The sequence below is a fragment of the Piliocolobus tephrosceles genome, chromosome 1 (assembly GCF_002776525.5).
Source record: "Piliocolobus tephrosceles isolate RC106 chromosome 1, ASM277652v3, whole genome shotgun sequence".
NCBI lineage: Eukaryota > Metazoa > Chordata > Mammalia > Primates > Cercopithecidae > Piliocolobus > Piliocolobus tephrosceles.
The window spans coordinates 179,905,400-179,976,263 of record NC_045434.1 but is presented as its reverse complement, the minus strand read 5'-3'; the positions used below and the strand labels follow the sequence as shown (position 1 = coordinate 179,976,263).

The window sequence follows — 70,864 nt, the reverse complement described above, 5'->3', positions numbered from 1 at the left end:
AAGTCTTGTCATAGCATAGCTGGGTTCTCTGCTTAGGTCTCCTTAGGCTGAAATCATGGTGTCAGCTGGGGCTGTGGTCTCACCTGAAGTTTGGGGTCTTCTTCCAAGCTGCCTGATTGTTGACATCCAGTTTCTTGTAGTTGTGGGACTGAGTCCCCCACTTCCTTGCTAGCCATCAACTGGGGACATTCTCCGCTAGAGGCTGTCCTCAGCTCCCTGCCGCATGGCCTTCTCCACAACATGGCAGTTTGCTCCTTCAAGGCCAGCAGAAGAGTCTCTCTGTTTCACCATTTTTTTTTAAATGGACTCATCTGATTAGGTCAGGCTCACCAAGGATCATCTCCCTTTCAGTTAACTAAGTCAAAATCACAGGAATGGTATCCCAACATATTCACTGGTCCCTTTCACACTTAGAAGAGGGGATTATACAAGGTGCGTACACCAGCGGGCAGATATCTTGGGGTTCCACCTACCATAGTCATTGTAAAGGGAAAGGTACCTACCTGTATGATTGTTATAAGGATTGTGAAGCGTTTACCACACAGAAGGTACCTGCTAAATGTTGGTTTCCTTACCTCTCTGCTCCCACCTTTTACCTTGCAGGTACGTAATGTGTGTCTGTTGAATCAAATGGGTTTGAATGGCCTTAATGAGAGAGATGAGGCCTCAAGAATTCCTACAGAGGGGCAGGGCTGGGGTGACCACTGCCTGACCATCAGCCTTACCTTCACTGACTTTCACCTTTTCTTGGCAGGTGGGCATGAAGACTTTTCAAAAATGATCGATGAAGCCGAGCCCCTGGGCTACCCAGTTGTGGTGAAGAGCACACGAGGCCACCGGGGTCAGTGCCACCTCTCCAGGGCTTCCTGGGTAATCAGCCCACTCGGGCTGCTGCTCTGCCTGGACAAGACATTCCTCAAGTGCTGCTTAGAAAAATGGAGCTCCCCTTTGAGGAGCTTGCAGTGTCTCTTCCTCTTTGTCCTTTGTTCTTGCTTTTGTCAGATCACGCTCACCTCTTCCTCGAACTATTGCAGTCAACTCCTGACTTACTGCTGATCAGTTCCCCTAACTCCGCTGCCAGTGCCTCTTCTGTTCTTTTTTTGAAGTAATTTCTCTGAAACATAGATCTATTCTTGACACACTCTTGCTGAAAAACCCTCCCAAGACCCTGTGCTGCCTATTAGACAGAGTCCATATTCCTCATCAGGAAACTGAAGGCCCTGCACGAACAGCCTCAGCCTTCCCTTGCAGCCTTCTGTGGCCACGTGAACCTTTCATAATCCATTCCAGACTGCTTCTCATTCACCACGTAGACCATGCATTTTCCCCTCTTTAAGCGACTGCTCTTTTCCCTTCACTGAGAATGCCGTCTTTCTCTGCTCACTTGGTCAACAACTTCTGCTCATCCTTTAAGGCCAGCTCCAGATGTCATTTCTTTTCCACACACATCCCTGGTCTCCCTCCCTGTCTTCCAGACAAAATTAATTGCTCTTCCTTTTTTGTTTCCATAGCATTTTGTATGTGCCTCTAGCAGAGTGCTATACTTTGTGACAGTTACAGGTTTATATGCCTGCTTCCTTTACTAGACTGCAAGCTGCTCAGTGGTGGGGACCAGATCCTGAGCGTCTGTCTCTGTAAGGCTTGCTGCAGTGTTCAGTGCGTCGTAGGGACTCGGTAGGGACATCAGCAACAGAAAGCAGTCCTCCTGCAGGACATGAGCAGGTGCCTCATTAGGATACCCAGGTGGCATGCTTAAACGCTCCGGGCATCTGGAGTGAGGGAAGGTCACCCTAGATAGTAGTGAGCAACGACTATGATATGGGGACTATGCAATAGAAATGAACTAGACAGCACTCCATCCTGGGTGACAGAGTGAGACCGTGTCCCCCCCCCCCAAAAAAAATAGAACTAGACCCAGTCAGTGATCTCAAGGAGCTCAAATGTGTAGACACAGTTGCATTGCAGGGTGATCACTGATATAGCAAGTATGCCCAGGGGTCTGTTTGAGCCTACAGGAGGGAGGGGACAGTTCTGCCGTGAAGTCTTCACTGGAAGAAAAGGAGACTTCAGTGGAAGTGTAGAATTTGAATTGGAGGAAGTGAGCGAGCAACACATGGAAGCAGGGGTAGGCAACGCAACCTGTAAGCATAGATGAGTCTTGTTGAGGAGCAGAGAAAGGAGCTTGAGTGGCAAAGCGGGGCTCTTAGTGCTATCCAGATATGCTACTGAGCTCAATTTCAACCAGCCTTTCAACTAGTCATTTTTATTGTGGTAAAATACACATAACATAAAATTCAAATATTTATTGAGTGCCTACAAAATGCCAGGCACTATTCCAGGGATACAGATAAGAACAAAAGTTCCTGCCCTCAAAGAGCTTCCATTGTAGAAAGGTAAGATAGCAAACAGAAATTAAATATAATACATAATGTTTTATAAATTTAAAAATGGAAATACAATTCACATAAAAAATTTACCAGTGCAAAGTGTAAAATTCATGGGATTTTAGTGAACTCACTGTGTTTTACAACTAACTACTTAATTTCAGAACGTTTCCATCACCCCTGAAAGAAGCCTCATATCTCGTAGGAGTTAGTCCTGATTGCCAGGTCCCTGGCAACCACTGACCTATTATTAATAGTACTTTCTGGGTGGCTCAAGCCTATAATCCCAGCACTTTGGGAGGCCGAGACGGGCGGATCACGAGGTCAGGAGATCGAGACCATCCTGGCTAACACGGTGAAACCCCGTCTCTACTGAAAAATACAAAAAACTAGCTGGGCGAGGTGGCGGGCGCCTGTAGTCCTAGCTACTCGGGAGGCTGAGTCAGGAGAATGGCGTAAACCCGGGAGACGGAGCTTGCAGTGAACTGAGATTTGGCCACTGCACCCCAGCCTGGGCGACAAAGCGAGACTGTGTCTCAAAAAACAAAAACAAAAACAAAAAAACAAAATAATAATAATAATACTTTCTGTTACTATAGATTTGCCTGTTTTGGCTATTTTATATGAATGGATTTATACAGTATGTGGACTTTGGGGTCTGGCTTCTTTCGCTTAGCATGATGTCTTTAAAGTTCATCCGTGTTGTCTCAAGTAACACTAGTTTATCTCTTTTTGTGACTTGATAATATGACCGTTGTATGGCTGTACCACATTTTACATTTCCACCAGCAGTGTTTGAGGGTTCCAGTTTCTCCATATCCCCACCATCACTTGTTATTTGTTATGTATCTATGTATGTTTATTATAGCTATCTAGTGAGTGTGAAATGGTATCTCATTGTGGTTTCAACTTGCATTTACCTAAAGACTAACGATGTTGAACACCTCTTCATGTGCTTGTTGGCCATTTGTGTATCTTCTTGGAAGGAATGTTTTTTCATATCCTTTGCCCACTTTTTAACTGGGTTTTTAATCTTTTTATTTTCAAGTTTAAAGGATTCTTATATAATGTAGATTCTTTTTTTCTTTTTTTTTTTTTTGAGATAGGCTCTCACTGGACTGCAGTGGTGTGATCTTGGCTCACTGTAGCCTCTACATCCTGGGCTCAAACAATCCTCCTGCCTCAGCCTCCCAGGTAGCTGAGACTATAGGCATGCACCACCATGCCTGGCTGATTTTTCATTTTTTATAGAAATGAGATTTTCTTATGTTGCCCAGGCTGGTCTCAAACTCCTGGACTGAAGCCATCCACCCACCTCGGCCTCCCAAAATGCTGGGATTACAGGCATGAGCCACTGTGCCCAGCCATATAATGTAGATTCTAAATCCTTATTAGATATATAATAACATGTTTGAACATGTTTTTCCCATTCCCATAGGTTGTCTTTTCATTTCTTGATATAGTATCTTTGATGTACAAAAGTTTTTTATTTTGGTAAAGTCTGACTTGTCTATTTTTGTTTGTTTGTTTCCATGTGCTTTTGATGTCATTTCGTGCTTGCCTAATCCAAAGCCACACAGATTTACATTTATGTAGCCTTCTAAAAGCTTCATAGTTTTAGCCCTTACCTTTGAGTCTTTGATCCATTTTGAGTTAATTTTTATGTTTGGTATGAAGTAGAGGTTCAACTTTATTCTTCTGAATGTGGATATCCAGTTTTTCCCAGTACCATTTGTTGAAGAGCCTGTTCATTCCCCCACTAAATGCTGTTGGAACCCTTGTCAAAAATCAGTTTGCCATGTGCGTGAAGGTTTATTTCTGGGCTCTCAATTTTATTCCGTTGACATAGTTCTATCTTTATGCCTGGCCACACTATCTTGATTACTGTAACTTTATAGTAAGTTTTGAGATTGGACCCGTTTTCCCTCAAGTGGGATTAACCATCCTTGTTATAATGGCTTCCTAGTGCTAGCATGAAGTATAAGTGAAATAATAAAAAATCAAAGTGCTTGGCACTTAGTACATGATTAACCAATCTTACTGCCTTTTTCTCCTTTTTTCCTTCTTGCCTTAAAACTGTAGCTCCTTTATTAACTGTAGACTGACCTCCATATTAGAACTTCTGTACCCAAAACCAAGAAACCCAGTTCCTATCTCTAGTCCCCATCTCCGCTGAAAATCCTACCTAATGTCCAGAGAACCCAGTGCATATACCTGAATCTCAGCCATCTGTTGCCAGAAGTCAGATCTCCAGATCTCCTGGCATCAGATGTGTATCTGCTTGCCCCACACTCATTGATTGAAGACAGGGAACACTGATGCTGCATCGTCCACACCTGCTGGAGCCTCTCCATTTTCCTCTTGTGACCCCTTGCTGGGTCCTATCCAACTTCCCTGACACTGACACCCACTTACCTGCACACTCTCCTGTCACCTGCCACGTGGCCATCTTCAGATCACGTGGCCATACTCCTTCAGCTCTGTCAGGTGTCTAGGGTCCAGTCATCCTGGGAATGATTGCATCCTGGTTATAACATGTTTTGGAATTTACTTTTCAGTTGTATGTACCACTAGGGACTGGTTTGTTTGTTTGTTTTTGAGATGAAGTTTCGCTCTTGTTGCCCAGTCTGGAGTTCAGTGGCACCATCTTGGCTCACCACAAACTCTCTGCCTCCTGGGTTCAAGCGATTCTCCTGCCTCAGCCTCCTCAGTAGCTGGGATTATAGGCATGCACCACTATGCCCAGCTAATTTTGTACTTTTAGTAGAGATGGGGTTTCTCCATGTTGGTCAGGCTGGTCTTAACCTCCTGACCTGAGGTGATCTGCCCATCTCAGCCTCCCAAAGTGCTGGGATGACGGGCATGAGCCACTGCACCTGGCCCGGGACTGGTCTTTTTATTAAGACTTCAGAAGAGTTCCATTCCTTGTAAGATGGTGACACAAAGCTTAGGAAAACCACCTCTTTGTTCCATATTTGCTGAAAAGAATGCTCAGACTGGGCATGCTCATGTCAGATTTGCAGAGCAAATTTATCAGAACCCCTGCTCAGGTCTGTTAACTAATATATCAATGGAAAAGCCAATGGTGGCCGGGCATGGTGATTCGCACCTGTAATTCCAGCACTTTGGGAGGCTGAGGCAGGCAGATTACTTGAGGCCAAGAGTTCGAGACCAGCCTGGCCAACATGGTGAAACCCCCGTCTCTACTAAAAATACAAAAATACCAGGCATGGTGGTGTGTGTCTATAATCCAGTCTACTCTAGAGGCTGAGGCAGGAGAATTAGTTGAGCCCGGGAGGCGGAGGTTGCAGCAACCCAAGATCGTGCCACTATACTACAGCCTGGGTGACAGAGCGAGACTCTGTCTCAAAAAAAAAAAAAAAAAAAAAAAAAAGCTGATGCTAAATTAGTACAAAAGTGTAGGCGATTTGAATAGAAAATAATTTAGAATCAAGAAGGAATGCTTTCTGCAGAGATCAGTAGAGGCATAGGCCATTTCTTTCAGAATTAAATGGGTATAGCCAAATAATAACTTTATGTCTACAAGGAAGGATGCCTGTCAGTGGTTCCCTCCTTTGAGCTCCCACAGAATTATGCATAGACCTCTCTTGATGTTATATCACTCTGTGCTACCTTTTTTTTGGGATCTCTCTCCATCCAGACTTGGAATTTCTCTAAAGTATGTTCAATAAATTATGTTCTACAGACATTAATTGACATCTGCCCTGTGTATCCAGCCCAGTGTTAGGTCTGAGGAGTTTTTTAAAAATGAGTTAGATGTGGATCCTGCCTAATCAGCATCCTGGGGGTGATGGCAGATGCTAATTAACTGTTTTGGGGACTGAATTGATTAGATCCTTGGGATTCTATTTTGACTCTCTGTGTTTCTAGAATAATCATTATATCATTTCAAAAAGAGTGATGGTGGAGGGAGAGGGTATTAGGACCCGAGGAAAGTTAAGGGAAAGTAAGGTTCCATGGTCATTTGATAAGAAGCAAAAGTCTAGCAGAGAAATAGAAGGGACCAAAGTGAGGCAAGTTCAGAGAGAACTGATGACTTGATGGACAAGGAGGCCAGATGGCAAGTACAGAGTCCAGAGCTTCTCTAAACCCTTTTCTTGCTCTTTCTCTTCTTAAAGGAAAAGCTGTTTTTCTGGCAAGAGATAAACATCACCTCTCTGACATCTGCCATCTGATCCGCCACGATGTGCCCTACCTGTTCCAGAAGTACGTGAAGGAGTCCCATGGAAAGGACATCCGGGTGGTGGTGGTAGGGGGCCAGGTCATAGGCTCTATGCTTCGCTGCTCCACTGATGGACGGATGCAGAGTAACTGCTCTCTCGGTAAGGTATAAAAGCACAGGGTTTCATTAGGGTGTTTGGACCCATTCACCAAATGTATATCGATCCCTACTGTCTTGTCAGACCCTCTGCTAGATGCCAGGATCTCACAGATGAGAATGAGGAACAACCCCTTTCCTATGGCAGCAAGCAATCCTGGAGGGGAGCATATGAGTATAAGCGCTGTGGCAGAGGTCAGACAAGGAGTGTCAGGACATGGAGGACTGAACCCTCTCCTCTAGGTGTTAAGACTTAAAAAGGGAGTGACATGAGGACCGACATTGGAGAAAAACTCCCATCTGGGTAAAGGATGAAATGAAGGCATAAGATGGGAGGCAGGGAGGTGAGGCTTGAAGCTGTTGCCACAGCTCAGGCAAAAAAAAAAATAATAATAATAAGAGTCTAAAGTGATGACAGGAGAAATACTATATTTTCCTTTTATATTTTAATGGAAGTGTTTTCCTTTTTTGTATGATGCTATTAGAAAACTACAGTTTATGCTTTGGTCGAATGCATAAACCCATCCCATTAACCCGTTAATAAAGTTTGTTTTCTGTTGTACTGAATGGCGATACTCCAAGAGGGATGTAAGTTCTTGTCCCCATCGCAGAAAGCTATTGTCAACTTCATTGAATGAGTTTATATGTTGGTAATAGGAAAAATATCACAATCACTAGTTATTATTTCCTAAATCACCATATGAGTATACCAAGTCCAGTGACTAATAAAGAGGCTTAGACACTGTCTGGCGCTTCTTTCATTGATAGTCATTGAGCATTTCCAGGAACAGACTCTGTGATGGATGCCAGGAGTGGAGAGATGATGAGAGAGCCCTTGCCCTCGGGTAGCATGTGGTCCCATAAAGAAGACATATGGGCCAGATGTGGTGGCTTATGCTTGTAATCCCAGCATTTTGGAAGGCCAAGGCAGGAGGATCACTGAAAGCCAGGAGTTTGAGACCAGCCTGGACAACAAAGTGAGACCCCATCTCTACAAATTTTTTTTTTTAAAGTTAGCCAAGTGCAGTAGCACATGCCTGTAGTCCCAGCTGAACTCACAAAGCTGAGGTGGGAGGATCCTTTGAGCCCAGGAGTTTGAGGCTGCAGTGAGCTATCATTGCGCCATAGCACGACAGTCTGGGCAACAGAGTGAGACCGTATCTCTTAAAAAGAAAAGAAGAAGGAGGAAGGAAGAGATAATTATAAGATAATTGTGATAAAGTGGTGTGTTGGAGTCAAATGCTAGATTTAGGTTGACATACTACTAAGTATCTTACATGTTATCTCCTTTTTTCTTTCTTTCTTTTTCTTTCTTTCTTCCTTTCTTTCTTCTCCTTCCTTCCTTCCTTTCTTTCTTTCTTTTTTTTTTTGACAGTCTTGTTCTATTGCCCAGGCCAGAATGCAGTGGCATGATCCCAGCTCACTGCAACCTCCGCCTCCCAGGTTCAAGCGATTCTCATGTCTGAGCCACCTGAGTAATTGGGATTATAGGTGTGTACCACCACACCTGGCTGATTTTTGTGTTTTTAGTAGAGACACAGTTTCATCATGTGGGCCAGGCTGGCCTCAAGAGATCTACCCGCCTTGGCCTCCCAGAGTGCTGGGATTACAGGCGTGAGCCACCATGCCCAGCCCATTTTCATGATCATCATGTTTAGTGCCAAAGTATTGAACCTTGTGTATTATCATTTTGACTTTTTTAGTTACCTTACAAAATCCATTCATCAGTAACCACGTGGCTTTATAATTTATCCATGTTGCTTTACTTGGTGAGCTGTTTTAAAACTGTTTTATAGCCTTTTTTAGATACAGTGTCATAGGTGGGAAGGGACATTGTTAAGGTAAAGACACTAGTTATTGGACCTGAGAATACAATTCTTAAATCTTTCCAAGGAGACTAACTGGAGACAAATCTGAAGTCCTAGCTTTTTAGCAAAGTAAGAGCAATCAGTCTCTCTATCCTTGGTTTAGGATTTTGTCTCAGTCCTTTCCATATCTCTGGGTTTTTTTTTTTTTTTTTTTTTTTTTGGTCCATTGAGGCATTTTATTTATAAATATTAATATGTATTACATCCCTAGAAAAATAATCCCAGGATTTTCCCATCTGTGTGTTTTCATCTTACTTTTTCACAGGCCATGATGGCCATGATGCTAGCTGAGGTTGTCAGTACAGTGAAACCAAACTGATGGAATGGGAGCAGATTATTCTGCCATTTTTCTGATCTTCAAGTTGCACATCAGACTGGGGCCGTTCACTCCCCACTTGTTTAACCTGCCTGTGAGGTTCACAGCAATTTTCCCAGCTCTGTGATCATCAGTGATTTCAGATTTGCGAACGTAACTATGCTTTGTCATCACAGTTAGAAACCAGATGATGACTTTGGAGCATGGCCTAATAAGAACCTGGCGTTTGCCTCTTTTCGGCATTGGTGATGCTCTTGAGAGCATCAGCCAGGACATTGACGTGCACCATTATGGCAGCACAGAAAGACGGCAGAAGGTGCCATCTCTCTTCTTAAAAATCAGTAAGTTGTGGCCGGGCATGGTGGCTCACACCTGTAATCCCAGCACTTTGGAAGGCTGAGGCGGGCGGATCACGAGGTCAGGAGATCGAGACCATCCTGGCTAACACGATGAAACCCTGTGTCTACTAAAAATACAAAAAAAATTAGCCGGGCGTGGTGGCAGATGCCTGTAGTCCCAGCTACTCAGGAGGCTGAGGCAGGAGAATGGTGTGAACCCGGGAGGCGGAACTTGCAGTGAGCCAAAATCACGCCACTGTAGCTGGGACTGCAGCACTTGGGAGGCTGGGGGAGGAGGAACCCTACAGCAAGCCACCATACCCACCTAGTTTTATTTTTGTTTTTTGTAGAGATGGGGTCTCGCTATGATGGACAGGCTGGTCCAAACTCTTGGCCTCAAGCAGCCCTCTCACCTCAGCCTCCCAAAGTGCTGGGATTATAGGCGTGAGTCACTGTACCCAGCTGGCATTATTATTAATGGCTTTAAAATACACTGTTTTTCCCTACTGTGAGAGATTTAGATTATAATTTTTCATTTCATCATTCAATATGTACTGAATATTTATTAAGTGCCCATCATTTACCTGGCTCTACGATTTGTATTTTAAATAATACTGCCATCAACATCTTTGTGCATAAAGCTTTTTTTCCTCCCATACCATAAGATTATTTCCTTGGTAGTGGGATGGCTGGGTCAGAGGAAATCAGCATTTTTAAGATTAGCTAAAAATTGGCTGTATTGTTTTCCCGAAGGGTGTAGTGATTTCCATCCAGACCTTTTGTGATTAATGATCGAGCCTGTCTTTCTTTCCGTCCTGGGCAGACCCCTGTCTCTTCTTTGAAGAGTCATCTGACTTCTCAATTGTCACCTTTACATCACTGTGCTTTCCCCACAGGTGGCGTGGGTGTCATGTGCCCGCTGACAGAACAAGGCAAGCAGTTGGCTATTCAGGTGTCCAACATCCTAGGCATGGACTTCTGTGGCATTGATCTCCTTATCATGGACGATGGCTCCTTTGTGGTGTGTGAGGCAAACGCTAATGTTGGCTTCCTAGCCTTCGACCAGGCATGCAACTTAGATGTGGGTGGGATCATTGCAGACTATACCATGTCCTTGCTGCCGAACAGGCAGACTGGAAAGATGGCTGTCCTCCCAGGACTGTCGAGTCCGAGGGAGAAGAACGAGCCGGATGGCTGTGCTTCAGCTCAGGGAGTTGCAGAGAGCGTCTATACCATCAACGGTGGGTCTACCTCTAGTGAAAGTGAGCCTGAACTGGGAGAGATCCGGGATTCCTCAGCAAGCACAATGGGGGCCCCACCCTCCATGCTGTCCGAACCTGGCTACAACATTAACAACAGGATTGCTTCTGAATTAAAACTTAAGTGAATTCTTGCTCTTTGGCAGCATTTAAACCAAATCCTACTGCTTCCCTAGTAGTTTTGAGTGAATAAAATCTGGACTAATGTGATTTCATTTGCACAGAAACTAGAAATCCCATCTGGGCACTCAGCATTTTTTCTAACGATGATTTAAGCAAATGGCCTAGCTTTGTGGTTTTTACAAAGACAAATATAAAAACACTCACCAAGAACAACGTCCTGACTGATCAATATGAGACTGACGTCTGCTGTGAGCACGTGGATATTACAGCCGACTCTAAGGCACTGACCCTGCTGCTGCTTCTGACTTTTAGCAGTAGAACCCATTAACTCGAAATGGCTTATGGAAATATGTACTCAAAAGCAAGCACGGGATGGAAGCATGTGCAGGCGAGCTGGAATGTGACTGCAGTAATAGGTTCTTCACTAAGTGTGTGTGTGATGCTTGGAAAATACACAGTTCAAACACTATTAGAGGATCAATCTCTGCTCCCCATCAATCACCATCTTGACCATATTTCTCCGACACTCAGGATATGGTGTTTTAGGGAGCTTCCTCATTAGCATTTTCAATGAAGCACTTTGTAGAAAGTGAGATTGAATGTTCTTTGACTTCACAGGTTGGCAAATGTCCTGCTTTGTAACTGGGCCTTTCTACAAATTGCTTTGCCACTCTGAATTTACAGACCCTGCTTCAACTAATGTCAGCTCTAGCAGCTTCTTGCACCTTTGCTGCCTTTGGCCTCAGCTGGAAATGCACTTCAGTGAGCTAGTGGCCACACACTTTATTTCTTAAGCGTGCACTAGAATCTAACACCATGGACTTTCTTTTTCAATGGACTCTGTTCACTTGTCATCCAGAAGCCAGTGGGTTTTTACCATAGAAAACTACTTGGAGATCATCATTCTTCCCCTCCTCTACTGAAACTTTGTGTACTGCTTAGCTGTAGGAGGTTTCCTTGTATGAGTGGGTGTTGTAAGTCTATTGAGTAGATGGGAGCCACTGGAAACACTCCAATCCCCTTGAAATTCTACTTTTACCTAGGATCCAGACACCTGTCCTTACCCACTTTTCCAAACGGGGAAGACTCAGGTATCAGGAATTACTCATTGCACATTTTGGCGGGGCTAATGTAAACATGACACCAAGTGCTTTTTATTTTAATTCTCTAAGCAGTAGATGAGATCTTTCCCTTGGGAGAAATCACAGAGATGGAGCTTTCCATTTCTGCTTATATGAAATATGACTGAAAATAAGCAAAGAATACACTAGAACATATGCACTCAAGAGTTAGCATAATTGGAGTTATTTTCTTAGGGTTCCCTTTGGGGTTCCCTTTGAAGCCATGCAAGGCAAAAGGCCTCGCAACTTTATAGTCAGACCTTGTGTTTTATCCAACCCCTCCTCCTGCCCACCAAGGTAATCCTGAGCTTCATCACCCATTTTATTTAGCAGACTTATTTTCTAATGCTCTTTAGCTGTTAAAAAAAAAATCATTCCTCAAAAAATAGATCTACCCTTAATGGAAAAAGATTTACCAACACTGAAGACCCTTACATGTTGACAGTTTCTAAAGAGGGTTCTAGAAATGTTCTGTGTAAGGTCAGCTTCACTGGAATAAACATACGTCTTCCCAAGGTGACTATTTTGAAGGCAACACTACCCATTCGGGTGCAGAAATTACTGTACTTATTCTGCCATAAATGTAAAATGTGTATAAAGTTAAGCTATTGCATTTTTTCGTAACACATTTAAATAGAAATTGGCTTTTAAAGTATTGTAGTTAAAACCAGATCTCACCAAGTAATAGTTGTACAGTTGACAAATGTTTGGTGCCATGTAATGGAGATGTCACACTACGCAGCTGTAGTTTAAATGCAGTCCAACATGAGGTGCATGCCACTGAACTGTAGCCCTAGTAATGTGTCTTGTACAGTTGAGAAATAATACTTCACCTTTATATAGGTTAAGACATGTACCTTATCTTTACCACTCAGGGTGGCTTTAAAAGACGGACAGCTTTAGGTTTGTTCTCACTGGAACTGGTTACACTTTCTGTGCAAACTTAACCAAGTGATGATCGTCTGGAAGCTGCATTCCCTCATTTCCACTGTTTGGTGTGAATCTAGTCTCCCCACTTTATCTAAAAGGAGGCTAGCAGGGCCCCAGCCTGAGCAGAGCAGCTAGAGAGTGCTTCCAGATTCCTTTGCCAAAGGAGGCCCATTTCCAGCTGTGAGTGACATCTGTAGTCATTGGCTTCATTGCCTGGCACTAGCCCTGTCTAGAAGCGGAGAAAGCTGGATCACAGCTGGACCACAACCAGCCCCAAACCAGGATTTCCCATACCATGCTGGCTGTGGGCTCTGTGAGCCTCAGGCTATACTTGTCACAGCTGGCCACAGGCCTGCTAAAGGAACATGGGGTGCAGAGCCAGAGCCTAGTTCTGGCTCTCTGCTTGAACAGCTGACCTAGTGCAATGACAGGAACTCTTATGTCTCCACGTTTCATTCAGATAGAGAAAATGCCTTATTTGTTTACCTCTTTGAGGCTGAAGTAACTGAGACTGGTGCATGTAAGTTAATGGTAGTAGAACACCTCTCACATCTGATTTTGTAACAGTTTCACATCACTCCTTAACAAAGAAAAAGGCCAGGCCAGGCGTGGTGGCTCACACCTGTAATCCCAGCACTTACGAAGGCCGAGGCAGGTGGATCACAAGGTCAGGAGATCGAGACCATCCTGGCTAACACAGTGAAGCCCCGTCTCTACTAAAAATACAAAAAATTAGCCGGGCGTGGTGGCGGGCGCCTGTAGTCCCAGCTACTCGGGAGGCTGAGGCAGGAGAATGGTGTGAACCCGAGAGGCAGAGCTTGCAGTGAGCTGAGATTGGGCCACTGCACTCCAGCCTGGGCAACAGAGTGAAACTCCATCTCAAAAAAAAAAAAAAAAAAGCCATACGTTCTTGGCATTAGCACACTAAACAGTGGTAAGGACCCTGAGAAAGGAATGCAGCTTCTCAGAGGCCTCACTTCCAGCCAGGGAAACTTAAGACCTGAAAGGAATATGGCTCTTTGTGTATTCAAACAGCCTTCTGGATGTATCGTATATAACCTGAAACTCTCCGCTCTTGTATACCAACTAACAAAGTCTTCCTTATGTAACATAGATTGCAGTGTCTGTATATGGTCTTTCCATTATCTGGTAGTAGCATCTTGAAACTGGTCAAAACTTGAATGCCAATAGCTCAGTCACTCAGAATATACGATTCTGCACTTGGGAAAAATGTCTTCATGCTGTCTTTCTGATCAGATATGGGGTTGCCAGAATGAGGATTTGGGGCTTTAGGTCTTTAGGATCTCAGAAACAATATAAGTGGATCATAAGCCACTAGTGTCACAATTGCAGGCTCACTGGTTCCAGCTAAAAGGAGATTCCATGACCGTGGGGACCAGGAGAGGAGGAAAGGAAAAGGAGAAAGGTCTGGAATAGTTTTGTGAAAGAAATAAAAAATTGGGATCATTTGGAATTCTAGTAGGAAGGAGGGAAAAAATGGCTCTTCTGTGGGCTGTTTTAATGAAAGAATCATGAATATGTATTGATTAGAGGTAGATGTCTTTGAAGCTATTTTGCATAAAGATAATGAGATGCATGGATTTCCATCCACCCTGGAGAAGTGGGGGAGATGTGCTTCCTCCCTTCTTTAAATCCTGAGGAATGCTGGTCTTGAGAACACTGAATGCAAATCTGGGGAAGATGTAAGCAGCTGGCTGGGGAGTTTTAGGACCGCCCAAATAAAAGCTGACTCTCCCAGAGGCTAATGAACCGGCATACTATGTGCAGGCATAGCCTTAGCAGGTCAGTTTAAGAAGTCAGGTCAGAGAATAAATCCAACCTTAGTCAAGTCACTACAGTTTAATATTTTCCTTTACAACTGGAGGTAAGCCTGTTTGCCATTAGTCTGAGTGGATGTCTTGGGAAGGCCCCTGAAAATAGCCATATTTATCACTGTCCCTAAAGTGAATGTTCTTAGATCTGGGACTATTTTTGACTCTACCTCTGAGACTCAAGATCCGTACAGATTGTTACTTTAAAATGTTACCTGGAAATTCTAAGGGATATAGTGTTTTAATCTTTTCCTAAAACGAAATCATGCCTCCATTCCAGGTCTATGGCTAGACTCTGCAGCCCTCCCTCCTAAAACCACAGGGCTGAATGTGAAAACTTTCTTTTAAGCCTTTCCATTTCCTTGTCTGGGTACAGTTCCTGTGCCAACATGCACTGTCCCAAGCCCCGTGCTGGCATTCCAACCTGGTTTGGTAATTTTGCTGTGTGATGTTCTCTGGGGTTTCAGGGCTACACTAAGAAAGTCGCTTATGAGCCCCATTTGAGATCATGGAAATAGCATTTTGGAGACCAGTCTAGTCCCCCATTTTATAAATAGGGAATCTTAGTTCCAGAGGCCGTGGTCACTTGCCAGTCAATAGCAAGGCTGGACTCAGGCAATCTGATTCCTCATCCACTTCGGCATGCTGCCGGGAGTAGCTCCATCCCTCCCTGGAATCTAGCACATGCTGCCATCCTGGGCCTGCCCTCCGCCTCTTCCCCTTCTGATGAGCCTCTGTTCTGGATCAATATGGTGTTGACGTGCCAGCCGTCAAGGGTTCAGCACTTGGATGGCTTCTAGGTGAGAGCCCCAAAGGCATGTATATTTCCATGATGCAAGCTGGCTCATGGCCCGCATCGTCTTTAGAGCAGCCAAGACCATTTAACTCTACCCCACACTTTCAGTGGTGGGATGTGAGGGAGAAAGCGCACGCCAAGCTAACTGAAAGCTTATTTGGCTCCAATTCAGCTGATGTTCCCTCACTGCTGAATGTCCTGGAACCCAAGGGTTTGCAGCTCCTAAACCTACTGCATTAGGCACACCCAAAAAGAAATCCTGTTTGAGTCACATGCTCTGGTTTCAATCAGCAACAAGGTCAAAAGTTTCCCCCTACTTTCTCTTGCACAGTGCGTCCCCCTTGCAGCCAGACATTAGGCACAGATTCATCCCTGTTGTAACCCAAATGTCAGCTGAGGACTCCCTGCCTCTTGAAATCCAGATAGGTCTGATAACTGGGTTCTGGTTCTGAACCTCTACATTTCTGTGATTTCTCAGAGACTTATATTTTTGCAGCCACTGCTGACTCCACACTTCTGCTACCTCATTTTAAACAGCGTCTTATCCCTGCAATGCATCAGCTGAGACATGAAGCTCAGTTCCCTCGCCCATTTCCACATAGCAAAATTCAAGTGAGTGAGTATGTGTGCCTGTGTGTGTCTCAGTGACGTGGGAAGGAATGGCAGATGCTACAACAGTGCAGACTCGGCATCCCATTTATAGAATATTCTTTTTATATACTATGGAGGAATCTCCACTCACCTTCCACTCCACGTGGTCCCTGTCTCCTGTCCTTGGGACAAAGCAGATCCATTTATATTCTCACATAGAGCTAGATGGATAGCCATTCCTTTTCTTAATTTGATTCCTGCCAACACCCTTACCGTCACTACTTCACTTTTTACCATGGGTGGCTTATTGAAAGCATTTTCCTGGACAAAGACAGTTCCCTCTCAAGGGGAATTCCAGTGCCATCTCTTAAGGTGATGCATTTTTTATTCTCACGGTACAACCCAGGCATCACAATGACCATATTCACCACTTGTTGCCAGGGGCACGCCTTTTGGAAGGCAGCATGGACTAATGTGAATGGTACTAGTTTGAGTCAGATCCAGTTCAAATCCAGGTAACTTAAAGCTTGTGTGACCCAGGGACACTTTACTTCAACTTGCTAAACTTTAATTTTGTCACCTATAAATATGATAAACTTGAATGTGTCGCCCTTAACCACATGCCTGGCTTTCCATAGGTTCCTTTCCTCTTGCTCCCCGCTCCGTGAGGAATACAAGCATCGCCTTCTTGAGATCAGGGCTCAGTGCCAAGGGATAAAAGCTGGCAGACAGCAGCTTTATAGCTGGGAAAAAGAGCTGCTGGGGGCAGGGCTGGCGGCAGCTCAAGCATGCTGTGGTTCAGGCCTAATGACTGGAAGGTCCCATCCATCCTTGAGGTTTTATGATGCTGTGTGCAAGATATAGCGAACGTATTTGGCTAAGAAAAATCCTGGAGGAAAGACTGCCTCAGACAACTGGGAGACTGGAAAGCCGACCTGGAAAGCAGCCTGACCTTGGATGATTTAGCACCTGGGTTTTTTGGCTCTTCCTGTATTAGGTTTGCTGGCTTCGCATCAAATGGAAGGAGGTGGTGCCAGGGACGTGAATTAAACCTGTCAAACAGAGGGTGAGGGGAGTGCAGAAGGCTGGGGGGAGGGGGCTGTGTGGGGAACTCTGATAGTCCGACAGCACCATCTGGACTTGGCAGGGATGACGGCCCTGAAATCAGATGCAACTAACCAATAAAGCAGCTAAAATTCTGCTGTCCTGGGCCTATCCGGAGTGGGACTCCCATAATCTCCTATGTAGAAGGAACACGGATCTCCTGTAAGGGGAGAGCTGGGGCCCTTAATCATTCTGCAGAGTTAATAAAGGTCACTGTAGAGGCAGGACTAGGCAGGTGCCTAGGTTTGCTTAGTCCCACCTTGAGAGCTCGAGTTCCAGTGGTGTGTTGAACTGGTCTGCACTGGCCCATGAGAGTGGATTGTTCAATTTTCAGGAATTTTGTAAGCTGGTTGGTAAACACAGCCACAGTGACCATTAGAGATTATATTAACTTACAATTAAAGTATATTAAAAACAGTAATAAATACTCAAAACTCATCACTTCCTAATTATTTTACTATTATCTATGTTCTTGAGGATACTGACATCTATTGTATTCGTATGGTGTGCTACAATATAATGGCGTGCTATTGCACATCTCTTCCCAACCTGACCATTCAGTGACATCCCATCGGTAGCTGGAGAATCGGCCCTATTGAGAGTATTTACACCACAGAGATTGGCAAACACTCTATATCAAGACTCCCCTCCCCCAGAGCTGGTTGTTAAACATTTACCAGCACACCACTGCCACTGGGCGACAGAGAGAAGAAATTGATACACATAAGCACTGAAACGTCTTAGTTCCAGGGAGGTAGCATTTGTGTTGTATTTCTCAGAAGCAAGTGTCCTAGTGTAATGTGCACAAGTGGCATGAAGTTTAACACCTAAAAGACTGCTTCTCTGCTTGTTCTAACTTCTGTGGTTTTAGCCCTTGAGAAAGATGTTTACTTTGCTACTAAACTTATTGGAGTGATTTGTAAAGTTCACTGTTACCTGTGGGCAGTAGTTCAGTTAAATTCCCTCCAGGAAAGTGGACTGTAGTTTTTCCTGCCCAACTGGCAAAATGAAAATGTGCTGGAAAGAATACATCTTAACTAGGCACTGAAATAGCTCATTTCCAAGTGGTTTATACAGCAATAACAGTGTTAACTTCTCCAACAGAGAAGAAATCATTTATAAATGATTGTTTTGCTGTTTTTGCCTTTTATTAAAATTATTACTATGGAACAGAATGCTTTGTTTGCTTTTGTCCCCAAAATTCTGTGCCTTTTGATGGTTCTTGTAAAGTAAGAATCACATGCTGAATCTACATTTTATTATTTTCATATCATAAAATGAGGAAAAGGCTTCACAGAAGAAACTTCGCCCTATTCACTTGCACACCAGCTGCATTCTGAAAAACTATAATTTTCCTTTCAAACGCAGAGTGCCGTCTGAATTGTAATACTGCCAACTTTCAACTGTCAAGATGATGGAGGAAAATACTAATGCAGATGGCGTGAGCTTGTCACGGGCCTGCTCAGCGTGCTCTCCTGGGCTGACATAAATTTGAATTAAGATTCAAATAGCAAGTGAGAGCTGAAAGCTGTTTGAAATGGCTGTGTGGTGCAGTGAGGGGTCTCAGGGGATTGAAAGAATCTGTGTACTCACCAGAAGAACTCTGACAGGTCAGCAGGGCCCTCAGGACTTGTGTTTGCCTGACATTTCAAGAGGCTTCCCGGGAGAAGCAGTGATAAGACCCTGGGGGACTAACTTACGGTCAAAACAAGGCCCAAGACCCTTGAACTAAGGCTGTTCCCCAGCTTCTGAGGGTCAGGAGGTCCAAACTGAGGTCAGAACATCAAAGGGATAGTGCCTGACTGCTGCAGCAAAGGATGATTTGGGGTATGACATTATGTACCATTCATATTGTCCTTGAACCAAAACTGGGGAATGTGGCCCATGTTTCTTTCTTCTCTTACATGAAAATCGTCAAACTACACAAAAGTGGAGAGAATAGTAAACTCCCCAGAAAAGGACATTTCCATTTGCCTTTACCACATACAATAAGATTAGCAATAATCCCTTGACACCATCTAATTCCCAGTCCATATTCAAATTCCCCCATTGTCTCACAGAGAACTGCATTTAGCTCCATGGTAGACCAGCAATATTTGGTGGGAAAGCAAGTACTCTGGAAAGGTTGCTGATGGCTTCCCTACCCTCTTGACGGTGGCCTTGGCAGAAACCATGCTGCAGGGGCACAGGTGGAGCGATATTCAGGCTGGCTGCGGACGCCTTCCCAAGTTGTGGGATCTTGGGATTTCCTCTCCTCAAAGAATAAGCCTGTGACACTTCCCCTTCTACTTCCCAGAGTCACATGGTCTCCCTCTGGGACTCTCCCAGCGTCATGCTGCTGACACCCACCTGTCTATCACGCTGGTACCCGCTGCTTTTCCTGCAGCTGTTGCTTTCACTAATAGCACTTCTTAAATCTGGGGAGAGGCTTCTCTCAAAAATGATCACTCTTCCACCAGCCTTACGCCTACTGTACTCTCGGTGAATCACAGCTCTTTAGAGCTCCCCAAGGGCCTAAGCATCTTCTTTTGTTAGAAATTTCTGGCTGAAATGCTCACGAGATGGGTCAGGGAACCTTGGAGTGGCAGCACTTGTGCCACAGCGAAAGGCAGTCCTCTGACTAAAGAGAGGTGGCAGCTGAGCACACTGCCTGTCCAGGGATTTTCTTCTGCTCTAAAGGACATGATTAAGACAATTGGTCTGTACTGTATTGCCTGATAGTACCATATCAATGTCAATTTCCTCATTTTGGTGATTGTTCCAATAAGAATATGTAAGAATGTGCCCTTGTTTTTAGAAAATACACATTAAATATCAAGGGATAGAGGGACATCATGTCTGCAATTTGCTTTCAAATGGCTCAGAAAATAATGGGTTTCAGAGATAGAAAATAAAGCAAATGTGGTAAGACGTTAACATTTGGGAGATCTGGGTGAAAGGTATTATAGGAAATCTTTGAATGAGTAGTCTGAATAAGTCTGAAATTACATAAGCCTCCTGTGCTGGGTTCACCTCTTCTCCATTAAACGTTGTTTCCTCCAGTGTTTCCTTAGGCTTTCTTCTATTCCTTAGCTGCGGGTTTCATCCCTACATGATCTCCATTTCCTTGGTATTAATTACCATGCACATGATACTTTCAAATTTATCTCTGAACCCAGGCTTCTTTTGTTTGTTTGTTTGTTTTGTTTCTTTGAGACAGAGTCTCACTCTGTTGCCCAGGCTGGAGTGCAGTGGCATAATCTCGGCTCACTGCAGCCTCTACCTCTAAGGTTCAAGCAATGCTCCTGCCTCAGCCTCCTGAGTAGTTGGGACTACAGGCACATACCACCAAGCCCAGCTCATTTTTTTGTATTTATAGTAGAGTCGGGGTTTCACCATGTTGGCCATGGTGGTCTCGAACTCCTGACCTCAGGTGATCCACCCGCCTCGGACTACCATAGTGTGGAATCACAGGTGTGAGCCACCGTGCTCGGCCCAGGCTTCTTTTCTTAATATCAGATGGCATATCCAGTTGCCCACCCTTCATCTCTCTTCGAATGTCTGATAAGCGTCTCAAATTCACCATGTTTAAAGCTGAATTCATGTTTTTATCTTTCCCCAACAAACCTGCCCCTTTCAGGGCCTCCTCAGTTGAGTGCACAATGCCAACCACTTGCTCAAACCACACACACACAAAATAAAACAAAACTACAGTGGTCATTTTTGGCTGCTACCTTCCTCAACCCTTACCTTCAACTTGGTTTCTTGTGGTAAAACTTGACTTTTAAACCATGAACCACCTTTTTTCACTGAAAACTTTTCTTTTTCTTTTTTGCCATGTTCATTAAGATGTTCTGGGAGATACACAATCCTGAAAAAGGTGTGCATGGGAAAACGCTTATAATACACAATCCTGGTTTTACATCCTGCTCCCAATAGTAACCTTGTTCATGTGCTTTTAAAAAGTGCTTACTTAAATATTAGCTATTAAAAGTGTGTTTGTGTATGTATGTACATAATATAAAATATTTATCTCTCTCACATTGCACTGATACTGATGAATATTAGCAAAGACATATGTTTTCTGTTTGGCAAAATGATTGCATGGTTCTGTCATCCAAATAATGCTTCACCATCTTTTCTGAAGCATTTTCTTTGCCAATTGTTTGTTTTGTGTGACCTATTGTGTTCGAGAAATGTCGTACTTCACAGAGTCATCGTGAGAACAGGGACACCTCATTTGTACAATGTGTATCTGTAATGGGACATGGCAAGTCCTCTGGTGGTAGAGCAGTTTGGTTCCAATCTTGGTCATCTGAGGCCCTGTGGCACAGCAGAAAGCCATGGAGTGCAATGATAAAATGCTATATAGTGAGAGCATAGAGCAGCAACTCAGTGAATTTTTGTTAAATAAAGATTCATAGACGATATGATATATTTGTAACAGTGCATATGTGCTTGCTAGTGGAAAATTTTAATCAGGCCTTTCAGAGATGATCCTTCAGCTCCACCCTTGTGAATTCTGCTGAGGACGCTTAGGAAATATGTGATCACCAGGTGGGAAGATAAGAGACACTCTATAGGGAACCCACAGCATCACCAGAAATCCTGGCTCGTTTCAACCTACTTATACTCTTTGGGGTCAAGTAAACCACTTTTTTTTTTTTTTTTTTTTTTTTTGAGACGGGAGTCTCACTTTGTTGCCCAGGCTGGAGTGCAGTGGTGCAATCTTGGCTCACTGCAAGCTCCATCTCCCGGGTTCACACCATTCTCCTGCCTCAGCCTCCCGAGTAGCTGGGACTACAGGCGCCCACCATCATGCCTGGCTAATTTTTTTGTATTTTTAGTAGAGATGGGGTTTCGCCATGTTAGCCAGCATGGCTTGATCTCCTGACCTCATGATCGACCCGCCTTGGCCTCCCAAAGTGCTGGGATTACAGGCGTGAGCCACTGCGTCCGGCCAAGTAAACCACATTTTGTAGAGCTGTTCAGAACTGAGATTATTTCCTGCATCAACAAATCATATAGAAAAATGAAATACATTTTCATTGAAGAGTAAAAAAAAAATTAGGGCAAAATAAGAACACTTTCAAATTAATAAAAGAAAGGAAATCTGAGAATTTGCCATCTTTAGGCCCTCACTATAGGAAATACTAAAATATTTATCAGTAATGTGAGCCAGGACGGAAGATGTGAAAAGAAGGAATATGAGGACTTTACAAAATAATTATGACATGAGTTTAAGATATATTTGAAATAAATAATAAGAAGGTATAAGTTGGGGGGAGGTAATGTACTTAAAAGATTCTAAAGACCTTCTATTGTCAGGGATGAGGGTTTCCCAAATAACTTTAAATTTCGATAAGTAAGAAACAAATGCTTTGATTTCTGGGGCAATCACTAAAAGAACAGAAACACGGAATATAAACTACAAACTTGCAGAGTGGAAGAAATGGAAAGAGAAAAAATATGTAATCAATCCAAAAGAAAGAAAAGGAAAAAATAGAACATGCAGAACAAATAGAAGGCATCAAATAAGATCACAGATTTAAACTCCAATAACTTTTAAAAAACTCACATCATTTAGTGTGTAAACAAAATGTAAATGGACTAAATGATTCTTTAAGAATGACAGATATAAAAACATCTTAATCATATTATTTTTACAAGAGATGCATCACAAACATTAAGAGCTGGGCACAGTGGTGCCTGCTCCAATTCCACTACCCAGGGGGCTGGGGCAGAAGGATCTCTTGACCCCAGGAGTTCAAATCCAGCCTGCATAATATAGTGAGAACATCTCTAAGGATAGAGATTGTTTGGAAGTAAAAGGTTGTGTGAAGAAATATCAAGAGTTTCAGTCAAGGTGTAGTCAGGAAAACAGAAACTTCTCTAGGCATTTTGAATAAAGAAATTTATTTAATACAGAGAATAAGAGGCATACACAATCTTTGAAGTAGCTGGGTGATCAAGATCACTCAGTAAAGGACACAAGCTGCTTTCACAGGAAATCTGCATCCAGGAAAACAACAGTGGATGATTCTCAGGAAGGTAAATGGTTGCTCCTTATGCAGCTTCCAAATTTTGAGCAGTTGGTCCTCATTGACAGAATTTTATCCAGAATCATAAAAGGAGAGGGATACTGAGAACTATAGCTCTAAGCTTCCCCTTAGAAGCAGAGGTAAATGATGAAGGGAATGGTAATGATGCCTAGCTGATAACAAGCAATCCAGCCCCGTGAATGCAGCTATATTAATAAGAGATCAAAATTAAGGCCCAAACATTACTAAAGAGACTCACACTTCATAATACAAAAAATTCCACTCACTAGGAAAATATAATATTTAAATGTGTACACGCCTAATAACAAAGCCTCAAAAAATATAAAGCAAAAACAGGCCAGGGGCGGTGGCTCACGCTGTAATCCCAACCCTTTGGGAGGCCGAGGCAGGTGGATCATGAGGTCAGGAGTTTCAGACCAGCCTGGCCAAGATGGTCTCTGCTAAAAATACAAAAATTACCAGGCATGGTGGCACATGCCTGTAATCCCAGCTACTTGGGAGGCTGAGGCAGGAGAATAGCTTGAATCCAGGTGGCAGAGGTTGCAGTGAGCCAAGATGGCGCCACTCCACTCCAGCCTGGGCGATAGAGTGAGCCTCCGTCTCAAAACAATATATATATATAATTATATCTAATATATGTATAATAGAATATATGTATATAATATATGCATATATACGTATATACATAAAATATATATACACACATATATATAAAGCAAAAACTAACAGGACCACAAGGAGAAATAGATAAATCCACAATGTTAGTGGATAGATTTTATACCTTTCTTAGAAATGAACAAAAAGTCAGCAAAAATATGCAAGAATTGAAAATATGAGCAAACTTGACTTAAGGGGCACTGCTCCCAATAACTTCATTATTTTCTAGCACACACAGAACACTTAAATATTGACCACATTCTATAAAGAACATTTCTAAAAATCAAAATTATATACAGTATGTTATAGAACCTCAATAAAGCTAGAAATCAACAGCAAAGAAGTTGTTTTAGAACTCCTGTTTTAGAAATTAAGAATCATATTTCTAAATGACTCATGAGTCATAAAAAATAAGAAGTATTTAGAAAAATAAAATACTGCATTTTAAAAATATATGGGATCAGCTAAAGCAGTATATAGAGTAAAATTTATAGCCTTAAATGCATGTGTTAGAAAAGAAGAAAAACTGAAAATTAAATTACTAAGCGTGAAAAAAAAAAAAGCAGAAAATTATGGCCTACAGCCAAGAAGTAAATCAGTCTATAGAAATAATAAATTGGCCAGGCGCAGTGGCTCACACCTGTAATCCCAGCACTTTGGGAGGCCGAGGCAGGCAGATCACGAGGCCAGGAGATTGAGACCATCCTGGCTAACATGGTGAAACCCCATCTCTACTAAAAAAATACAAAAAATTAGCTGGGCAAGGTGGCGGGCGCCTGTAGTCCCAGCTACTCGGGAGGCTGAGGCAGGAGAATGGTGTGACCCGGGAGGTGGAGCTTGCAGTGAGTGGAGATCGTGCCCCTGCACTCCAGCCTGGGTGACACAGGGAGACTCCATCTCAAAAAAAAGTAATAAATAAAAATTTTAAAAAAGAAACAATAAATTTAAACAATAACTTTATAAATTTATTCAATGCAGAAGGGTTAATGAATAGGAATTCAGGGAGAATAGACAAAACAGGAGTGAGAAGGCAGAAAGAGGCCAAGGAATAAAGAATAGAGTGAAAGTCTAATAAAATTGACTTTTTAGAATGTTTTTAGAATAGGTAAGTTCTAATTTTTCTTTTAAATTATCTGCTGAAGAGTTGTTGATCCTCCTCCTTACCCCTCCAGTCTTCATTAAGAGTCTATTTGAAAGAGCTGACTCATATTTGGGGTTATGCGTTAAGAGTTAAGAAGAAGGGGCTCTGTCCTTAAAGAGAAGAATAAAGTGCTACACAATGTTGACTGGAGAATGAGAATTCATCTGAGGCTGAAAATTAGATCAAGAGACGGCTGAAAGACAAGTAAACCCCTGTGACTTCATGGCCATCTTGGAGAAGCATGAGAATGCCCAGAAGTACGGAAGGGTGGGGGGCGGGGCTCCAGCTGATTTTACCTGAAGGGACAGGGTGACTCATCTGACTTATTTTTATTATATGTGTCTGAGTGAATTAATTTACAGTGAGGAACATAAAACTCTCTGACAGGTTCTTGACCTGCATATCTTCTCCCTGGGTGCAGATCTACTCACGAAGCAAAATGCTGCCTGGCAAGCCTGGAAAGGAACTAAGGGAGAAAAAAAGGATATGCTAAATTACCAGAGTCATCAAGATGGGATGAGCTGATACAGCTGTGGCCACATCTGGGCCATTTTACAACAGTAATGGATGAGGCTATGGGGAGATCAAGGTCACAAAGCAATGATGTGAGAGGGCTGGAATTTGAGCTCAGGCATGTCTGAGTCCTACGCTCACCCTCTGTCCTCTCCATCACAGGGGATCTTTCAGAGTGCCTCTCCCCTAGACTGTATAGATGGCCCACGTCTGCTTCCAATTATTGTCTGAGATAAGAAAGATACCACCCTGGAATGACGTCTCAGTCAATCCATACTGAAGCTCCTTGACAGGCCCAGGGGCCTCCTCTGGCACAGAAAGACCTTATGTCTAACTTATGCCTGCATTTTGCTATTTGCTTTCTGTGTGTCTCATGTCCTTTTTGTTCATCTATCCCACCTTCTTTTCTTTAACTGGCTATTTTCTAGCATACCATTGTAATCCCTTTGTTGATTTTTAACTATTTTTAAAGTTATTTTCTTAGTGATTGCTCTAGGAATTATAATGGGTACTTTATCACAATCTACCTCAGATTAACACTAAATTAATTCCAGCATAGAATTAAGAATAGAGAAACTTTGCTCCAATATAGCTTTATTCCCTACCCCCTCCTTTACCCCTCCTTTAGCAAAAGTGTATGAAACATGCATCATTGGGAGACTTCTGGGAAAATGACAAACTATTTGTAGTTTAATTACAAATACCATATTAGTGATCTGACTACATATTAGTCACACAAAATCATGATAAATCAAGTACAAAGGTCATGACAAACACAGTTTTTACTGATTTCTGTGCCTAAAGCTTTATATTCCCACAATATGCTGTGTAAGAAAAAAATAACAGCTATGTGTGCAATCCCAGGGGAAGAAGGTGGAAACTTCAGCTGTCTACAGTACCTCAAAGCAGTTGTGCAGGGCTGGAATATCGACGTTCCGTAGCCCCTGGAATAACCCTTGATGCAGAGCTCATGGGTCACTAAGTAATGGGACGGTCTTCAGTTGAAATGAGACTTAATAACTCTTGAATGGCGCTTTGCTCATGGACATCAAGCTGTTGTTCTTTGGCTAGACTGAGGGCCCTCATGCCATATTCCTGTGCCTGAAATAGAATTGTAGTGACAAAAGGAAATTGTCACAGGATAGCATAACACTGGGAAGCCCCATCTGTGCTCAACTCCAGAAACATGAGAGAGAACTCATCACCTTTTCACAACACCCACTGAGCTCTTGTTGATAAACCTGTAAACACACTGGGCTCTTACAGCTAGCCACATGTGCACTGGGCAGGGCAGCAGGGCACCAGCAAAAAATGCCACCTGACTTGACAAACGAAGCACAAATTAAGTATACCTTCTTAACAAAGTGAGATCTTTGTAGGACTTTAATCAGGCCCTAGAGGCCATCACTGGAAGGCATAGAGGTGACAGGTGCCACAAGTAAATTACCACCCTGGGGTGGTCCTGGGGGCCATGTGGCCCAGAGTTTTGACTTGGTAAGAAGCTCTTCTTTCTTCTTCCCTCCCTCCCTCCCTACCTCCCTCCCTTCCTTCCTTCCTTCCTTCCTACCTTCCTATAAATAGTTATTGAATGGTTGCTATGTTCCAGGTCCTGTGAGTATAGGCAGAACTTCCTATTCTCATGGAACTTACAGTGTAGTAGAGGAGAAAGACAATAAAGAAGACAATTAAGTAAAACACAATAGTCTCTTAAAGACAATAAAGAAGACAATTAAGTAAAACACAATAGTCTCTTAAGTAGGGATAAATACTAAGGAAAAAAATAAAGCATGAAAGGGGATAGGAAGCATTAGAGGTAGCAGTGGGGGGTTGCAGTTTTAGACAGGGAGAGCAGGGAACGCTTCACTGAAAAGAAAACAGCTGAGTCAAGTGATGGCCTGAAGGAAGTGAGGTGCCAGTCTTGATGGATAGATAGATGTGTGCCTTTTGTCTAAGGCCTCTTTAGATCTAACACACCCTGGGGTAATGACTTCCTTGAGTATACAGTGGAAAATTGGACATTGCACTGTAGAAAAGAGGTTTTGTCCAATGTAAATTTGAAAGTTCAGTGGAAATATTTTCCTATTCCTCACTCATTCCTGCTCCTATCCCAGAGAGGGTTAGTGCCTTTCCTCTGTGCTCCTACAGTGCTCTGGGCTTCACTCTCACACTCTATTATAACTTGTGAGCTCCTCCAGGCCTGGTATACTGCAGGTGCTTAGTAAAAGTTAGCTGAAGAAACAAAAGAAGACAGGGAGGAGAGAGGAAAGGAGTCTTAAATTTTCCCATGTCACCCACACAAAAAGGCCTCCCTCCAACCAGACTCCTCTCTCTCCCCCACCTACTGCTTTTTCTTCTTCTAATTTTTTTTTTTTTTTTGAGACAGGATCCTGCTGTCACCCAGGCTGGACTGCAGTGGCACAAGCACGGCTCACTGAAGCCTCAATCTCCTGAGCTCAAGTAATCCTCTCATCTCAGCCTCCCAGGTAGCTGTGCACACCTCTATGCCCGGCTGATTTTTTTATTTTTTAAAAAATTTTTAGTAGAGAGTGGGTCTCACTATGTTGCCCAGGCTGGTCTTGAACTCCTGGACATAAGCAATCATCCTGGCTAGGCCTCCAGAAGTACTGGGATTACAGGCATGAGACACTGTGCCTGGCCTAGTTTTCTTTATAGCAGTTCTACTATCTGAAATTATATTAGACATACATATGTTTATTTCCACTCCTCCAAAAAACACCAGTGCCATGGAGATAAGAAACGTATGGATCACCACTGTATCCCCAGTCCCTAGAATAGTGCTTTGCAAATGGTAGGTTTTCAATAAATGTTTGAATGAATGAGAGAATCAACCAATAAATCAATAAACCTGAGATATGCCACTTATTGTCTGTAAGACATTGGGCAAAGAATTGACCCTCTCAGTGCCTCAGTTTCCTTGTTTGTAAAGTAGAGATAATAAAATACCTACCTTATCAATGTTGGTGTAAGCATTAAGTATGATAATTAAGTAAAGGGTTTAGGCCAACAACTACTATGTAAAAGTACTCAAAAACAGTTACTTTTTGAATCATTTCATGGCAATGCATTTCTGCCTGAATCCCCGCATCAACGGGGAACTCAGTAATGAGTGGAGTTAGAGCTGCGACTTCATCCCTCCAAGCCTCCCCAGAGCCCTCCTGCCCTGCAGGCTTCCCAGCACCGCCCCAGACTCCCTTTGTCTATGCAAGCCTGGGAACCCTCGGGGAAAGAAGACAATCCAGCTTCCATTATGCAGGCTGGACTCAACACAGGAGAAACGTGAGCATCTGAATGTCCTCGGAGTGAGGGCTTGCCCTGAGGGCAAAAGCTATTGGAATTGGGCAAAACACAAATGAGTTCAACTAGACGAATTTCTACCTTCGTTTTAGACGTGTTGCTTTTTTAGGGAAACTTGCCTTTGAAGAATTCATCATCAGGTAGTAAAGCATGACCAGGATCTTCAGAACAAAGATAGTTTTTTGAGGGGCTTTGTCAGATGTAGATTCTCGAATGTTCAAGATTGAAGTTAGGATGCGAATGGCTTCTGCTTCTTGGGCTTCATCTGCGTTGGAAGGGGAAGAAAGAAAAAACAGGCTCTTGGCAACTGAGTCTGTCTGCCCTCATCAAAAGCACTCAGCTGTTAAAGGGCCTGGTCTGCTGAAGCCTTCCCAGGGGCACTGGTGGAAGTAGCACCAATTACAGCAAGTTTTTTACCTGGAGGACTCCCTCCACGTGTGTGGAAGCAGGAGTTTCAATCCACTTTCCAGCTTTGCTTAGCATGTCATCATCAGAGTAGCCTAAAAATATGCTCACTCCCACAGGTCCCAAAGTTGCTAAGGTTTCTCTCTTTCGGAGTCCTGAACTCTAGATCTCTTGGACTTGCAAACACAGAGAATTTGTCACAGGCAGATTCCTTGGGTCCAATTCAGCTTCCACTCTATAGCTGAGAGGAAAGAACTTGGGGAAGGGACTTCTTGCAGCTGTAGCAGCTTAACTCTTCTCGTCTAGGCCAAAGATGCATAAGCAACAACCTTCATGCTTCCCTCTGAGAGTCTGTTTACTATTTTCCCCAGTAGTTTTTGGTCCTACTTTAGTCATCATTTACTGAGAAGTTACAACATGCACTTAAAAGCACTTATACATGTACTAAGCTTAGAGAGAAAGATGAAAAGGATATACACCATCATGTTAAGGTTGGCTATCTTTGGATATCTATGATTTCCAAGTTTTCAGCTGTAACACGAACTATTTACATAATTAGAGAAAATTCAATAGTTATTAATTTTTTAAACTTTAGCTCAAAACCTCTCCTCCAAAGAGTCTTCCTTCTTCAACACCACCCAGCTGTCCTCACCTCTTCATTCTGGGACTCATCCTGTAATATAATTTGTACTCACAGGAAAGTTCTTTTGTTACTGCCTATAGATTCTATATCACCAACTGCACTGTATGTCTCTTTTGAGCAGAAACTGGATCTTCTGTGTCTTTTCATTGTCTCTGACGGCATGATGCTGTACGGTACTATTCAACACTTAGCCCTTTGCTGCGCTGGGGAATACAGTTTAATCCAGTTGGGCCCTGCCACTGAACAGCTCACTGTTCAGTAGAGCATGAAGCTAAGGCACCAGAAGAAATCAGCAATGCAACTTCTGTGTAGAGTCTACTTTGGCTTACATGTCCTGGAACAAGAGTCCCCAACCCCCAGGCCATGGACCAGTACTGTTTTGTGGCCTCTTAGGAATTGGGCTGCGCAGCAGGAGGTGAGCAGGGGTGGTGGGGGTGAGCAAAGCTTCATCTGTATTTACAGCCACTCCCCATTGCTTGCATTACCACCTGAGCTCCACCTCTTGTCAGTTCAGCAGCAGCATCAGATTCTCTCAGGAGCACGAACCCTATTGTGAACTGTGCATGCAAAGAATCTAGGTTGTGCACTCCTTATGATAAACTAATGCCTGATGATCTGTCACTGTCACCCATCACTCCCAGATGGGACCATCTAGTTGTAGGAACACAAGCTCAGGGCTCCCACTGATTCTACATTATGATGCAAGGTATAATTATTTTATTATATATTACAATACATTAATAATAATAAAAACATAGTGCACAATAAATGTAATGCACTTGAATTCTCCTGAAACCATTCCTCCCCTACCCCCCAGTCCATGGAAAACTTGTCTTCCATGAAACAGGTCTCTGGTGCCAGAAAGATAGGGACTGCTGCCCTGGAGGGATAACATAAGAAATGGATGCTCTGCAAAAGTCACAGGGGGTTTTGATGGGGTCTTTTTTTCCTCTAAATCTGTCCCTTAGTAACCCCCCAATGGCTATGTGTGATGATAGGGATCTGAATTCTTCCCAACACTGGTAAAATCTCTTTGATCCCCGTGTCTCAGTTTTCTCCATCAGCAACATGGGGAAGGTGGCAATGGTATGCCTCATGACAGGGACAGCTGCTTTCCCTCTTAGGGACAAGGTCTGTGTATTGGGTGAGATGAAGTCACTGCTCTGCCTTCAGGGAAAACTGCCACTTACCCAAGCCAGTGTCATTCTCAAATAGTTTGCCCAGTAAATCCACTTGTTGGGTGTGAGCCTGTGAGAGGACTTGATAGTGATTGTTCAAATATGCATGCCAGATCTCAGAGACCTGTTGGGAAAAGAGAAGGTAATACGAAAAGCAGACCAGATCTCAGCATTCGGACCAGGTAGGTGAGGAGGATAGTGCATTTGGCCCAGCTTCTGGACAACTGGAGGTTCTCTCTCTTACTGTACCTGGAGGCAGAGGGAGCCCTAGGAGCCCACACAGGCCTGACCAAGGTAAGTGTGACAAGTGATGCAAAGGGCCTGTGGCAGCTCATCTTGGGGTAGCCCTAGTGGGGTCTTATAACAGTGGTTATCTTCTGTGCAGCACATACAACACGAAACCTTCACATCCTCATAACATCCCGATGTAATATTCTTATTATTCCCATTTTACATGTAAATAAACTGAGGCTCAGAGAAGTTCAGATCACACATGATTTCTGGTAAGAGCTGTTAAGTGGCATAGCCAGAATTTAATCCCTGGTCTATCTGATTCTAAAGCTTTTAAGCTACAGCAAAATACCTCTTTCTAAGAAGCAGGTCTAAAAAATGAATCAATAATCAGCAGAAAGTTCGTATTACACATTCATTACACAAATGATTGCCTGCTAAGTGAGGTGTTACTATATGGATACAAATGACATTTTAATATATTGGAAACAGTCTGAAATCTTTTCTATGTAAATATGGAAATTTCTCATGTTCTTGGATCCCTTGACAGGATCTTGTAGCAATAGATTTCCCTTGGAAACCTCTTCTTCTCTATTGCACACTTCAGTATACCCATATTAGCTTGCTGCTATGGGTATGACACAGCATACAACAGTCTATTTGAAGGGGTTTGGCTCTTACTGACCTATCCTTCATTATTCATTAATCAGCCTATGGATGTTAAGGGTTAGTCTATTTTGGTAGTGGCGACATGGGAAGAAAGAAAATGGAGTATATCATGTATCAGGCTATATAATCTTGGGCAAGCCACTTCATCTCTCTGTGCCTCTCTTTCTCATGAATGGTATATTTTTCGTGATTAGTCTAATATAAGTTGTAAGACACCAAGCCTAAGAGTGAAGGCTCAACTCCCACATTCCCCAGCTCACCTTGGTGTACAATGTGTCTGCCAGGTCCAACTTTTTAAGGTCATAGAATATATTAGCCAGGTGGAAGTAGCCTCCTGAAGTCCTAATGTCCTCTGTTCCAAATGCACAACTGGCAAAATAAATCTATAGCAGGAGGAAGAAGGAGAGTGCTTGAGTTCTTTTTGTAAATCATATATCTGATAAAGGACTTGTATCTAGAATACATATAAAAAACTGTTACAACATTCCAATTTAAAAGTGGGCAAAAGATCTGAATTGACATTTCTCCAAAAAGATATTCAGATGAAAAATAAGCACATGAATAGATGCTAACATAGTTAGTAATTAGGTAAATGCAAAACAAAGCCATAATGAGATATCACTGCATCTAGGATGGCTAGAATCAAATGCAGAAAATAAAAAGTGTTGGGAAGGATATGGAGAAAATGAAACACTCACACATTGCCAGTGGGAATGTAAAAGGGTGCAGCCTCTGTGGAAACAGTTTGTTAGTTCCTTAAAAAATTAAACATAGAGAAACAACCAAAATATCCATCAGCTGATGGATATCAGCTGATGGACAGACAAACTGTGGTATATTTAGGAATGGAATGCTAATCAGCAACAAGAGGAATGAACTATTGATACATGCAGCGACATGGATGAATCTCAGAATAATCATGCTAGGTGAGAGAGGTCAGAGGCAAAGGACCACACATGATTCTGTCTGTTCCAACTGTCCTGTGAAGGCAAATCTGTAGAAACAAGAAGCGGCTGCCTGGGGCTGGAGCAGGAATGGGAATGACTGCAAATGGATACATGGGATCTCTTTGGGGTAATGGAAATGTTCTGAAACTTGATTGTGCTGATGGTTGCACTACTCTGTAAATTTGCTAAAAAAAAAATTTAATTGTACATGTAAAATGGGTGAATTTTATGGTATATATCAATAAAGGGGTGTGTGTGTGTGTGTGTGTGTGTGTGTGTGTGTGTGTTTAAAAAGCGAGGCTACGGAATCTGAGCTTGTGCTAATTCTTCTTCTTCTTTTTTTTTTTTTTCAAGACAGAGTCTCCCTCTGTCGCCCAGGTTGGAGTGCAGTGGTGTGATCTTGGCTCATTGCAACCTCGCCTCCCAGGTTCAAGCGATTCTTCTGTCTCAGCCTCCTGAGCAGCTGGGACTACAGGCACACACCACCTCAGCCTCCCGAGCAGCTGGGACTACAGGCACACACCACCACACCTGGCTAATTTTTGTTTTTTGTTTTGTTTTTTTTTTTTTTTTTTTTTTGGAGACTGAGTGCAATCCCGGCTCACTGCAACTTTTGCCTCCCAGGTTCAAGCAATTCTCCTGCCTCAGCCTCCCGAGTAGCTGGAATTACAGGCACATGCCTCCACACCCAGCGAATTTTATATATTTAGCAGAGATGGGGTTTCATCATGTTAGTCAGGCTGATCTCAAACTCCCGACCTCTGGTGATCTGCCCACCTCGGCCTCCCAAAGTGCTGGGATTACAGGCGTGAGCCACTGCACCCAGCCAATTTTTGTATTTTTCACAGAGACAGGGTTTCACCATATTGGCCAGGCTGGTCTCGAACTCCTGACCTCATGATCTGCCTGCCTTGGCCTCCCAAAGTGCTAGGATTACAGGCATGAGCCACCACACCCAGCCTACTAATTCTTAACTGTGTGGCCTAGCTCAGGACAGAATGTGCCTCTGCTTAATTTGTTGGAGGATGTAGAGTATAGAGAGGAAACACAAAGAATTGTATTAGTCAGGGGCCCAGGTGGAACTAGATGGCACCTTCAATAAGATTGCCTGAAGACAGTTTAGTGGAATTATTATTTGACATGTAGAAGGGTTAAGAAACCAACCAGGGCTAGGGAAAAGCCCTAAAAGTAAAACCAACAAGGCCTAGTGAAACACCAGGGACTACCAACAGCAAGAAACTATTACCATCCCTACACCTGAAACAGCAAGGGGAAGAAACAAGGTTACCAGGGCCCAGCAAGAGCTAGAACTATGGAAGAAGGCTGCCTGACAGGAGCTGTGGCCACAGGGGAACACTGTTCCTGCCAGATCGGGGTGGCGCAGAGACGCAGCAGGGAGAATCAGTACCCCAGCCTTTTTCTCCTCCTACTCTCCACTTCCCTGCTATGCCTTCCACTCTCCAAACCCAACCAAAGCCAGAGAGCAATGGAGTCCACAGGTTGCGTAGTCCATAGAGGTCAGGCTCCCAGGGCATAGAGTAGGGCAGAGAATGGATATGGGGTAGTGGAATTTAAAGAATAACCAGAGTAAAATTTGATTTATGGACATTGTACATGCAGGCAACCAGAGGAAGGGCTGCTTGGTGCAGAGGCCAAAAGAGAGGTTGAAGAGACAACCAACCTGCATGGAGACTGCAGTCCGACCCTACGCTAACTCAGATTTCACACCCAGGAACTCTTTTCTCTGGTAATATTTTCCAATACTGAAATCCTAATAGAAACCCCTTAAATTTTGAAAGAACAATTCAGTTATCACCCTCAACATCCCATCTAACCTCTGTACTGTTTTTTTTTTTTTTTTTTTTTTGAGATGGAGTCTCGCTTTGTTGCCCAGGCTGGAGTGCAGTGGCCAGATCTCAGCTCACTGCAAGCTCCGCCTCCCAGGTTTATGCCATTCTCCTGCCTCAGCCTCCCGAGTAGCTGGGACTACAGATACCCGCCACGTTGCCCTGGTAGTTTTTTGTATTTTTTAGTAGAGATGGGGTTTCACCGTGTTAGCCAGGATGGTCTTGATCTCCTGACCTTGTGATCCGCCCGTCTCGGCCTCCCAAAGTGCTGGGATTACAGGCTTGAGCCACCGTGCCCGGCTGCTCTGTACAGAGTTTTATAATTGATAAGTGCTTTCTTATACATCTAGCTCTTTTAAATTTAATAACCAACACTCTGAAGTAGAGATATTACTGTTATTCTTTAAAACAATAGCCAAAGTACTGTATATATATTGTCCTATTATTAATCTTTGCAATGATGCAATGAGGCAGAGACTATTTTATTATTCCTGTCTTGCAGGTGATGAAAGAGGTTAAACAAATTTTCCAAGACTACATGGCTAGTGGAACAACAGACCTGTGACTGGAAGCAAAGCCTTTCTCTCTTTTTTGAGACAAAGTCTTGCTGTATCGCCAGGCTGGAGTGCAGTGGCGCGATCTCTGCTCACTGCAACCTCCACCTCCCGGGTCCAAGCGATTCCCCTGCCTCAGCATCCTGAGTAGCTGGAACTACAGGCACGCACTACCATGCCTGGCTAATTTTTTGTAATTTAATAGGGACGGGGTTTCACCATGTTGGCCAGGATGGTCTCGATCTCCTGACCTCATGATCTGCCCACCTTGGCCTCCCAAAGTGCTGGGATTACAGGCATGAACCACCATGCCCAGCCAGCAAAGCCCTTCTCTTAATGAGTATGCTGTTTTGCCTCCCTTTACTCTTCAGGGCAACTGAAACTTCAGGAACATGTGACCTGGCCAAGGTTGAATAGCTAGGAAGTAGAAATGCTTGATCTCAGGTCATTAGAATTGTGTTATGGCTAACATCCCACCGAATAATCAGTTGTAAATAGAAAGTTTTAGAGAAATGCACAGTTTTTAAAAAAAAAACAAACAGATTTTGGAAATATACAGGTGTTATAATTTAGATTTTGGAAATATCCAGGTGTTATAACTTAGCTTGTTTACATCATTGGCCAGATGATAACGGGCTTCTTCATAGTTTTTCTTAGCTATATAGAGAAGTCCCAGGTTCCGATGCAGTAAAGAGTGGGTGGCATTACTACAGTCAGTTGATTTGAGGACTGTCCACTGGGCTTGGAATAGATATTCTTCAGCCTGAATGATTCGGCCCAGACCTGCCCAAAAGCAGAAAAGAAGGTTATAATTCATATCCGGGTCAAAGAACACGAGAGGAAATATGAGTCATTACCCATTCACTTATGTATTCATTGACTCAATTATTTATTGACACACAAAAACTCACACAGGAATGTTCATAGCAGCTTATTTGGAAGAGTCAAAAAAAAAAAAAAAAAAAACCAGAAACAATGTAAATGTCCATCACCTGATGTGTGGATGAACAAAAGGAGGCATCTCCATCTCCATCTCCATATCCATGAGTGGAATATTAGTCACAAGAAGGAATGAAGTAGTGATGCCTGCTATAATGTGGATGAACTTTGAAAACACTACACTAAGTGAAAGAAACCAGACACCAAAGGCCACATATGATTCCATTTATATGAAATGTCTAGAACAGGCAAATCCATAGAGATGGAAAGTAGACTAGTGGTGGCCAGGCAACCACAGGGGGTCCAACGCAAGGGAGGCACTAAGAGGGAGTAACTGCTGACAATTACAGGCTTTCTTTCAGGGGTGATGAAAATGTTGTAGAATTAGATCATGGTGACTGTTGCACAACCTACAGAATGTGCTAAAACCACTGGGTTGTCTATTTACTTATTTATGTATTTATTTATTGACAGAGTCTCACTTTGTTGCCCAGACCGGAGTGTAGTGGCATGATCTCGGCTCACTACAACCTCTGCCTCTAGGGTTCAAGTGATTCTTAAGCCTCAGCCTCCCAAGTAGCTGGGACTGCAGGCATGCGCCACCACACCGGGCTAATTTTTGTATTTTTAGTAGAGACAGGGTTTCACCATGTTTGCCAGGCTGGTCTCAAACCCCTGACATCAGGTGATCCACCCGCCTTGACCTCCCAAAGTGCTGGGAACATAGGCATGAGACACTGTGTCTGGCCTGAATTATTCTTTAAAAGAGTGAATTTTATGATATGTGAATTATATCTCAATTGTGAAATATATATATGCATATGTAATACCCTTTATGTGCCAGGCCTTGTGTTGAGTGATGGGGATTCAACGTGCAACATGAAAACAAATATATTTACAATATAGTATAATTGCAGTAGAAACACAAGCTTTGGAAGTGTCAGAGGATAGGAAATGTTTAATTCTACAGATGAGATGAGAGTGACACTGAAGCAGAGTCTGAGCTGGGTTTTGAGGATGAATAGAAGTTTTCCAGGTAGATAAGGCAGGGAGAGCATCCCAGGCAGAAGTAACAGCATGTGCAATGTCGCAGAAATATGAAATAATATGTTATGTTCATAGAACTATACAGAGTCATAGCTGCAGGGATTTGGTTCCAGAACTCCCATCAGATACCTCAATATGAGGATGCTCAAGGCTCTAATATAAAGTAGTGCAGTATTTGCATATAACCTATGCACATCATTCCTCATACTTTAAATCATCTCTAAATTACTTATAATACCTAATACAATGTAAATACTATGTAAATAGTTGTTCTACTATATCATTTGTCTTTCTTAAGTTTTAAATTTTTTCTTTTTTTGTTTATAAGCCCACAAGTAACATCATGTATTGTTTTTATTTGTATCATTTTTAATCATTGTGTTATTTTAAAAAATATTTTTGATCCATGGTTGCTTGAATGGGCAGATGCAGAAACTGCAAATATGGAGGGCCAACCGTATTGGCCCGTGATGTTGGAGCACAAATTGTGAAGGACAGAGTGGCAGAAAATGAGGCTACGGTGGTAGGCAGGGGGCAAGTCATGGAGGGCTTAGTGAGTTATGCCAAGGAACTTGATGCATGTGAATAAAAACTAGAGGATTTTCAAAAAGGGTAAGAGAATCGGATTTAAATTTAGAAAGCTCCTCTGGAACCAATGTGGAGGAGGGATCAGAAGGGAGGAATAAAGGTAGAAGATTCATTGGAAGATGTCTGAAACAGTTTGGACAAGCACACTTAAGAGCCTGAAACAAGACAGTGAACTACTTAAGTAGGAGGCAATCCAAAAGAGACAGGAAGTAGAATGGACAACACACGGTTACTAAGTAATGTGGAAGGTAAGAGAAAGGAAAGCCACCTTTATTGCTAATATTCAGATACTCTTGACACTTAAAGCTTTTTATTACCTACCATCTTTACACATACAGAGGCCTGCCTACCTGCTTGGCTCCTAGGGAAATGTGTCAGAACTGAATAGAAAGCCACTACGTCAGCGTGCTGCAGGGCAGGAGGTGTGCTCTGGGGGTGAAGCATTGGTGTGACAGCTGCTGCAGCAGAAACCACACCAATGAAGGGTCAGGAGATAAGGACACGACCCCTCATAAGTCAACCCCCTTCTCCTCTGTGTCCTTCCTGTCAGACCTAGTTCATATGTAAGCATGCTTTTATTCTAGTTGTAACCCTACATCACTGAATAAAAGGAAAAGAGATGAAGAGGAAGCAGTCTACAAGGAGAAGCAAGTAACTTTGCCTGATGGAAGGTCAAAGGGCAAACTAAAATGGGAAACTACTAGATTAGGAGCATGAGGCCTAGTCCCTGATCCTGGCTCATGTGAACATGGCTAGTCACATCTTCCCTCCAGGCTTTGTCTATAAAATATGAGGTTTAGACTGAAGTCCTCTCAAATTTGAAGAAGCAAATGACTCTTAACTAAGATTGTTTAGATGGGAAAAAGAGCACAGGGCATTGACAGATATTGGAAATTTAAAATTTTCAACATCCAGTTCTCACTCAAGGAGGCAATGCCAAAGAAGGAAGACTCTAAGGCCCAGCTGAACCAGCATCTAAACAAGCATCAGTCCTAAAGGAAAAGGCCTACTTGGGAGAATAAACTGTGAGGCTAGAGAGAGAGAGAAAGGTGAGAAGAATGGGCTGCTACTAGCCCATGAGATTACAGTCAGAACTAAGCTTGTGACCAGTGAGTGTGTAAGTTCAGGCCTGCCTCTTATGGACAATGCCTGCCTGGAGAGGCATAGGGTGAAGTGGAGGTAGTGAAGACATAAAGGAAGTGATACTATCCCTTAGGGTGATTTTAATAGTTCATGGAATTGAGAAAGGACAGCCACTTACAGACCAGTGGTACTTGTCTGAAGGGTGAGGCAACAGGCTTACACTGGGTTAATGGCAGATCTGGGACATATTATGGGGGAAGATTTTGCAGGACTTGGTGATGAAAGTGAAGGAATGCAGCATACAGCAGTTACAGCTGAGTCAAAGGTTGCGGCTGTGAGGTGCCCAGGGGAAGAAAAGGGAATCTGCATTTATTGAAGACCTGTTATTTGCCTGACATTGTGCTAGTCCCTTTGCATCTGTGGTCTAAGTCTGCCAACAGCCCTGTGAAATAATTATCAGATGAGGAATTCGAAGAGGAGGCAACTTCATTCATTCATTCAACCAACCATATATTCACCTAATTGATTATCACAATGTGTGATGCTCAATGCACACTGAGACATTATCCCTGACTCCAAGAAGCTTAAAATCAAGTGAAGTAGGCAAACAATAAATAGAAAAAACTTGAGTGCTGTGAAGGAAATGAACAGAACACAGTAACCAAAATCCTAGCTCACTGCAGCCTCTACCTCCTGGGCTCAAGCAATCCTCCCACCTCAGCCTCCCAAATAGCTGGGACTACTACAAGTGCATGCCATCATGCCCACCTAATTTTTTTTTTTTTTTTTTTTTTTTTTTTAGAGATGAGGTCTTGCTACGTAGCCCAGGCTGATCTTGAATGCGTGGGCTCCAGAGATCCTCCCATTTTGACCTCCCAAAGTGCTAAAATTACAGGTGTGAGTCACCACACCTGGCCAGTTTAAGCAGACACCTGAAGGATGATCAAAAGCCAGCCATGTATGAGAAAGGAAAGAGCATCCCAGGCAGAAGGAGCCATATATATGAAAGCTCTGAGTGAGGAAGAGCTTGGTGCCTACGATCACCCAGCCAGTAAAGAAAGAGCTGACATTTGAACCCAGGCTCTCCTGCTTCCAAAGCGCTGATAACAGTAGGGGAAGATGAGTAGGTGGCTCCTCCTTGAAGTGTTACTGAAAATGTCATTTCTAGTTGATTAAAATTTCAAAGTTTTACTAAAAAGAAAAAATAAAGCTGAATATCTGTTATCTGTCCACTCCAGTCTGAAGGAATCTCTAAGATGGGAAAGAAACATGTACACAGGAAAGTGATTTCTTTAGACTTCCAAAAAGGTTAGCAAGGTTTCAAATCAATGGCTGTAGAGTTACAGTGAAATCTTCCATTCAGACAGCACTTTCCAGACTTCAAAGCACTTTCATGGTCATTACACTTGAACTCATTTCGTCCTTAAAATAATCCTGTGAAGAGAACTCAGATTCAACACATACTTACACAGTGCTCACTAGGTTTCAGGTACTGTGAAATTATTTTTTTAGTACCTTCTCTGTGCTAAGTACTGGGCTGAGCATGAAGACATCCGTGATGAGTAAGAATAGACACAGATCCAGTTCTCCCTGAGCTTACAGTCTACTGGAGCAGGGAGACAATTAAATAATCTCATCAATGAATACAATTATTAATGGAGTAAGTGCTTAGAAGAAAAGAGTAGGTCTTTAAATGAATACATTAAAAAAGAGACCCAGCTGGGTGCAGTGGGTCACGCCTATAATCCCAGCACTTTGGGAGGCTGAGGTGGGTGGATCATTTGAAGTCAGGAGTTCAAGACCAGCCTGGGCAACATAGTGAAACCCTATCTCTACTAAAAATACAAAAAAATAGCTGGGCGTGGTGGCGTGTGCCTGTAGTCCCAGCTACTGGGGAGGCTAAGGTGGGAGAATCACTTGCCCCTGGGAGGCAGAGGTTACAGTGAGCAAAAGTCAGGCCATTCATTGTACTCCAGCCTGTACAACAGATTGGGACTCTGTCTAAAAGAAAAAAAAAAAAAAAGAGGGAGACCCAACCTGGTCTGGAGCCCTGGGAAAGCTTCTAGACAAGGCAGTAGTCACCCTTGAGCTGAAACCTGAAAGATGACGAGGAGTTAATTCGGTGAAGGGAAGAGGAGGAGAAGCAGAGAGAGTGGCTACAGAAAAGCCTTTCCGAACAAAGAAATCATCGTGCTTCTGAGGAACTGAGAGAAGGCCAGTCAGCGTAACCGGAAGGGAGAGAGAAAATAATCCAAGAGAGACAAGGTGATAGAACTGAGGTGGGACAACCTGCTACGGGCTAGATCAAGCACAGCCTCATGGGTTGCTTTAGAAATGTGATCTTTATTCAGAGGAGTGATGGGTCACATTTCTGTATGCAAACCAGATTGGAGGGAGGCCAGAGAAGATGTGGGGACACCAGTTAGTAGGCAGTGGTCTAGATGAGAGATGATGAGACTTGGGCTAGGGTGAGTTTTCCAGAATCCCATAGCTAGCCAGTGTCAGAGATAAACAGAACCTGGGCTGTATTTTCTTGTCCAGTGCTTTTCTCGTTAGTTTGGAGGAAAGACAGTCTGGAATGGGGTGTCAGACCTGAGCAGGGTGAGCAGGGCATTCCTGCAGGCAAACAGCCTGGTATCGGGGGTTGGAACCCCCACAAGTGAGAAGGGATCCACACAGCAGAGGCAGCCTGGAATGAGGAGTCAGAGCCCATGGAGGGGGAGAAGGTATCTGTAAGGTGGAAAGGATGGAGTTAGAGAGCAGGGATTTGTTCATATAGGGGAACTGATTAACGTATAAATAAACTAATGAAAGTGAAAGCTGTCAGCAAAGGGAGTTGCAATTATGGGAGTAAATCAGATTGAACCCTGTGGTGCTGTATTAGATCTGGATCAAACAGTAAAACAGTATAGACCAGTGGTCATACAGATATTGATGTAGATATATAGATATAGGCCGGACACGGTGGCTCACACCTGTAATCCCGGCACTTTGGGAAGCTGAGGCAGGTGGATCACTTGAGGCCAGGAGTTCAAGATCAGCCTGGCCAACATGACAAAACCCCGTCTCTACTACAAATACAAAAATTAGCCAGGTGTGGTGGCGCGCACCTGTAGTCCCAGCTACTTGGGAGGCTGAGGCAGAAGAATTGCTTGAACCAGGGAGGGGGAGGCTGCAGTGAGCTCAGATTGTGCCACTGCACTCTAGCCTGGGTGACAGAGTGAGACTCGGTCCCCCCCCCAAAAAAAGATATATACATATAGAAATAAATACAGATGTAATGTATACATACATACATACACCCATTATTATATTTAAACTTACTCCCTAACTCCCCTGAGAAGGCCTGGGAACAGTAACACCCCAAAGGCATGAGTACATTTAGTGCACAGCTTTTGGCTTCTGAATTTCACTTTCCACTGAAAGAAATCAGGGCTCTTTAGAGGTATGTTCCAGAAAGCAGGAAAGTGAGCAAAGAGCAAAAGGGGTTGTATCTAGGAGATGCAGAAGCCAGCTTGAGTGGGAGCTGTCACTGGTCAAATCAGGGATGGTTTGAGCATCAAATTAATGATAGTAATGGATTTAAGCCCACTGAATAAAGAGGCAATACTGATATAACTAAATAAATACGTTGAAAATTTGATGAGGAATGGAATATTTATATAGTTTCAAAGGACCTCTCCATGAGATGAAAATTAAAGTTATTAATTACAGAAGGGGGAAAGAGTAACATTACAGGGAGGAAGCCTGGCAGACACCATCCTAATAATGTAATTAAAATGAACATCATCAGTAATGAAAAAAAATGAAAACATGCCAATTTATAGAATGGGATGAGAACAGAGCATCACCTCTGTACCGTTTTTGCCAAAAATCCATAACCTAAGTCCCATCTTTAGGAAATATCAGACAAACCCAAACTGAGAGATGTTTTATACAATTGGCCTGTAACCTTTAAAAGTGTCAAGGTCATAAAAGTCAATAAAAGGTTAAGAAACTATTCCAGAGTTTTGTTGCCAACACATGGCAACAAAATGAAAAGTGTGATCCTGAACTGTATCCTTTTGCTATAAAGATGTTATTGGGAAAATCTGAGAAACTTGCATGGGGTCTTCTTGGATGACAGGGTCCCCTTGTGTGGTTCCCACAAAGACATTTTCCTTCCTAACCACAATACAATCTATCTCATTTACTAAGGGGACACTGAAGTATTCTAACGATAGGGAACCAGGAAGGCAACTTACTCTTAGAGAACTCAAGGGATAAAAGTTCTTTACACTGTACTTAATTTTAACAGTTTTACTTTTTAAAAAGTTTTACTTTTAAAAAAGTATTTTCTTAAATGGTGGCTATTAAAACGTATGAAGCATCTTTTAAATGGTAGCTATTAAAATATATGAAGTCGTAGCACAGTGCCTAAAACACTGTAGATGCTCAAGAATATCAATTCCTCTCAAAATGCCAGTTTTCCTTTTGTAGTAGCCACCACGAAGGGTGTCTGCTAAGTCTGCTTCATACTCTCAGAATTGCCTCTCCCATCTATAGGGGTAGGTTCCTGTATTTCTGAACTATGTGACTCTGATCCCAGGGAACAAAGGTGGATCCCACACTCAAGTTATGTCAACAAAATTCTGTCTTCTACGAATTTGTAATTGGAAATCAGAAGCTAATTAGTTTCTACTGCCTACCTCAAACCAAGAAAACATGTAAATTGAAAAACTCCATCTGACATTTTGGGGTAGCTGTCTTCTACAGTGAGCACAGAGTAGACAAATCTGGTCTGCAGAGAGGGAAAAGAGTGAAGCAGACACCCAGAGAGAAGTAGAGACAGGAGACAAGGCCCAAGAGAGAGAACGAAAGACACCAGCCTTGGTACCTTACAGCATTCCAATTCTAGTCCCTCATGAAGCCTCAGCTCCTGTAGGATACTACAGTTCCCTCACAAAGTTCCTCCTTTTTGTGCAGGCCAGCTTGAGTGGATTTCTGCCAGTTGTAGACAAAAGTCTGTGACATCTCCTTCCCTATCTTGTGCTAAACTTTACAGCAACCCTGCTCCTTCTACAATAGGTGTCTTGGTGCCACTGTCAAGGGTGACTCTTTGATCATTAGTGTAACCCAAACATAGCACCACTTAAGGGATCCAGGGATCTCAAGTCAGTTTCACTCACCAAGGCTGGCCTCGGCCAACAGCAGGTAAGCAGGCACAAGCTCTACAGAGCTCAGGCCATACAGGTTCACGCGGAAGCGAAGGGAATGCAAAGCTGCTGGTACAGCATCTTCATGTTTCCCTTCAAAGAGGTATTTCTGGGCTACGGTGTAGCAGAATTCAATCAAATACTTCTGTGGAAGAGAGAAACAGACTATCTGAGACAGTCTGAAGTTAAAGGCAGAGGTGGATGTAGATGGCCCTGGGGATAAGGCCAACACCTAATGACCCAGTTAAAGGCACATAGTGAGCCTCCCTGTATTAGAGTGGACGTGAAGCCCCACATAAGTGATATAAGAAGGTAAACTCTGGACTATGAGTTTGTTAAGGCCCAGGAACATGTGTCTTTTCATCTTAGTTCAGTGCTTGGCATAGATGAACGTTCAATATAGAGTTATCAGATGAATAAATGAGTATTATTCTTATAGTTCTAATAAAACTTTACTTTAGCAAAGCTAGCATGTCTCAGGATAATCAGAAACTTTCTGCCTTCATAGTTGAGTTAATTTTGAGAGAAACATCTCATTTTCCCTTCCAGAATTATCCTGTTTAGCTAACATCACAAAAAACTTTAACTCTGCATTGTTCTAAGGCCACTATCAAAGTATCATAACACTAAAATGGATGGATCTTATGTCTAGGGATTTATGGCTTATAATAAGGCGCTAATTTTTTAGAGTGATTGAGATGCTCAATACTCAGTAATACTCAACATTATACATAAGAATAGTGGCAAGTTTTGTTAACCTCCTTTATTTATTCAGTAGTATATCCATACATCATTCTTAACCCTCCTATTATATGGCCAGGCTCTTGGCATCTGTGGATGTTATGGGCTCAACTGGGTCCCCCGCCAAAATTCATGTGTTGAAGCCCTAACCTGCAGTCTGTCACAATGTGACTATAATTGGAGCTAGGGCCTGTAGAGAGGTGATTAAGTTAGAATGAGGCCATTAGGATGGGCCCTAATCTAATCTGACTTGTACCTTTATAAAATGAGGAAATTGGACACACAAAGAGATACCAGGGATGCTTGCACACAAAGGACCACATGAAGATACCACAGGAAGGCAGCCATCTGCAAGCCAGGAAGAGAGGCCTCAGAAGAAACCAAACCTGCTGACCCCTTGATCTTGGACTTCCCAGCCTCTAGAGCTGTGAGGAAATAAATGTATGTTGTTTGAGCCACCCAGTTTGTGGTATTTGGTTGTGACAGCACTAGCACACTAATACAGTGAGTATTTAGTAAATGTGGAAAACAACGGACTGAATGGTATTGGGGACTTAAAAAGATATAAAACAAAGTCTCTGCCCTCAGTGAAGTTACAATTTAGTGATCTCAACACAGTTCGACCCTTGTCTTGGGCAGCTTCACTGCACCTACGACTTAACCTTGGAAAGTGCCGTAGGCCCTACCTGCCGCTGCTGCAGCTGCTGCAGGCCATGCTGCCGTTCTTCCTCTGAATTGTAGAAGGGCATGGAAGTGCGCAGTGGAATCAAGAGCTGACATATTTTCTCATGGATGCTGTCCCAGTCAGCTTTCTGATGTACCACCCCACTGACGACAGAAACATAGACTTCATGATCTTTATATTTGGCATGACTTAAGATTCCATTAACCCTCCTACTGACCTATCCCTGGACACCAGAAAAGTAAGCCAAACACAAACCAGGCAGGGAGCTCAAAGCCATTTCCGAGACTCAAATCTCTTTCTTTTCATGTGGTTATTTGATGGTGTATAAACTGTGTTGGGATTGGAGAGTATATCGTTTCTGCAGGCACACATTCACATTCTGAAGTCACACAGGGATATTGGCATGCAATTGCTCATAGTGTTCTCTTATAATCTCTTCTATTTCTGCAAGGTTGGTAGTAATGTCCTCACTTTCATTTCTGATTTTAGTAATCTGAATCTTCTTTTCTAGGCCAGTTAACCTAGCTAAAGGTTTGTCAATTTTGTTGGTCTTTTCAAGGAGCCAATTTTTGGTCTCATTGGTTCTCTCTGTAGTTTCTTTATTCTCTGTTTTATCTCTGCTATAATCTTTAATTTTCCTTTCTTCTGCTAGCTTGTGTCTATACCCAACACAGGGCTGTGCATAAAGGAGTTTATAAATATGTTTTCGTTTGCTCTTTTTTTTTCTAATTTCTTAAGATGAAATGCTAGGTTACTGTTTTGAGATCTTTTTAATGTAATGTATATTAGTATAAATTCATATGAGTACTAAATTCATACAGTACCCTCTGAGTACTGCTTTGCCAGCATCTAAGTTTTAGTATGTTGTTTTTGTTTTCATTTATCTCAAAGCATTTTCTAACTTCCCTTGTAATTTCTTCTGTGACTCATTGGTTAAGAGTGTGTTATTTCTACATATTTGTAAATTTACCAAATTTCTTTCTGTTACTGACTACTAATTTCATTCCATGTAGGTGGAGAACATACTCTGTATGAAATCAATCCTTATAAATTTATTGAGATTTGGTTTTATGGTCTAACATATGGTCTATCCTGAAGAATGTTCTATATGCACTACAGAAGAATAGGCATTCTGCTGTCATTGAATAGTGTTCTATAGATATGTTAGGTCTAGTTGGTTTATGGTATGGTTCAAGTCTTATATTTCCTTGCTAATCTGTCTAATTGTTCTATGCATTACTGAAAGTGGGATATTTGATCTTCTATCTAGTTGTTCTATTCATTACTAAGAGTGGGATATTGGATCTTTCATCTAGTTGTTCTGTTCATCACTGAAGGTAGGATATTGAAGTCTCCAACTATTATTATTAAATTGTCTATTTTTCTCTCCAATTTTGTCTGTTTTTGCTTCATGTATTTTGAGGCTTTGTTGTTAGATGCATACAATTATGAGTTTTTGCATTTCTATTGCTTATTACACATTTTCACTTAAATGTGAGTTAACTGTTTGATTCCATTTATACATATTTCAAAACAGGTAAAAATAATCTAGAGGAGGGGTCAGAAAAGTTTTTCTGTAAAGGGTCAGATAAATATTTTAGGTTTGAGAGCTATAGGGTCTCTGTTGCAACTACTCAACTCTGCTGTTGTAGCACAAAAGCAGCCACAGACAATATACAGCCATGTTCAAGCACCTTCTTGGACAATATCGCCACCTTCTTGGACAACAGAAATGCAATTAAAGTATTTTCTTTATAAGTTGTGACTGCTACCAAAGAAATAACAGAAACCATTTAAAAATGTTTTTGGGGAGGTAGAGAATTATTATAAACAGATCAATAAAAGCACTTAGCCAGGAAATAGCTGAGTTCCACAGGGAATTTATCAAGTGGGGCTTGTAAGCAATGGAAATGTTAACTTAGATGCCTGAACTTTTGTTCCACTGAGAGCAACTGACATATTTTGCCTTTCTAAACAAAGTGAGCTTATTTATATATTTGCGGGCTCCCTGCTTATTGATCTGTCCCACTCGTAACACAGGGTCAGGGATAAAGTAGGAATGGATAAATGCTCTCCATCGGGGCTCACAATTAAGTAGCTTGTGAGCCAGACATGTTTTATTTGGCTATTATCATGTTTTTTTAAGCTGAATTTGTATGTCTTTAGGCAGGGCATTCATTCTACAATTCACCACTGATCCTATAGCTTCCTATTATTGAATACCACTTCACTGTTTGTTTTGTTAGTAATCTGCAATATTTTTTGCAATAATTTTTCCTTTTGTTTGACATATGGAGCACAAACTTAAATGCCTTCACTGGCCAGGAGGAGAAAACAAACGGTGAAGTGGTATTCAAGAAGAGGAAGCAGCAGTATTTGTAGTGAATTACAGAATGTATGCCCTGACTAAAGACATTTAAATTCATGCAAACCTATGGTACTGAAGTCTCTCTTACCTGTCACCAATGTTTTAGTATGTACTTCCATAAAATTACCTTTTCTTAAAACTGTTCTAATGTCCTGTAATCCCAGCACTTTGGGAGGCCGAGGAGGGTGGATCACAAGGTCAGGAATTCCAGAACAGCCTGACCAATATGGTGAAACGCCGTCTCTACTAAAAATACAAAAAAATTAGCCAGGCGTGGTGGCGCATCCCTGTAATCCCAGCTACTTGGGAGGCTGAGGCAAGAGAATTGCTTGAACCTGGGAGGTGGAGGTTGCAGTGAACTGAGATCGTGCCACTGCGCTGCAGCCTGGGTGACAGAGCAAGACTCTGTCACAAAAAAAAAATAAAAAAAAAAGTTCTACTGTGTCTCTAAGTAAATAAAAATGTGCTATTCTCTGAGAATGGTCTTAATCCACTATAACGCAATATGCACAGGATTACACACAATATATAAAATAAATGTATTCAGAGAAAAGAAGGATATTCATCAAAATTTCACGTTATTAATCTCTGGGTTGTGGGATTATGGATTATTTCTCTTCTTTATTTTTTGTATTTTCAGGTTTTCTGCAGTGAGCATGAACTGTATTTATAATCAGGAAAAAAATTCTTTTATAGAAAAAAACTTTCACAAACTCAAACTGACTTTCTTGCTCCTTAAACTTGGGATAATGAAAAAGAACATTTACTGTGTGCCAATGTGGTTCCAGGCAGGGTACTAGGTGCTTTACATTCAACCATCAAAACCTATAGAACAACGACCTCAGTTTTGTTTTATCAAAAATCTTGAAAACTCCAAGACACAAAGACATAGAAATCTGGAGAAAAGGAAGCAAAAAAAACAAAAGGAGAAGGTGTTAAAGAGAATTAAAAGCAAGTAAAATAAGTAAAAGAAAAAAAATAGAAGGGCATAAAAGATGATAATTTATACATGCATTCATCAGATATTAGTGCCAACGATTTCTTTCTTTTTGTCATGTTTTTATTTTTTATTTTTTGGCCCAAGGGATAAAAGCACAAATGCCAATGATTTCATGACACTCTGCTAGAGACTACGGGGCATACAATGACAGGTCAGACATAGATCAAAAGTTAGTATACTTGACAGTCCCTCTGTACACATTTAACATAGTATCTAGCATTAATGGAGCGTAACACAATTGAAATAACACATTCACCAACAATTAAAATGAAGGGAAATATGAGATGAGTCATCTGAGAGATACAGAGTACTGTAAAGTCAGTTCAGAGGAAGAAGGAATTAATTCCGGCTGGAGGGATAAAGAGGACAGGGGTGTTTTAAGGAAAAAGTCAGTGCTCATATCAGGCCAAAGGGTTGAATCTTTCCCAAGCCTGAGTGGCAGGTTTTACTCATGGCTGTTTACTGGTCACCTCTCCAGGGGTGACCCAAAGGCCTCTCAAACTCTACGCCCACAACCAAATCTGACGCCCACCATCTTTTCCCCCTGTGTTCCTTGCCCAAGTTAATGGGTTTATTATCCATTTAGTTTTATTCAACAAATGTTCATTGAGTGTCTGGTATGTGTGGGCACTGGGTCTAGTAAAAGACAGAGACATCAGATAAGCAAACACAAAAATATAAAAGTACAGAAAAAGCAAAGAAAAGTGGTACTGTGAGTGAGAAAAGTATGACGGACAGCTGAGACTGGGTTTAGACCTCTTTGAAGAAACGACATTTAAACTGAGAACTGAAGGATGAAAGAGAGCCAGGAAGGCTTGTAGTTGAGGGGAGGTTCCTAGCAGAGAGAACAGTCTGGGAAAAGAAACTGAGGGAAGAAAGGACTTAGCAAATTAGAACTTCAGTTCTCTATAACTACAGCAAAGAAAAAAATGGGGTGAGTGCGGTGGGAAGTAAAGGTAGAGAAATAGCCAGGGCCTTGTATTTTCTGTTACAAATTCTGAATTATATTCTAAATGCAATGAAGCCACCAAAGAGGAGATAGCAATGAAAACACAGATACCATCCCTGCCCTTGTGGGGCATACGCCTAATGAAGGAAATAAATAAATGATTTCAGTCCATGTTCTAAGTGTTAGGACAGGGAATATACTCAGTGCTTTGAGAGCACTGAGGAAGGACACCTAGGCCAGTATAAGAAGGTACTGCAACAGCTTCTTAATCTGTTATGCAGCCGTCAGTGTCTACCTTCCTCTGTAACTTCCACACTGCAGCCCATCCTCTTTCGTTAACACAAATGAGAGCATGTCAGCTCAAAACCATCCATGGTTTCCCAGGGGATAAATTCCAAACCCTTGATCTCATGTCACTGTCTGGTCCTAACCTTTACCTATCACAACGATATTCCAACCTTTTTTTTTTTCTTTTTTTTTTTGTGTGTGAGACAGAGTTTCACTCTTGTTGCCCAAGCTGGAGTGCAATGGAGCGATCTCGGCTCACTGCAACCTCCGCCTCCCGGGTTCAAGCGATTCTCCTGCCTCAGCCTCCCGAGTAGCTGGGATTACAGGTGCGCGCCACCACACCTGGCTAATTTTGACTCAACCTATAGCAAGAAATACGTTTTCCCCGTAAACACGCCCACATAAAACACTAAGACAAAAGTTTCAAGAAACAATTCAGGTAGGATTAATCTGATACTTTCTACTCATTCTATGCTCTTCTTTGTTGTTGTTTTCTCTAAATGGTGGTTGTGACTTATTCATAAACTGCTAAAGGGCCCTGGCCTGCAGTTTGAAAATCACTGACTGTTCCCTCCACTACTATGTTCTCCACTCAGCTGTTACCAGACTCTCTTCTTTTGCCATTTGCCCTAGCAGTCCCGGGTGCCGGGAATGCCCTACCCTTCTTCACTACTCCTGTGCACAGCAGGTTCTGACTGCTCTCTCAAAACGCAGCTCAAATGTTTCTTCCATAGAGAAAGCTTTCCACACACTGCCCCATTCACTATCGTCTCACTCTCGGCGCCCAGGCTGGAGTGCAATGGCGCGATCTCCGCTCATGCGAACTCCGCCTCCCGGGTTCAAGCGATTCTTCCACCTTAGCCTCCGGAGTAGCTGGGATTACAGGCGCCCAGCACCACTCCCAGCTAATGTTTGTATTTTTAGTAGAGACAGGGTTTTGCCACGTTGGCCAGGCTGGTCTCGAACTCCTGACCTCAGGCGATCCACCCGCCTCAGCCTCCCAAAGTGCTGGGATTACAGGCGTGAGCCACCACGCCCGGCCTATTTCTTTACTGATTTGTCTCCCACATTAGAATGTTAGATCTTTGAAGAAACTGATCTACCGAGCTGCCAAAGGAACTTCAGCACCTAAAATAGTGCGTAACACACAGCAGGCCTTCAGAAAACATGAATGACGAATGAGTAAGTGGGAGATGAGGCAGACGAGGCCACGGGAGTCTTAGGGGCCTGTCTTAAAGCCCCTGTTTTTGAGGTATCCCTTGCAGAATCAGGGGCCACGGCTAACGCAAGGTACCCAAGCCAGATCCGGGAATGGGAGAGAGGAAGGGAGTTAAAGCGCCCAGGTGCCACGTTTCAGGGCCTACCAGTAATAAGTGACTGTGCAGGCCGCGCACACCCGCTCGGCTGGGGCTTCGCACACCTCACAGCAGAGCCTGCGCCCCTTGGGGACCGCCAGTGGATAGATCACATTCATGTTGCAGCCAGCGATGCTGGTCTCTAAGACGGTTGCCCGGCAAGGATACGCTGAACCCCGGCGTCACGTGACAATCGCGGGCCCGCGTACTTGCCAGCATTTCAAGGGCAGAGGGCGGTGGGACGTGACTCGACTAACATCTGAGTCTATCGCTGAAGTTGAAAAAGGGAAAGAAAGAAATAAAAAGAAGCACAAAACCCACATGTCCCACGGGTCAAATGGCCAAGAAAGGACTCCCCAGGAGTCCAAGTCCATGAAGGCCCGTACAGTGGCCGGTAAGGGTCAAACATGGCCACTTCACCCAGGCTAGGAAATGAACGTGAGGGAACGTGACCCTACCAGATGCCCACGCAGCCGAGGATCCCCCTCGTTGCAGTGTCACTTTCGCTGGGCTCTGGGGCAGAACAACTGCGCATTTCCAGACTTGTCGAGATCGGGACCTAGTGTCAAAACGAGGGTAGTGAACCGCCCACTCACTGCGGCCCGGCGCTTACACCTGGTAGGGGAAAAGGGGCGTGGCGCGTCGGCCGCGGAGCGTGCGCAGGCGCCGGCTGCTGCGGAGCAGATGGCGGAAATGGACCCGGTAGCCGAGTTTCCCCAGCCTCCCGGTGCTGCGCGCTGGGCTGAGGTTATGGCTCGCTTCGCGGCCAGGCTGGGCGCGCAGGGCCGGCGGGTGGTGTTGGTCACGTCAGGCGGCACCAAGGTCCCACTGGAAGCGCGGCCGGTGCGCTTCTTGGACAACTTCAGCAGCGGGCGGCGTGGTGCAACCTCGGCCGAGGTCTTCCTAGCAGCCGGCTACGGGGTCTTGTTCTTGTATCGCGCTCGCTCCGCCTTCCCCTATGCCCACCGCTTCCCACCCCAGACTTGGCTGTCCGCTCTGCGGCCTTCGGGCCCAGCCCTTTCGGGCTTGCTGAGCCTGGAGGCCGAGGAGAATGCACTTCCGGGTTTTGCTGAGGCTCTGAGATGCTACCAGGAGGCTGCGGCTGCAGGCACCTTCCTGGCGGTGGAGTTCACCACTTTGGCGGACTATTTGCATCTGTTGCAGGCTGCGGCCCAGGCACTTAATCCGCTAGGTGCGTGCCCTAGGAGTACCCCTTTTGCCTGGAAGCACAGCCTTTCTCTGCAGCCACTTATCCCCTTACCTTCCGCTTACTCGCGGATCTCAGCTGGGGAACCCGAGTTGAGAAGAAGCTGATCCTATACCGTACCTCGCCGATTTGTTACACCTTGTGTTTCTCTTTGCAGGCCCTTCTGCGATGTTTTACTTGGCTGCGGCTGTGTCAGATTTCTATGTTCCTGTCTCTGAAATGCCTGAACACAAGATCCAGTCATCTGGGGGCCCACTGCAGGTGATGGGCGCTTCTCTTCCAGAGATCTAATCTCATATAACCAATCTTGGGTTACTTTCCTCTTGATCTGGAGATGGCCTTTCTGCATCTGTATTCGCTAGGCACAGGGGATACAGAGATGAATAAGACACCGCCCTCCCTCATGGACCTCACAATCTAGTGAGGGAGCTGGACACAGACATAATTACAATAAAGAGTGATAAATGCTCTAGTGGAGGTATGTACAAAGTGCAGTCAGATCATGGGGCGAGTGAATCCTGGGGGAGTCGATGAAGCTTCTTGGAGGAGATGAACTGGGTTTTAAAAGATAAGCAGAGCCGAGCGCGGTGGCTCACGCCTATAATCCCGCACTTTGGGAGGCCAAGGAGGGCGGATCGCCTGAGGTCAGGAGTTTGAGACCAGCCTGGCCAACATGGTGAAACCCGGTCCCTACTAAAAAAATACAAAAATTAGCCAGGTGTGGTGGCAGGCGCCTGTAATCCCAGCTACTCCGGAGGCTGAGGCAGAAGAATCGCTTGAACCCGGGAGGCGGAGGTTGCAGTGAGCCGAGATCATGCCATTGCACTCCAGCCTGGGTGACGAGAGTGAGACTCCGTCTCAAAAAAAACAAAAGACAAAACAAAATGAGCAGAGGGTGTACGAAGTGGGAAGGGTCATTCCAAGTGGAGTATGGCACTTGGCATTTGGAAGTGGGCAGTGGGCTCTGAACCGAAGTGCTTTGGTAAGGCTGGAGAGCTGGCTGAAGAGATGGCTTGCTTTGTAGAAGACTTTGTTTTCCTTTTTTAAGGGGCTAGACTTTTTCTTGTGGAGCTAAGGGACACATAAGTAGGAGAATGAGATAAAGTTTTTGTTTGAGAACAACATTCTGGTATCAGTATGAAAGATGAAGCTAGAGAGGGAGAAAGTGGAGTGGGTAGATTAGTTGGGGGCTATTGTAGATTAAGGAAGAAATATGGATAAGGTAGGTCGTGATTTTAGATGATCTGGCTTCCTGGAACCTTCGGGAGTTCTTAGTCATTTATTGGGTGATACAGGTAGGATTTTATTAGGAGAAACTCTTATCTGTGGGGCATTTGCCGACTTTGTAGAATAGTTGATTGAGGTCCTACACTGCTGTAAGACCTGGAGATGAAAGCAGTGAAAAGAAACACCCTGCCCTTGTGTTGCTTCCTCTGCAGAGGAGACAATAAATTAAGTCAAATACATACCTCATTTGGTAGTGATAAATGCTAAGAAGAAAAATAAAGTATAAATAAACAGGTATATGATCCCTATCACACTAACAGCTTTTTTTTTTTAGGGGAAATTCTGATGATTAGCTTAGTGATTTCACACTTTTAAATCTCTGGGATCTTTAGTTTATCCCATAGTTTTTCTATCTTGAAAGTAACAAAGCAACTGAACATTTCCCTGAGAAGGGATTGGGGATGAGGTACTAGGAGTTTTGGTCAAGTGAAAATAAAATCAGTTTCCTCACTGCTAAGTTGTGTTACAAGTGACCATTTTAAAATGGAATCTAAGAGCCATTCTACCAATGCAAGAAATATTTAGGCTGAGAGGTTTAAAAACCCAACTTTATTTCAGCTTCTGCCAAACATTTTTATGAACAGATTCTTTGTATCTGTTTAGTTGAGGGTTTGGTTCAAAAATAAAGGGACATGCTTGAGAAAATATTAATGGTGGTAAGGGTGGCAGAGCAGGGCAGAGCTTATTCAGAAGACATGGTTTGCCCCAGAATATGTATGGAGCCTTGAATTTAGGCATCACTGTGAACTCCACAGAACCAAGGCTTTTTTTTTTTTTTTTTTTTTTTTTTTTGAGACAAGGTCTCGCTCTGTTGCCCAGGCTGAAGTGCAGTGGCACGAATACAGCTCACTGCATCCTCAACCTCCCAGGCTCAAGTAATCCTCCCATCTCAGCCTCCTGAGTAGCTGGGACTACAGGTGGGTGCCACCATGATTGGCTAATTTTTGTATTTTTTTTGTAGAGACCTGGTTTTGCCATGTTGCCCAGGCTGGTCTTGAACTGGGCTCAAGCGATGCACCCACCTTGGCCTTCCAAAGTGCTGGGATTACAGGCCAGGCCACTGTGTTCCCCTAAGGCTTTTTAAACTAAGCATTTAATTGAAAAGTTTGATAGTTGAGAAATCCCACTTAAATTTGATTCCTTAGTTTCTGTAGTTTCCCATGAGATTGACCTGGTAGATAATGGTCATTGTTTGCTTATTAAGCTTTTCTTTTTCCAATACAGATAACAATGAAGATGGTGCCAAAACTGCTTTCTCCTTTGGTTAAAGATTGGGCTCCCAAAGCATTTATAATTTCCTTTAAGTTGGAGACTGACCCTGCCATTGTAATTAATCGAGCTCGGAAGGCTTTGGAAGTTTATCAGCATCAAGTGGTGGTGGCTAATATCCTTGAGTCACGACAGTCCTTTGTGTTTATTGTAACTAAAGACTCGGAAACCAAGTTATTGCTATCAGAGGAAGAAATAGAAAAAGGCATAGAGATAGAAGAGAAGATAGTGGATAATCTTCAGTCTCGACACACAGCTTTTATAGGTGACAAAAACTGAAGTAAAAAGCCCTTACAGGATCAAAAATTGTTCAGGGCTCTTAGAGATGGTGAAAACTATAATAAAACCGTGGCTTTCATATGGACAGAGAAAATGAAAGAAAGGGAAAAGGCAGTGGTATGCAGGCAAATATGGTTTGGTATTTGTCTTTTAATGACACCTGATACACTCACCTGAATGTTATTTTGATTTTGAAATTGAACACTAGAACTGTTTCTCACCTTTAAAAAGAACAGCTTATTGGGAATTATATATTCCTTAAAATATACATGGGGGCCTGAATATCAGCCATCTTTATACTATAAAAAGAAGATTATGGATGCATGAATGGTCATGTTTTGGTGATCAAATATTGGTTGAATGCCTATGTATGTCAGGCCCTGTGCTGAGCCATGAGGATTAAAAAGATGAATAAACATGTCTTGTTTAGGAAATGGATGTATAAAAAATTAAGTGCAATAAAGTGTGTGTCCAAAAGCTGACCCAATGGAAAGGATGTTTTGTTTTGTTTTGTTTGAAATTTATCAAACACAGGAGTAGGAAAGAAGGATGCCTCCCTGAAGATAGATTGTAGAATGATGAGCTTTTCACTGCATTTACTTTTTGCTTCTTATTGTAGATTCACCTCATATTTGGGTAACAGTTTACAATTCAAGTATTTTAGGACTGCTCTTCAGGTTAACTTCATATGTCCTTCCACCTGGGACCAGGCAGGGGCCACTTGGTGATCTCTGTCCTGAGGGAGGCATCACAGTGTGGTAGAGTATGGGCTAGGAGCCAACTTAGCCAGCTGTGCCACCTATTAGTTTTATAAACTTAGGCATTTGACTTAATCTCAGTGTCTGCATGCATAAAATGGGGATAATCTCTCTGCAAAGTAATGCCATTTATTGTGAGGATTAAATGAAATAGCAAACAAAAAGCATCAGTCTGGTGCCTAGCACTTGATTGACACTCACTAAATGGTTGCAATTATTGTTTTTCTCACTTAGCAAAGCAGTGTTACACCAGTGCCCTGCTTAATCTTTGAATCCTTGAGAATCTTTGAAAAACTTTGAATACATCTCTTGCTGTCCTGGGTTTTGGGTTGGGAGTGCACAAGTAGCATAGTGCAAAAAAATTCCCTAAATGATCTGTAGGATAGTCCAGGGTACAATTTGAAAAGTTAGCATTAATGACTAAGGTAGAAGCAGGTACTGTGTTTCACATAAATATTTGACTTAAAATACAATTCATGGTGTTTCATGGAGTAGGGAAGGGTAGCCCCTGTGTCTTTCTGATAATAGAAGTACAATACGTTTAATTGAGAAGATTTGACAGAAATTCTAAGGCTGAAGTACTTCATTAATCAGGAAGTGTGACCTTGAACAGAAGAAAAATAACTGCAGCAGTCAAGACTGTTCTGGAAGCAGCAGTCCCTTAGAACAAACATTTTTTTTTCTTAGAGACAAAATCTTGCTTTGTCACCCAGGTTGGAGTGCAATGGTCCAATCATGGTTCAGTGTAATCTTGAATTCCTGGACTCAAGCACCCCTGCCACAGCCTTCTGAGCAGCTGAGACTACAGGCATGTGCCACCATGCCAGGCTAAATATTTTATTTTTCATAGAGACAAGGTCTTACTATGTTACCCAGGCTCCTTTGACAATAATTTTAAGTGAACTTCAGGTCCAATTTGCAAAACCCCCAAAGCAGTGGGCTCTGTCAGTGGCTGCAGTACTGAAGGGCAAGTAGTAGAATATGTTCTTCTCTGTATTCATAGCTTCATGTGGATGATGACTGTCATCATCTTTGAATGTACAATGGGCATATGTGGGGTTAAAAGTAGAAGTGATCTTAATGTTTGTCTTTACCATAATTATTACCTCCCTTGGGAATCATTTTATAGCCTGCCTTGTTAACGCTTAAAAACACTCAGTGTTCTACATGAAATTATTTAGTGTTTTCCACTTCAGTATAATTTATATTCAGAGCACTTAAAAAGATTATTTACACAAGTAAAAAATCCAGGGGGGTGGGGGAGAGAGAGAGAGAGTGTGTGCGTGTGTGTGTGTTTTAACAGCAAATGGAAGTGTATAAAGAAAAGGAACATGAGTCAATGAGGGTTAGAAAGAACCTGATCTTGGATGGAGGATCAAGGAATGTCTCCCTGAGTAGGTGATGCTTAAACTGATAAACAGGAGTGAAGTGGGCTACAAGTGCTGGTGGTGAGCATTTTAGTTCAGAAAAAACTCTTGCAAGAGGTCTAGTGCCAGAAGGAGAGGTTGAAGCACTTTATTATATAAAGAGTAAGATACGTCCAGATAATGCATGTAGAACCAGCAAAGATTTGGAAAGTATCCTCTTGGGGAACTAGAGTTAAGACCAAGAAATGTTGTGTTTGGGATACCAGCAAAGCAAGGGCCCCCAAAACATAAGTAAAATCGAGTTTTGATAGTTAACTAGAATTCTGCTATAAGGGCATCTAAAAAGATGATATCAATTGAGTATGTTAAATTTTGTGTCATTTATAAGTTTTTATTTTGAAGGTGGGGGAGATAAGGTTCACCTTACCTGAATTTTCAGTGCTTAGGACTTCTAAAGGGCTTCAGCCTTAGGGATAATTCTAGTCAAGCCCAGTGTCTTCCTTTTTACAATAATAAGCTCGGTCCAAAGATTGTGATTTATCTTGCGTGCCCCACGTGGCTAGTGACACGATCTAGGCCTAAAATTCAGAACTCATGAGCTAGCACTCCCTGCCCCTTTAAGAATGAAGGAACTTACAGAAAAATAAATCCAAGTTTAGTAGGCACGGGCTGTAGTTAAGGCCTGGCGGGAAGCTCTTTGAGAACTAGAATGCCCCAAGACAAAATATATTCGCCAAGTCGCAAACGCGCGACATGACGTTACCATGGTTACAGTTGTCTCCAAAGCCAATGGAATGAATTGTACTATCGATACGGCCGGGACAACTCCGCCCCCGACCCGAAGGCCAATGGTATGAGCTATAATAACAATCTCCACAAGAAGCGCAGTCTCTGGCGCCATTGGCGTGCGTTGTCTCTATGGTTCCCGACGGAAGGACCTCCTTGCGTGTCTGCGGCGAGCGCGGTTGCTATGACGCCCGGGTCTCCTGCACCTGCCGCTAGCAGCTGGGCGCCTAGGGGCCGAGCGACCCCGGGACCCTCGCGGCACCCTCCGCAGGAAAATTTCCGACTTGGTTCCTGAGGTTCCTGCCTCAGCCCTAAGGAGGAAAGCACCCATTCTCCCCTCTTTTCCGCATTCCGGGCCTTTTCTGCTTCTCCCCAGCATGGCCCGAAACTACAGGAGGGGAAACCCTCCTGGCCCGGCCTTTCTAGACCCTGGCTGCAGTGATTCCGCCTGAAGGAGAATTAGCCCTTTTTCCCCGGACCCAGCTGCCACATTTAGTATTAGGCTGCCGCCTATTATTAGAGCGGGCTTACAACATCCTCAGCGAGGTAGGTCGGCGTTCCTTTTCTCACTTAAAGGTGAGGTGTAGAGGCGCGTCCCTGGACAGACAGCGCCCGAAGGTCCAGGCCACTGTGAAGTCCACGGAGGCGCAGCTTTCCCCTGCGTGTAGGCCCGCGAACAAAGAACTACCGTGTTCTGTTTTTTGTTTTGTTTTGTTTTGTTTTGTTTTGGCCGATGTTCGTCATGCAGAACCTTGAATCCCGATGAAGATTTGGAGGCCTTTTGTATCCTCAGCATCAGAGGTCATGAAGTCAGTTACCTTCTGCCTTTCAAGCTACAACTTTTTCCACTTCACTCATCACTCCAAGCACCAGTTTTCTTCTCATCCTGCTTATTTCACAGCCATTTTAACCTTTCCCTGTTAACGCTGCACATTATTGAATGTCCATTTGTCTCCACCACCTCTGTCATCTATAGACCACCTCCTTCTGCATTCCTGCTGCAAAGCTTTGTGTACCTAAGTATTTCGCATTCTCCAGCTCTGCAGTCATTGGGAAGATTTTTGTTTTTCTTTGCATTATGGCAACCTTTCAGTCTTGGGTAAACTAGAGACTAGGAGAAGTGCACATTGGTAAATATAAACATTAAATACTGCAGGCCTAGTGTGTTTTGAAAATGGAAAAAAAATAAAAATTGCAGTATTGGACCCATTTCAGGCTTATATAATGAAAGAAGCTTGTTCCTTGTTTAATTAAATTTTATTGATGTGTTTATCAATGTGAAAAGGGCATTCAAAATGATCATGTAAGACAGGATTTCAACTTTAAGCCCATACGAACCCAACATTGGGGATATGATGTAATTTTCCGGAGAGGAGATCATTGAAACAGTACTTGTGCCTTCTTTTCCTGACAATTTCTGAATCAGAAAACATTCTTTGTGACGTAAGCCAAGAAACAAAAACAATAAAGAGTGATTGAAAATAAATATTTTTGGCAAGGGAGCAGACACAATAGTTCTAAAAAGACTGGAACAGAGTCTTAAATATGGCATAAGATTAACTTAGATCCAGTGCAATTTTATTTTTGCTTGGAAAGCTTGCCTTAAGTTGTCTTACAATATGCATTCCTTGTTGAATCTTACTATTTCTTCTTCAGTATTCATATTTAAAAGTAAACCTATTTTGAGGATATACAGAACATATACATTTTAAACAGCTGTTTAGGGCTACGATTATTTGGATATTTTGATTTCTCAGTCCAATCGAAGCAGTTGTTTGTGATGTCTCATGCTTAGAGCCAGGTCAAGTTTTTAAATATTGAGAAATTCAGCTTTCTCCTCTAGAACAGATCAGAAAACAAAAACAAGTTCTGCAGCCTTTTCAATCTTGCACATTAAATTGGAACTGGATAAACCCTAACTCTTGAAAAAAGAGTATGTTAGATGCTGTATTGCAAGGGGCTTTCCTTTCCTTTACTCTTCTAATATGTATTTATTGAATAGCAAGGCATAAATTTAAAAAAATTTAACCTGGGCAAACATGGCAAAAACCTGACTCTACAAAAAATGCAAAAAATTAGCCAGGCATGGTGGAGCACTCCTGTAGTCCTGGCTACTCTGGAGGCTGAGGTGGGAGGATCACTTGAGCCTGGGAGGTTGAGGCTGCAGTGAGCTATGATCACACCACTGCACTCCAACCTGGGCTACAGAGTGAGACCCTGTCTCAAAAAAATAAATTCCTGTCATTCTAGCACAGTTTTCTGTTTTTGTTTTGTTTGTTTCGTTTCGTTTTGTTTTGTTTTGAGATGGAGTTTCACTCTTGTTGCCCAGGCTGGAGTGCAATGGCGTGATCTCGGCTCACTGCAACCTTTGCCTCCCAGGTTCAAGTGATTCTCCTGCCTCAGCCTCCTGAGTAGCTGGGATTATAGGCATGGGCCACCACACCCTGCCAATTTTGTATTTTTAATAGAGACGGGGTTTCTCCACATTGGTCAGGCTGCGTCTCGAACTCCCGACCCCAGGTGATCTGCCCGCCTCAGCCTCCCAAAGTGCTGGGATTACAGGCGTGAGCCACGGCACCTGGCCTCTAGCACAGTTTTAAACCTGGGGAACAGGGTTCTGCTCCCTGTGAGACATTTGGCAATGTATGTAAACATTTTTAGTTGTCACAGCTAGGGATATGCTACTGGTATCTAGTTGGTAGAGACCAGGGATGCTGCTCCATATCCTATTATACACAGAACTGCCTCCACAACAGCTCAGAATGTCAGTAGTGCCAAGGTTGAGAAACTCTGTCTTAACACATCAATAGTTCATTTATTTGTTCTGTGTCAGTCTTGCTCAGCTGTGTACATTTTTACATAGTTATGTACATTTTGCCTTTCTTTTTCACTTAATTTTATATTTTAAACATTTTTTACATTGCTACACTGTTTTCAACTTTTGAAAAAAGTATACTAATTTTATTTGGGAATTGAAAAACTGCATAATATGTATTGTATTTAAGATGTGTGTGAGTTTTAAATTATATTTGTGTGAAACGAGTGGAAGATAGAAGAAAGAAAGGTTACAGTGAAAAGTCACCTACTGGATATTTCAGTTTTTGTGGCTGTGCTATGTACTTTGTTCCCTAGTGTCACTCAAAGACTTTGGAATCCAAAGCTCAGCCTTTGCTCAGAGGCAGGAGATGTGCTATGGCATAAGACAGGGTCCTGGCCCCTGCAATGCAGTTGGAGAGTACCTACTAGGAGAAAAAACAACAGGTAGACAGAACCCGTTATCCTTGCCCTCTTCTCGTTTAAAATTCTTTGTCTCAGTTTGCTTTACCACTTTATTCTTTATATCTAGAAGGTTTTTGGAGGCCTAAAACCATTTCAGGATGCACTTCTTTCTAGAGATTGGATTTTTAAGAGATTTAATGAGCATTTACTTAGTATCTACTTTGGACAGAATAGTTTTTTGGTTTTTGTTGATTGAATTTTTTTTTTTTTTTTTTTGAGATGGAGCCTTGCTCTGTTGCCCAGCCTGGAGTGCAGTGGCGAGATCTCAGCTCACTGCAGCCTCTGCTTCCTGGGTTCCAGTGATTCTCCTGCCTCAGCCTCCTGAGTAGCTGGGATTATAGGCACATGCCACCATGCCCGGCTAAATTTTGTTTTTTTTAGTAGAGACGGGGTTTCACCATGTTGGCCAGGCCGGTCTTGAACTCCTGACCTCAGGTGATCCACCCGCCTCGGTCTCCCAAAGTGCTGGGATTACAGGCGTAAGCCACCGTGCCCGGCCAAGAATAGTATTCTTATGTACTTTGTTGTGTGGGCAATTTTAGGTACCGTTTAGATATCAGAGCATTTATAGTTTAGTTTTATTACTTCAAGATCTAGTTTACCAGAATTTGAAAGTTAATCATCAAGTCTCAATAAATCCACTGGGAAAATATTTGTTTGGGGATCTCATAGCACCATTCCAGGCAGAGTGACTTGAATGTCAAAATTTGTGAAAATATAAGCAGCATGATGGGGACCAATAAGTATACTGACATGAATGGCTAATGTCAAGGCGTGGCAGAAGACAAGGCTAGAGAGACTGGGAGGAACCAGATTGCGAAGAATATCTGGTCCCAAGCTAAAGGGTTTGAACTCTACCTGAAAGCGACGAGAAGGTTAAGCAGCAAGTGGTTTGCATTCGGGAGGATCAGTCTGGAATTTTGCTGAGAATAGATTGGATGGGGGCCACCTGGCAGCAGGAACATCAGTTAACAACGCTATTACACTAAACTGAACCAATAGTGAGGGAAGCCTAAACTAAGGCAGTAACCCTAGACACGGAGAGGATGAATTAGAAAATGATGAAAGAAATACTGCAAATTCAGTGACTGATTGCATACCAGAGTAGAATGAATAGGAAGGAGGGTCAAGGATGAATCCTGGGTTTCTGGCTTGGGAAACTGTTGACAGTGATTTTAACTATGAAATACAGAAGGAGGAAAAGATGAATGGATTGTTCAAGCTGACTTGTTCACTAGACACCTGCAATGCATTGGTCTTAAACCGTAGACTCATTTTATATTGCCCTCCTAGCTTATAGCTTCTTCTCTGGAACTTGCATTTCTCTGCCAAATCTTGCTTAAAGAGTAGGCCCTCGGAGGCCATATTTGTACCCCTACTTTCAACGTTATTCCATGTACAGCTGACTGGGGAAAATACAGGTAACTTTGAGGAGGCGGGCACAGCCTATTCGGTGAGCAACAAACAGTTGTCTCTTTCAAAAATTTGAACTAAGAGATACAAAGATAGAAATGACTTAATCTAAAAAGTCACATAGGCTAAGGACTTGAATAGCTGTTTTCAGCCTTGCTGATGAGCAAGCAGAGGAAGTTCACCTCTGTAGAGAAGCAAGAGGAGCACACTCACAGGGAAGCTCAGAGACAAAAGACCTCATGGGTCAGGAGAGACCGTTAATGGCTGTGTAGTTCCGTATCCAATTCCTGTGTAGCCACATTTAGTTTCCAGCGTATGTCCTTGTACCTCATCCACTCAATAACCCTCATATAGTAGTTGGGATTGGCTGGTTGTGTGAGGGACAGAAAGCCCAAAATAATAATGCATTGAAAAAGAAAGAAATGTATTCCTCCCACATAAAAGTCAAGAAGAAAGCAATCTGTAACTGGTAGAGCAGCACCTTGAAATGGTCAGAGACCCAGGTTTCTTCTCTCTTGATATTACAGCATCCATGGCATATGGTTTCCAGCTAATGGTGCCCAGGATGGCTGCTCAAGCTTCAGCTATCTTGTCTGAATTCCAGCTAATAGAAAGGAGGAAGGAGCAAGAAAGGGGGTATCATGTTCCTTAAGGACAGTTTCTGGAAGCAGCACATAATTCCATTTACACCCATTGGTCAGAACTTGATCACCTGACCGTATCTATCAGTAAGGAAGTCAGCCTTGTGATCAGTCAAAACACTAAATGTCTTATTTCTGTGGAAGAAGGGAATAGTAAATATTAAAGGATACCAGCAGTCTCTGCCACCCTCACCTGTATTCCAACTTCAATGTGTTTCTGTTTCTTGCCACTCCTTCTAGACTGATCTGCATAGCATAGCAGAGAGAGATTCTTATTTAATCTTCCAAACAACCCAGTGAGGTAGGCAATACTATTACATTTATTCTGCACACAGAATAAAAATTTAAAGAAGTTACCTGACTTGTGTAAGTCACACAATTACAAAGTAGCAAAGCCAAGGTTTAAGCCAAGATATGTTAGACTCTTGTGCCCAAGCTGTTAATGACATGGTAGTGAGAAGGGTGGAGAGCTAAAGGCAGGGTTCTTGGAAATGGCAGCATTTGAAGGGATGGAAGAGGAGGAAGCCAGGAAGAATACTGAGAAGGAAAGGCTAGAGACATAGGAGTCAAAACAGGACAAAGTGACATCACAGAATAGAATTAAAAAAAAAAAAAAAAAACTTTCAGGGAAGGAGTGAAGAGGTATGCCAAAAGGTATGCCTTCAACTTTCAGGGAAGGAGTGAAGAGGTATGCCAAAGAGATCATATGTTAAAACAAACAAAAACAGGGCCAGACACAGTGGCTCACATCTGTAATCCCGGCACTTTGAGAGGCTGAAATGGGAGGATCACTTGAGCCCAGGTGTTCAATTCTAGCCTGGGCAACATACCAAGACCCTTGTTTCTACAAAAAATATTTTAAAAAACAAGATGGGCATGGTGGCACACTCCTGTAGTCCTAGCTCCTCATGAGACTGAGACGGGAGGATCACTAAAGCCCAGGAGTTTGAAACTGTAGTGAGCTATGGATGTGGCATTTTGAGTTCATTGTTGACTGATAATTTGAGTACAATGGTGAGAGCAGAAGGCAAAATGCAGCAAATGTGGGAGTGTGGAAGCCAAACACAGAAGCCACAATATAGGAGTGTGGGAGACAAATTGTCCAAAAGAGGACGTAGCTAGAGAGGTATATGGTGGAGCTAAAGGAAGGTTATTTTTTGTATCTTTAAGACCAGAGATATCTTGAGCTAAGGACAAGAGAACAGTAGAGAAGGAGATAAGGAACATACAGAAGAGAAAATGCTTCCCTAAGGAAGCAGTATGGGATGGGGCCTAGAATACGGGTAACAGGATTAACCTTGATCAGGAGGATAGGAAGCTCTTCCAATGAGAAGGGAAAGAGGACAAGATTGGTAAAGATGAAGGTTGGTATGTTGGTGAGGAGAAGCAGCTGACAGTTTTATGATGACCTTAGCTTTACTAGTTCTCTGGGAGACAAGGTCGTTTGCCAAGAGTGAGGGGAGAGGTGAGATATTCAGTTTGATGGAGAGGTGAAAGTTTCGAATAGTTGCTGAGTGAAATAGTAACAGAAACTAGCAACTCATAAATGACCCAGTGGTTGAGAAGCTTGGCTCAGACCAGAGGCCATGAATTTGTAATGGTTCAAGTTTGCATACTTGTTTGATTTTGTTCTCTACCAGCACTCAGCAACCTAAAATAGGTGGAGAATAGTCAAATGCATGAACTTTTCCAGGGCTGAGATTTGCAAGGAAGGTGGGACAAAGGGGTAAGATAACTGGGGATGTTGGTGAAGGACTGAAATGATCAACAGTTGGGTTTAGGCTTGAGGGGCAAACAAGCGAAGCCAAAGAGTATCTGGTAGTTTGAGAGAGGATGTAATGGTCCAGAGACTGGAGGTCTTATTGTAATTGTAGAATTCCTTTAGTTTAAGAGAGCAACTGCTTCACACCCATTAGGATGACTTTTTTTTTTTTTTAAAGTAACCCAAAGTAAGTGTTGACAAGGATATGAAGATATTAAGGCCTTCTGCATTGCTGGTAGGAACATAAAATGGTACAGCTGCAGTAGAAGACAGTAGGACAGTTCCTCAAAAAAAAAAAGTTAAACACAGAATTATATATCTAGCAATTCCACTCTTATGTATATACCCCAAAGAATTGAAAACAGGGACTCAGATACTTTTAAACACCGGTGTTCATAGCAGCATCATTCTCAATAGTTGAAAGGTGGAAACAACCCCAATGTCCATCAACAGGTGAATGTATAAATAAAATGTGCTGTGTACATACAATGGAATATTATTCAGTCTTAAAAATAAATGAAATTATGATTAGTGATACAACATGGATTAACCTTGAAGACATTATGCTGTGTGAAATAAGCCAATACAAAAGGACAAATATTGTATGATTCCACTTCTATGAGTGATATAAAATAGGCAGGTTTATAGAGACAAAGTAGAATAGAGATTCCCAGGGCTGGGAAAGAGAGGAATGAGAAGTTACTGTTTAATGGGTGTAGAGTTTTTGTTTGGGATAATGAAAACTTTCGGAAATGATAGTGGTGGTGGTTAGACAACATTGTGATTGTACTTCATCCCATGGAATTGTACAGTTAAAAATGGTTAAAATGGTAAATTTTAAGTTATGTATATTTATAGCAATTAAGAAAAAGGGGAAGAGGCATAGAAGGTGTTAGAGGGAGACACATGGAATTTAGGATGGCAGGGTTTCAACATTAGTTCAGGCTGTTCATAAGGACTTAGGGGTAGCCATGAAGCTGGGCGGCTAGAAAATGGTGAATAAAGATCACTGGCTTTGGGAGGATGGTCAAGTGATGGAGCTTGGGTGGTTTGTGCACTCGAGTATTGACCTGAAGCCTATACTGTCCTCCTGATCAGCAAGGATCAGATCCAAAGGTTTTTCCAATATCGCTGATCCATTTTTCCTTTCAACATCCTCCAATCTAAGACTCCCCTACTCCACCCCTACAGCATGGGGATTATGCTGTTGGGCAAGCAACCCACAGTACAGGACTTATCATAATTTAAGCATTTATTTTCTAATCCCCTCATCAGTTTATCACAACCGCTTTTAGCACTTTGAGGTATTTGCTTCCAGTCTTTTCTTTGTCTCTGGTGTTCACATAGTTATAATAATACTTTTGCATTCTGCTTTTCCTCTTAGCATTATCACAGAAGCATTTTTGCATATTGCCAAATAGTCCTCATAGGATGCTATGTATTCTTAGTATCTTGGGCTCTCTGCTACCCAGGACTAAAACCACAAGTAACTATGATGCTCAGAGACCTGGTAGGGAGAAGGGGGAAGATATGAGTGGGGACCAGGTGAAGAAGGTTGGGGGAACAAAAGAAAATTTTTAGTTACATGTCATGAGGAGGACCCACAGAGGTGCGGGATTCAGACTTGCATTCTTTTTCATCAGTATGAGTATCAGCTGATAATTAAAACCATGTATCGTCTATAAATACCGTTGATGTAGAAATGGTAAGACTCTAGAAAGCTTGGCAATCAAGGAGAAAAATAATAAAAATATGGTTTTGCTTTTTAAAAAGCAAAATAGAGTATTTATGTGGACTGAAGCACAATAACAATTATATCTGTCAGTGCAATTTGGGTCAGATTAACTTGGTTAAAAGTTGTATTTGATTAGAACAGCAAGTCCTATTAATAGTTAGTGGTTCTAATCACTGAGAACTTGAGGTCAGGAATTTGAGACCAGCCTGATCAACATGATGAAACCTTGTCTCTACTAAAAATACAAAAATTAGCCAGGCGTGGTGGCGCATACCTGTAATCTCAGCTACTCAGGAGGCTGAGGCAGGAGAATCGCTTGAACCTCGGAGGCAGAGGTTGCAGTGAGCTGAGATCATACCACTGCACTCCAGCCTAGGCAACAGAGCTAGACTCCATCTCAAAAAAAAACAAAAAAAGTTAATTGTTCTAGTAACAAAGATATCACTTCATCAATCAGCAGATATTTATCTTTCATATACTGTCATAGTGCAAACTGTTATGTCATGATTACTTGCAACCTAAAAAAACTAAAGACAATATCGATAGCAGACTTAGATCAAGAAGGTGCAGAAGAGAACTGAATTAATGAGAAGTCAACATAAATTATAAGACATATTCTGTGACTAAAATCAATCCTGGATAGTATAGAATTAGGGGCCTCTCTAGCTTCCAGAGGAGTCCTTTTATTTCTAAATATGCAATAAAAGGAACAAAGACTTCTTTGGACTTTAAAAAAGAAACAAGAGCCCTTTGGGAGACTTCAGATAAAAGTTGCAAACTTCAGAACAGACAGAAAAGCTTTTTCTTTCCATTGTACATAATTTTCATTAAATATGTCATTTGTTATTTTAGAAGATATACAGTTGTTCAAAGCTTAAATTTTTCAGTATTAGCAGCTATTTCATTTAAGTGCTCATACCTAGATAACAGTAGGAAAAGTAAAATATGCATTGTAGAGAGTCTGACTCTAGTCATATATACATAGACTTCTTTATTCCTGCTCTCAATTTTCCTCACATAGCAGCTTTGTATGTGTATTGCCAGCTGTATTTTGTTCTTTAGAAATATCTTAGATTTTCCAAGCTGTATATACATACACATACATAAGTGTGATGAAGGATCAGGTGGCTTACTAGCTTTCTATCACTAGTACCCTAAAGACTAGTACTCTAATAAGGAGCCTAAGGTGGCACCTACATAGATATCTTGCATCCTCAGTCGTGTGTGTGTGTGTGTGTATATACACATATGCTTATTTCTTCTATCAAGGGAAAAGATCAGTTAGAAGACATACTTCACCATCTTGAAAAAGAAGAAATCAGTCCCGTTGCTACTACAGAAGAACAACTCTGTTTGGTGCTTATTCCAGCCAGCACAGTGAAGACAGGCTGAGGACCGCTACCAAAGATGTAGAAGAGCTTGTAGTGAAGCACATGGACGGAACAAAAGAAGTAAGAACTAATAGTATAGAATTTTAAAGACGCCTGTGATTTTGTTCATTGTCCTTCATTAAATTGACATATTTAGAACTAATGTTTGGCTATCACTGTATAGTTGGAAAAGCACCCACGTGTAGACTTTTTTTTTTAATGAAACATGGCAACCGTCTCTATTGGTTTCCATTAAGACTACATGTATAGGATGTTGCCCAGTGATAACTGGTTGAACATCTAAATAGGACTGCTCCAGGTAGCTTAGGTGACTCTTTTCTTTGAAGGCTTAGAAACTAATGTCGGCATAGTATCAGTGGATCTGCTTCTCAAAGGTGGACTTGTATCAACCAAAGTCATAGAGATGAGACACCTCCTTTTTAGTTGACAATAAGAAATATAATTGCCAGAGGAACTAAACCTGTATTTTTGGTGGCTGATGTATTCTCTTACAGACACATTATGTGGGAAGCCAACTTTTAATTAGATGTTTACTTGGTGAACAAATGATTCTAATTTTTTTTTTTTTTTTTTTTTTTTGAGACAGAGGTTTGCTCTGTAGCCCAGGCTGGAGTGCAGTGGCACGATCTCCGCTCACTGCAAGCACGGCCTCCCAGGTTCACCTCATTCTCCTGCCTCAATCTCCCAAGTAGATGGGACTACAAGCGCCCACCACCACGCCTGGCTAATTTTTGTATTTTTAGTAGAGACGAGGTTTCACCGTGTTAGCCAGGATAGTCTCCATCTCCTGACCTCATGATCTGCCCATCTTGGCCTCCCAAAGTGCTGGGATTACAGGTGTGAGCCACCGCGCCCGGCCATGATTGTAAATTTTTATAGCATTGACTGAGATAGCCAGGTTTCCACAATAGGGCTATCTATATCTACCCTCATTTCTGGACCTCATATCCTAGGACCAGGCACCTAGTTGTTAGAGGAGTAGATAAAGCTATTTTTTGACCGTATTGTTACTCTTTTGGATGTTTCCAATACTGATCAACATACTTTCTTTCTTTCTTTCTTTTTTTTTTTTTTTTTCAAAGACTTTCTTTTATTAGTACGTGGGCTGGGATTGATGGGAAGGGATAGATGTAGTGGGCAACCATGGTTAGCATCGGATGCCCATCCCAATGGCCATGAATGTGCCAAAGGTGCCGCCACTCTGCATCATGGTTTTCCCAATGCCGCCCATCAGCTCTCGACCCCGCATTCCGATCGTGAGACAGGAAAAGGTGCCGAAGAGCGCCCCGGCCGCCATGCCCACGGCACAACCCATCACGAAGCCCATCTTGACGCGGTCGAAGCAGCTTGGCTGGGACTGTCCGTAGGGACCCACGGCCACCGGCGTCTGCGGGGGATAGGAAAGTGTGGGCCCAGGCGCTGGCCCAAGAGTCGGGCGGGGACGGAGGCGGCAGGCGGGAAGTGGGCCCAAGGGCTCGGGGGAAGTCAGGGAAGGAAAATCCATGGGTAACCCGACTCCAACACCCTCTTCGCGTTCCGACCCCGCGTCGCCCTGATCAACATACTTTCTACATACTTTCTTTAAATGAGCTAATGAATTATCTCAGGTTGTCTGGGAATCACTCTGCTATGTTTTCACAGCTCACACAGGTAATATTTTTAAATTTAATTCTTAAAGGACAATTCGATTTCCAAATTCTAAAGAAGAATGCAGCTCCTTTAGAATGAAAAGCGGTATAGCCTCATAGAGTGTGAACTTTAACATTAGGCAGATGGGGGTGAAAAATTGCCTTTAGCATTATCTTTCTGTTTAACCCTGGGCAAGTTACTCAACTGCTTTGAGCTTGAAATTTCTGTCTGTAACATGGAGATGTTAATAGCATCTTCAAAGGGATTTGTGAGATTTATACAGGTTAGTGTGTATAAATTACCCACGTACTTGGCACCTAGCAAGTGTTCAATAAATGATAGCTATTATCATTAGAAATGGATATTGTTCCTGCCATTTTAAAGAGGAAACTAAAGTTTGCCAGGAAGTGATAAAGTTGGACTGTGATTCCTATGTTTCTTCTATATGATTAAACTTTTTATACATATTTTGAGGAGTTTTCCTATAGGCTTCCAAAGAATTCACCAAAATGCAATTCAGTTATTTTGATAGTCTACTTCTAAGCACTTTGGCATAGTTAGAGCTCAGTCTCTGGTTTCTACCCATCAGAGTATGAATTCTAGCTCCTCTCCTTATTCCCTATGTGATAAGGCAAGTCTCTTAGCCTCTCTAAGCCTGCTTCTTCACCTCCAAAGTGGGAG

At 42.7% G+C, this 70,864-nt stretch overlaps 3 protein-coding genes and 1 pseudogene across 13 annotated transcripts in view; 2 read left to right on the top strand and 2 right to left on the bottom strand.

Annotated features, from left to right (window-relative positions):
* Positions 1-10,840, top strand: part of RIMKLA (ribosomal modification protein rimK like family member A) — a 34,128-nt gene extending 23,288 nt beyond the window's left edge. Inside the window, exons 3-5 of the mRNA XM_023221585.3 lie at positions 755-841; positions 6,524-6,727; positions 10,142-10,840. Coding sequence (XP_023077353.1) covers positions 755-841; positions 6,524-6,727; positions 10,142-10,632 — 782 coding nt within the window. The 3' untranslated portion in view covers positions 10,633-10,840. The remainder of the gene's footprint in view (positions 1-754; positions 842-6,523; positions 6,728-10,141) is intronic.
* Positions 10,841-25,930: 15,090 nt separating this feature from the next.
* Positions 25,931-51,769, bottom strand: ZMYND12 (zinc finger MYND-type containing 12). 3 transcript variants are annotated; one of them, XM_023221324.1, is made up of 8 exons: positions 51,390-51,499; positions 45,422-45,563; positions 43,968-44,139; positions 35,756-35,925; positions 32,055-32,177; positions 30,907-31,018; positions 28,788-28,933; positions 25,931-26,454 (listed from the first exon to the last, which is right to left on the bottom strand). In XM_023221324.1, the coding sequence occupies exons 1-8, from the start codon at positions 51,497-51,499 to the stop codon at positions 26,332-26,334; spliced, it is 1,098 nt and encodes a 365-aa protein (XP_023077092.1). In that variant the 3' UTR covers positions 25,931-26,331. The 3 variants fall into 3 exon arrangements, with proteins under 3 accessions (XP_023077092.1, XP_023077093.1, XP_023077091.1); XM_023221325.1 differs by lacking the exon at positions 51,390-51,499 and adding an exon at positions 45,030-45,160 and having other exon boundaries at positions 45,422-45,515; XM_023221323.2 differs by lacking the exon at positions 43,968-44,139 and having other exon boundaries at positions 51,390-51,769.
* Positions 51,770-51,844: 75 nt separating this feature from the next.
* On the top strand, positions 51,845-55,918 carry PPCS (phosphopantothenoylcysteine synthetase). 8 transcript variants are annotated; one of them, XM_023221320.3, is made up of 3 exons: positions 51,845-51,998; positions 52,745-52,848; positions 55,099-55,918. In XM_023221320.3, the coding sequence occupies exons 2-3, from the start codon at positions 52,756-52,758 to the stop codon at positions 55,420-55,422; spliced, it is 417 nt and encodes a 138-aa protein (XP_023077088.1). In that variant the 5' UTR covers positions 51,845-51,998; positions 52,745-52,755; the 3' UTR covers positions 55,423-55,918. The 8 variants fall into 8 exon arrangements, with proteins under 8 accessions (XP_023077088.1, XP_023077090.1, XP_023077086.1 ...); XM_023221322.3 differs by having other exon boundaries at positions 52,745-53,065; XM_023221318.2 differs by having other exon boundaries at positions 51,993-52,127.
* Positions 55,919-69,611: 13,693 nt separating this feature from the next.
* On the bottom strand, positions 69,612-70,101 carry LOC111548705 (annotated as a pseudogene). Its single transcript, XR_002733499.3, has one exon. The product of XR_002733499.3 is annotated as a reactive oxygen species modulator 1 pseudogene (transcript).
* Positions 70,102-70,864: the final 763 nt, after the last annotated feature.

Bases quoted from the DNA above. Each gene is read 5' to 3' on its own strand.
- ZMYND12 (XM_023221324.1), bottom strand. From the start codon at position 51,499: ATGAATGTGATCTATCCACTGGCGGTCCCCAAGGGGCGCAGGCTCTGC. The intron at 44,140-45,421 runs GTAGGGCCTACG...TCTCTTCCACAG, and splicing joins AGCAGCTGCAGCAGCGGCAG to AAGTATTTGATTGAATTCTG. The intron at 32,178-35,755 runs GTAAACAAGCTA...CTCCTGCTATAG, and splicing joins GTTATCATCTGGCCAATGAT to ATTTATTTTGCCAGTTGTGC.
- PPCS (XM_023221316.3), top strand. From the start codon at position 52,065: ATGGCGGAAATGGACCCGGTAGCCGAGTTTCCCCAGCCTCCCGGTGCT. The intron at 52,573-52,744 runs GTGCGTGCCCTA...TTCTCTTTGCAG, and splicing joins CCAGGCACTTAATCCGCTAG to GCCCTTCTGCGATGTTTTAC. The intron at 52,849-55,098 runs GTGATGGGCGCT...TTTCCAATACAG, and splicing joins CATCTGGGGGCCCACTGCAG to ATAACAATGAAGATGGTGCC.